This window comes from Sceloporus occidentalis, unplaced genomic scaffold (genome assembly GCF_023333645.1).
Source record: "Sceloporus occidentalis isolate IW3139 unplaced genomic scaffold, rSceOcc1.0.p SCAF_1, whole genome shotgun sequence".
Classification (NCBI taxonomy): Eukaryota; Metazoa; Chordata; class Lepidosauria; order Squamata; family Phrynosomatidae; genus Sceloporus; species Sceloporus occidentalis.
Genome location: NW_028316981.1, coordinates 188695185 through 188758700, shown reverse-complemented (window position 1 = coordinate 188758700; position 63516 = coordinate 188695185). Strand labels below are relative to the sequence as shown.

General features: G+C 42.6%; 1 protein-coding gene across 1 annotated transcript; it reads left to right on the top strand.

The window, feature by feature from the left end:
- Nucleotides 1–17163: 17163 nt before the first annotated feature.
- Nucleotides 17164–47499, top strand: LYL1 (LYL1 basic helix-loop-helix family member). The gene is made up of 4 exons (XM_089487437.1): nt 17164–17756; nt 35241–35674; nt 44587–44678; nt 46157–47499. Exons 2-4 carry the CDS (start codon nt 35241–35243, stop codon nt 46501–46503), a joined length of 873 nt encoding a protein of 290 aa, XP_089343563.1. The 5' UTR covers nt 17164–17756; the 3' UTR covers nt 46504–47499.
- Nucleotides 47500–63516: the final 16017 nt, after the last annotated feature.

Genomic DNA, 63516 nt, shown 5'->3' with positions numbered 1-63516 from the left:
AAAAGATCTTCATTCTAATTCAGGTGTGCACATTTTTGTTCTGGGGGGACAGCTAGAGGAGCCACACATGTACATACACACATGCACCACAGGTGCAGGTTCCAGGCTGTATCCACACTGCACAATTATAGCAGTTTGATATCACTTTAACTACCATGGTTTTATCCTATGCATTCCTGGGTTTTTTGATTTAGGGAGGTGTTGAATTCTCCAGTGAAATGTTAGGTTCTGACAATGAATTCTGAGTCCCACACCAAACTACAGATCCCAGGATTCCGTAGGATGGAACCATGGTTGTAAAAATTGTTTAAAAGTTGTATAATTGTATAGTGTGGGTATTTGTTGTTGGAGATTATCACATGGGATAAGGAGGGATCACTCTCTTCCTTATCCTATCTTTATCGTGTTCATTTTTATTCAGTCCTTGTCCTGCCAGTGACCCCATCATTGTATTAACATGAGTTTTCATTAATATAAACTGACCGGGCCATGCCATGGGATAAGCGCAATGTTGTCTGAAAATCTTATTGCAGTTGCCCAATAAGAATTTGTCACGGATGTGATAATGATGACATTGTATGGAAATGTTCACGCGATTGTACGGGAAGGACAGGACAGGGATGAGACAAGGATGTCCCATCTCCAATGTGATAATCTGCATTGTTTTGTGCCTTCAAGTCATTTCCAGTTTATGGTGACCCTAAAATGAACTTATCATGAAGTTTTCTGGGGCTGAGAGAGTGGGACTCACTCAGTATACCATCAGTTATACAAAGCACCTCTGTTTGGAAGATGGCCCAGTGCAACATTTCCAGGCAAAGGAAACCTCAAGTCTATTCATTTGAATTTTAAACATCTTTGATATGTAAGGAAACGTTTAAATCCCTTTACATTGCTCTTAGTTTGGATCACCGATTTGAGATAAGGACAGGTTTCTCTGCTTAGTACTAAAGAATCTCCCACCACGTGTGTGTGCTCGCTTGCTCGCAGACGCGCATGCACACACACACACACACACACACACACTTAGCAAAACCTGGATCACAGGTCTTTTTCCCTGTCTGGGAATCTGTGGGATTATTCAAATGGTAAAAATAATCCAAGAAGAACCTGGGTTGAATCTTTGTTGTTCACATGCATTTTGAATGCATCTGATTAAGTTTTTTTTTTTTTGGGGGGGGCTGCAAAAACAAACAAGCACTTAACTTGGGATAATCGATGTTGCCCCCCTCTCCCCCATTTCCCTAAAAGATTTACATCATCGGCTCTGTGAACTGATGTTCAGGATAACCTGGGATAAAACTCTGCATGGCTTGGATGCGCGTCAAATACAGCCGTATCATCAACTCCATCTTTATTCGAATGCTGGCATGTGTGAGCAACAGAACTCACAGAGATATGGATAGATGCAGTTACATAGTGTGAATAACAAACCTGGAATGTGTGAGTGAGATTATATGCCTAGTCGCGTGGGGGAATGACCCCTGTGCCTTCAAGTTGCCTGTTGACTTATGGTGACCCATGAACTTCACAAGGTTTTCCGAGGCAAGGAATATTCAGAGTTTAGTTTGCCAGTCCCTTCCTCTGAAATCTAGCCTACAGCAAATACTAGTCATTGGTGGTTTTCCATCCAAGGACTAACCAGGGCTGACTCTGCTTAGCGTCCAAGATCAGACAGGCTGCGTGTGCTGCCTCTCTCCCTCTTCCTCCAATAAGGGGCCGATTACTCAAGGCTGGCCCTTTGTATGGTTGCCAAAGGCTCTGCTCTGCGAGAGTCAATTCCAGGACAGCGCAGGAAGCAATGAGCGCGAAACAACTCTATTGCTCTGTGTGAAGTGGCCCAATGGCTCTGAGTAATATTTTCCTGAGCAGTGGCTCCAGGAGAAGCAGGAAGTGAAGACATTTCCTGCCATTCAAGGCTGCCTCTCCCTCTCAGTGCCCAAACCATCCAACAGGATTCTTGGTTGAAACAAATCTTCTTGATATGTCCCCAACACATACACACTCACACACACAGAAAGAGAGCGAGGGATTCCTTCAATGCAATCCAGGTGTTTTCAGGAACAGCATTGTGTAAACGCCAGGCTTTCGCTTTGATAAATACCAGACACTCAGAATTCTGCACTCAAAGTTGAGTTCAGTTAGCAAATTTGTACATAACCTGCCTGTTTTAATAACTGAAATGCCCAGGGAGTTGAGAGAACCTCTTCCACCCAACAGGAGGACTGACGTTAAGGTTGTCATATTCCAGTCCCTCATATCCAGGGATCTAATTTGCATATTAGGCAATTATTATAATTATGTATGTTATTGATTTTCATTCTATTGTGCAAATTCAACACATTAATCATTGCACTTTTTGTACCATTATGTTTCAACCTCAGTATGTAGGGTCTGCATTTTGGTTCACCAAATAAAGGTATCACAGTTTTGTGGATTTTGGATGTTACAGTCAGCCTTCCTTATCCACAGATTTTTTTATCCACGAATTCAAGCATCCATGGCTTGAAAATATTTTTAAAAATTATAATAGTCAAGCTTGATTTTGCCATTTTATATATGGCATTTTGCTATGTTATTGTATTTAATGGGACTTGAGCATCCACGGATTTTGGAAGAGGGCCCTTGGTTTTATTATTGTAATTTTCCCAAGGTCTGGAGGAACAAAACACAGAAGGAAAGAAATCCCAGATGCATGGAACAATAGAAAGTATGTGATCTGTTCAGGCCTTTGGCAAGCGTCATCTGTCTCTTCTCTGGATGACTCCTAGGGAAGGAAGAGAGATTGAGAGAGGAAAGGGGGGAGCAGAAAGGAAGAAAAAACAGGACTAACCCTGCTCATTTTAGATCCAATCCAGCTGCTTTCAGAGCCAAGAAAATTTACTTTTTTAGACTATTACTCTGAGAATTCTCCCTCAAACCTACATTCCCATAGATGATTCTGGGAACTGTAGTCCAGAAAGTAATTACTACAATTTGTACCCATTTTAGAGCTGATTGTGCTCACTGGAGTTTATCACACGGGGGGAAATCCCATGCAAAAATGGGATTTAAAATGTAGAAAAAAACTGAAAAAGCGTGTTGATTTTCACACACGTCATTGTTAAACCTGTGTTAACCTGAATGAGAAGTAAACAAAAGCCACTCCTTTTTACTTTCGGGATTCTCCGAAAGTAAAAAGGAGCAGCTTTTGTCTGCTTTCCCTCCACTTTTCCGTTCAGGTTAACATTAGTTTAACAATGATGTTGTGTGAAAATCAACCTGCATTTGCAGTTTTTGTCCAATTTAAACCCCCACTTTTGCATGGGATTTCCCCTGTGTGACCGACTCCACGGTCAGAATATGACTCCAAAATATTTAAGAAAGATGGCCCCTTCACAGAAAAAAGAAATGGTTCACTAGATCAATGATTCTCAATTGCAGGCCTTTCTGGGAATTAAACTTCAAAACAGCCCTGTTTTGAAGTTTAATTCCCAGGATCCTTTATTGCTGACCATGCTTCATGGGACTTCTGGGAACTGAAATCCAAATTATCTTCAAGAGCAAAGTGTGAGAATAACTACACCACCTAGGATTGGTGCAGGATATGAGGGCATGCGTACATGCATGCATGCACACACACTCAGACACACACACCCCATGCATATCTTATATGCAAATCACCACCTCCCACACTAATCTCTTTCCTTTCTCTCTTTCACACATCCAGACACTGCCTACAATTCAGTCTTCCTCTCTGCCGTCTTTTGTGGGCATCTCTTTGAATCCTCTCTTTCCTGAAACCCCTGAGCTTGCTATGGAGAGGAAACATGGGGATTCGCCTCAGTTGCACAGATCAGGAATGGCACATTGGGAAGGGAGATGAACACAAAGCTCAGCAAGTTGAATAAGACTGGCCTTTTGTCCGTACATTTGCCCAATGAAGTCATCATTCACTGAAACCTCAGAGGCACATCACTGGATCTTCTGTGGAAACACACTAGGTATGGAAATAATATCCATTTTATTTATTTTAAGGTAAACAACAACAACAAGCCTCCAACATTTGGGACACCCCATCAAGAATAATAGCAGACCAGTGAGAATCACTGCACATTTTTCTCCCTGTCTTCAAACATCCCAAAGTGTTGCAGAGGAATAATTTTGCTTAGCAAAGTTATTTTTTTCTTGGTTGCAAACTCTTGTTTCTGTGCAAAAACAACAACAACAACAACAAAACAAACAACAACCTACAACCATGCTATTTAGTAGTTATGAGATCATAAGATGGACTTACAGTCTCATAACTCTTGGTGGAGTTACGTTTACAGTCATGACCAACAAATGTTGCCCCCCAAAATGTACCTTTTCAGTCTGCTAGCACTGCAACCAAAGGATTTCTGAGACACTACACATTGGAACAGTGACATCTGCAGAACTCTCCTGGTCATGTGATGCATTGGGACAAACAGTTGCAATAGGACACAATAGATCTCTCCAGCTCCCTGTTCTTGATGCACTGCAACTGTCATTTGCTGTTTTACTGAGAATAAATTCCTCTGTACACTTTGAGACCTCTGAATACAAAAAGAATTTTGCAGATGAATGTTCATTTTCACCTGCAGTTGAGGGTGCAACTGCTGCAATTATTGACACCCCCTGTATAAATACAAAATAGTTAAGAAAGTCAGGGTTCCAGCATAGGTACTGTATATGTGTATATCAAAGCCTTTGAACCAGTCCTTTATGAGGATTGTGCTTTCAAGCCTTTTGCCTGAAAAGCTCCATGGAATCTCCAGACATGCAACACACTGTTAATTTTCAAAGAGGAATGAAATGTCACCGCGGAGGACTGGATATGAACATAAGACATAAAAAAGGAAAGGAATTCTATACCTAATGTGGTATGTTCACTAGGGAGAAAAGTAAATGTGGGAAGTTGTACGCTGACCCAGCAAAAATGCAAACATTAAATGATATGTTTATAAAACTGAATGGAATTAAAATAACCCACCTTTACATAGAGAAACCAAACCAGCTGCCACACCTGTCTCATGTCAAACAGTATACATTGCAGAGACAGGAAATTGCCATCCTATATCCACTTCCCAGGGAATTCATCAATGAATTCTTTAGAACTTAGGGAGATATTTAACTGTTAAGGTTGTCTTCTTATACTCATTTCCCAGGAATGAAAGGAAGGGCTCTTGGAGATGGTAGAATATATATCTGCTTAGATGTACAGTACATATGATTGTGTTATTTAATAAATAATCAAGTTTGCTTGAATGTCTTCCACTGATCTGTGCAGGGCTTGGAAAGGTTCCCTTTCTGGGCTCTAGAACCTTAAATCCCTTAGCTATCTTGGCCACAATTCTGGTTAGGGCTAGGGGATATAGTCCCCACAATTAACTTCTCTGAGTTCTGTGCCTATCTGCTATGAATTTTTCATGTTTTATGTGGTTTTTTTTTAATTTTATAGGTTTTCCCGTGATTGTAGTAGTGTGTTGTTCTGGTAAGGTTTTAGTTGATTTTTGGTGGCATTTCTGTAGCAGTAAGGGCACTTCGCAGGAAATTTTCCTGCCTGCCCTGGCCAGCTGAAAAACAAACCAAGAAATTATACAATATAAAGCAGAGCAGAGGTAGTTGTTCTTATGACAAAATTGACACATGGGGGGGCACCCATGATGTAAAATCTCAAACGTCTCCAAGGAGAAACCCTGATTTCTCCCCTCAAAGTAGAAATGAAAATGAAAAGCAGCCTCTTCTAATACCCAAAGATGCTGTTAGAGAGTTTCACTATGTAGTCACTGCCTTCTACCCACTCCACGCTCCCACACTCGACATCCAGGGTTTCCAGGAAACTTTCTTCACAATAGCCTTTTTGTACAGGAATCTGACTCTGGAAAGCTGGCAGCACTGCTTGGGACTACAGGTTGTATTTGTTTGCATGCAAGCTGTGCAACGTGAGTTGTCTGTATAGCTTGGCTGTTCCCAAAAGCTAATCCTGGAGATTGTTATGGAAGCAGGTGACTGTGTATATGAGGCGAGGGGAGGAAGAGAGGGCAGGAGTGAGGCTGCTGACAGATTTGATCCTGTTTGGTGCTCACTGCTGTTGCAGTTTTGTGACACCTCTTTCTCACCCATCCTCCATGAAGGCCCATAGCAGAATGTGAGAGCACAAGAACTCTCATTCTTCTGGGGAGCACATGTCACCAAGGCTCTTCTCTGGATCACAAGCAGTGAAGGCAGAGGGGAGCAGCCATGGTTGGAATTGTACCCTGAGCCTGCCTAGTTCTTCATAGTGGTGGCATCACTAGGGGTACAGGGGCTGTGGCCCACACCGGGTGACACCTCAGCGGGCAGTGTACAGCTGTTGGGATGGTACACCCAGATGGACTGGCACAGCTGCTGGGCAAGTGAGAAAAGGTTGCATCCCTTTCTCCCTTGCCCAGCAGCCACACTGTATCAGAAAAGGACTTCTGGAAGCTGTAGCATTTCACCCTCCTGCAGTGGGTGACACCAACCTAGGGACACCACTGCTCTAGGTTGTGATGACGGTTCTCCCATGAAGGAGAGTCCAGCCTTGTTGAACAACTCACTGCCAGGAAGTTCTTGCTGATGTTTGTGTGTATTGTTTGCCTTCAAGTCATTTCTGACTTATGGTGACCCTAATTTTTTCATAGGGTCACCATAAATCACAGTGTTTTCTTGGCAGGTTTCTTCAGAGGGGGTTTGCCATCCTCTGAGGCTGAGAGAGTTTGACTTGGCCAAGGTCACCCAGAGAGTTTACATAGTTGAGCAGGGATTTGAACCCAGTTTTCCACCATGCTGGCTTCGTCCTAATGTTTAGTCAGAATCTTCTTTCTTGTAACCTAAATCCAATGGAATCAATATCATGTCACCTCATAGTTTTTCCTTCTCTAGGCTAAACATATCCAGCTTCTTAAACCATTTCCCATAAGGTCTACCTTCCAGGATGTTTACCATCTTGGTTGCCCTTCTCTGGAAACACCCCAGTTTACTAATATGCTTCTGAAACTATGAAGCTCAGATGCAGAAAAGTAATGGAAAGAATATTCACAAATATTTGCATAATGGATGGAAAGGGGGATTCCTGTGTTTCCCTTAAGAATATTCACTGTCAAGACTCCCTCTGTACAAAATTTGTCATATTGGGAGTGTGAAGAAAAGACAGAATTTTCTGTATGTTGTTTTCTGTGGAGAAAATCTCATTTTCTGCAGCAGGAATGAACAAACCTGTACAGAAAATTTCATTTTTGTGCCAAAATCCCAGATGGGTTTTGTGTGTGTTTGTGTGCGTGTGCAGAATAACTTCAAAACTGCAACCGATCTTCAAACTGCCCAGTTTTCAAGGACTTTTGCACAGCAGGATTAAATTATTCCTTTTTGTCTATGAGAATGGAATTAGCCAAGATTTACATCCTTAAACTGGACACCATTATTTCAAGTGAAATCTAACTGAAGCAGAAGAAAGATTCGCGCACAGTGTCATACTGTAGATAAAATGTTCCTGTTTGTTAATTTGATCTGTTTCATCTGAATTGCCAAGCTATTATGTGCAGTTTTGAAGAGGGCCATTTTTATTTATTTTTTTAATTTTTAATGATCTTATTTTCCTTTCATATTACAGTTTTAAATTTTTATATAGACAGTCTTGGAAGAGCCAGACCTTGAAAAGTGGCATAGAAATACTAGAATGAGTGAATGTACAAATATTTATTTTTTTAAAAGTGTTTGACTCATATCCACATTTCTTAACTCACAGAATTCAATGTGGTTTTTGATTAAATTATTCTTCAGTTAAAACATCAGAGGAATAAAAGCCCTTCATTGCTTAGTTAGAACATCTTAAGAGTTGGGAAAGATTATGGCCAAAGCAATGCTTTCAGTCAAGGTAGACTGTTCACTACCAGGGACAATGGTCTGAGTCAGAAGAAGACTATTCCTTTATTTCTGGTGCATATCAGTCACAAAGAGGGGTCTGCCTTCTATCACCCAATAACCTTTGTAATATCTTCCAGCCTCTGGACCTTATCACACATGGGGGGGGGGGGGGATTGCAGCTCAGATCCACAGTCACTCCTGTTCTAGCAATGCAAAGCGTGATTTTTTTTACACCAGATCCAGAACAATTCAAATTGGCACCCTTGGGCATGCTCAGTGGGGCTCTGGACGCTGCCTTCCTTCCCTGCCCCCTCCTTAGCTGTCATCCTTCATCAAGGTGAAGGAGGAGGCAGGGGATGATGGGATCGGTGGCAGGTTGAAGGAGAGGAGCAGATCGGGGTCTAGGAGAAGGCAGGGGATGAAGGGATAGGTCGCTGGGAGTCCCTGGGGCCAGGATCGGGATGCAGGAGAAGGCAGGGGATGATGGGATAGGTCGCTGGGGGTCCCTGGGGCCAGGATTGGGATGCAGAAGCAGTCAGGGGATGATGGGATAGCTTGCTGGAGGTCCCTGGGGCCAGGATTGGGATGCAGAAGGCAGGGGATTATGGGATAGGTCGCTAGGGGTCCCTGGGGCCAGGATCGGGATGCAGGAGCAGTCAGGGAATTATGGGTTAGCTCGCTGGGGGTCCCTGCGGCCAGGATCGGGATGCAGGAGAAGGCAGGGGATGATGGGATAGGTCACTGGGGGTCCCTGGGGCCAGGATTGGGATGCAGGAGAAGGCAGGGGATGATGGGATAGGTCACTGGGGGTCCCTGGGGCCAGGATCGGGATGCAGGAGAAGGCAGGGGATGATGGGATAGGTCACTGGGGTCCCTGGGGCCAGGATCAGGATGCAGGAGAAGGCAGGGGATGATGGGATAGCTCGTTGGGGGTTCCTGGGGCCAGGATCGGGATGCGGGAGCAGTCAGGGGATGATGGGATTGGTGACAGGGTGAAGGAGTGGAGCAGATCGGGGTCTAGGAGAAGGCAAGGATGATGGGATTGGTGGGAGGCTGAAGGAGGGGAGCAGATCGGGGTCTAGGAGAAGGCAGGAGATGATGGGATTGGTGGCAGGCTGAAGGAGGGGAGCAGATCGGGGTCTAGGAGGACGCAGGGGATGCAGGGGATGACGAGATCGGCTGGTTGGCAGAGAGGAGGAGATGGCATAAAGGAGGAGGAGGGGGAGGGGAATGACGGAGCAGGACCAAGGGGGTGGCATCGGAGTGGTTTTCCACACCAGACCAAATTGCAGTGGAATCGAAGGGAGCCTGGAAGCGAATTCTCTGGAGTCACTTTTTTCCCGTTTTTACCAAAATGAGGGGTGACTTCAGAAACACTGCTGAAGCACTTCGCAAGGGGCTCCCATAGAAATCTATGGCGTCTGATAAAACAGTCAGTTTATGACATGAAACCACATCACTGGAAGTGCAATCACTTCAGAAGGGAGCTGGAACTGAGCCACAAAACCACCAAAAAGCTTCGTGTGATATACTCCTCTCAGTTCATATCCAGTCAGAGATTGCTGTTATGCTGCCATGTAGGGGAGCCAGAAAAGTGGTCCAATGTGCATTGGGACAACAGTTAGGGAGTGCTGATGCACATCAGTAGAGCCCATTGATTAGCAGGACATGCTTGCCAGTGTCCCATTACAGATGTTTTGCAATTCACTAGTAGAGTTTCTTAGAGCCTCTGCTATATAAATTACATACATAAAGTTACATAACATAGGCCATGGCTGCATCTGCACTGTAGAAATAATCCAGTTTGACACTGCTTTAACTGCCATGGCTCAATGCTATGGAATTCTGGGAACTGTAGTTTGTAGCCTTTTCTGTCAGAAAGCTCTGGTGCCACAACAAACCATAATTCCCATAATTCCATAACATTCAGGCATGGCAGTTAAGGTGGTGTCAAAATGATAGAGGATTAGAATGACAGAGGAGTCCCACATATTTAAGGTAGAGTTAAGAGTAGAATCATAGAATCATGAGTTGGAAAGGGCCCCATATATCATCAAATCCAGCCCCCACTGAGTGCAGGAATATAGTAAAGATGGAGAAATTTAACTGTAATTAATTAATTAATTGATTGATTGCTTCATGTGCTAGTGGAATGAACGAACACACAAACTAACTCCATCTATCTAAAAGGACTGTCTCCAGGTGAAGGACTTATATCTCAGGATGAGAGAAGAACACCAATGGATCCATCAAGAAGGAGAGCCAAGTAAGAAGCTGGGTTTGGTTTTTCTTTTTGCTCACCTGCTTGAGAAACATCCCACCACCATCACCACCACCACCATCCTCCTTCCGAAACTGGAACTCAAGGTGACTTACAGTTTTAAGGAGCAATACAGTTAAAAACAAACAATAACAATAGCAGCTTCATTTATACACTGCTTCATGCCACACTAAGCAGTCTCTAAGTGGTTTACAACTATAAGCTAATTTGCCCCCAACAATCTGGGTACTCATTTTAGCAACCTCCTCAGAAAGATGCAAGCCTAAGTCAAGCTTGAGCCCCTGGCTGGTACTGAACTCACAACCTTATGGTTTGTGAGTGAGTGGCTGCAGTACAGGCATTTAACCACTGCACCACCAGGGCTCTGAAATGTTCCCAAAAAGTGAACATTAAAATAGAATAAACCAAATCACAATATTAAAATTGATAATGCCTCCCATCAGATAGCATGAGATTCACTGGTGTAGGACAAGAATGAACAGATCTTCTGAAGAGGGAAAGGGACAGCAGTGCTCTGGGACAGGATCCTTTTCAACAAAATTTTCCTGACAGTGTCTTCCTCCTCCCTTAAGCTTACAAGTTATTTTTAAAACAACTTCCCAAATCCCTCAGAATTCTACATACAATTCAACAGTCATTCTGGCTGGATGGGTTTTAGAATTGTTGCTCAAAAAGGTTTTCAAAGAGAAAACCATGTTAGTCTGTCAGACCATTAAAAGTGAAGGAGGAAGGATTAATTTAATAGTAGCTTTAAGACTAACCTATCTAGAGTAGCATAGGTTTTCGTGGATTCCCTTCTTCAGATGTGGTGATAGATTTGAAAGTCTACAGTATTAACCTTAATGGTATCTAAGAATAGTTACATACTGGTACTAACTAGGCTGGCCCTGCTTAGCCTCCAAGATCAGACAGATTAAGTGATGTAGGCTATATTTCAGTGGAAATTTATTTCTTTTGTTGAAATTCCATTTGTCTCCTTAAAGTATTAACACAGTCTAAACTCTTTCACTATGCCGTTTATGTTTCATTAATACCTTTAAATCTTTAACTCAATATCAGCACTTCATATTTTGTTTTTACAATATAATAAAATTGGGGATCACTCTTCTTCTATTAAGTCTGCATCTTTATGATTTATGCAGCTGGATAGCTTGCCCATTTCCGCCATCTCAATTAACTTTAACCTCCACTCTTCTAATTTCGGAGTTTCTTGACTTTTCCATACTTGTCCCACCACTATTCTAGCCACTGTTATCAGATATAATAATACAGGTACTTTTCTTTCCCCTCTGCCAAGGCTAAGAGCAGTTGTGGGGTTAGAATATAGCACTTTCATTCCACTTTACCAGTCATTGTTGGGTCCCCCTGGAATGCTGGGGTTAGCATTTTAGGAAAGAGCATTCAGAATTTCTAGCCAGAAAGTTCCAGTGCATCACCAGACTACAAGTCACCAAACTACAACTACAAGGAGTGCTGGTGGCGCAGTGGTTAAATGCTGGGACTGCAGCAATTCACAGCCACAAGGTTGTGAGTTCGATCCCAGGCACAGCTCCAGGGTCCACTCAACCCTCCATCCTTTCATAAGTCGGTGAAATGAGTATTCATCTTGTTGGAGGCAATTAGCTTACACATTGTAAATTGTTTAGGGAGTGTTAGTTCACTGATAAGTGGTATAGAAATGTACTTGCTATTGCTGTTGCTAAGTCCCTTGATCCCATATGATGCATCCATGGCAAAAGAGATTTCACCCAAACATTAGGAAGAACTTCCTGATGATAAGAGTTGTTCAATAGTGAAACACACTTCCTTGGAGTGTGATGGAATCTCCTTCTTTGGTAATTTTTAAACAGTGGCTAGGTGGCCATCTGTTGGGAGTGCTCTGAGGGTTGGACTGGATGGCCCCTGTGGTCTCTTCCAACTCTATGATTCTATGATTCAGGTTCAATCAACACAAAGGTTATATTCCAGTTTATTGTGTAGTATCCCTGCCCTGGTTTGATCCCATTACTATCACACACATCTGTTCTAATCCAAAACGAAATTACTTTGAAAAACCAACTTCATTATGTAGCTACACTGGTGCAAGGGAATGTTGCTACTGTGTGCACACATTTGCTGTATCGGTTAATGCCTGGTCACACGACTGTAATAGCTGCAGGTTTGTTTGTTGGATTCCCATAGAGCCTCATGGGGGCAATCTCTCTAGTTGACTTGACCCCTGAGTAAAACTTGCATTGTTTGGCAGACTTTAAGTGGAGATGCTTGTCAATAAAGGCTCCATCCATTATATGCCTGTCACACTCATGCAGCTGTCCAATATTGAAGTGCTAAGGGGAGCTGGGGAAGAATCAGTGGTTTTGGCCCAGTGACAAAACCAGAGCTTGGCAGCTACTTGTCTGGACATTAAAAATAAGAGATATAATATGAATCTAAATCCTAATTGCTAATCCTGCATAGACTAAAGCCATGGAACCAGTGGGATTTACATGTGTGTTGACTCACCATTCAACAACTGATTCACAATGTTGGGTCTAGCTGGGTCTGACTAACAGGAGTCTAGCCATAGACTTTTCAGAGCTAGCGACTTTGCACCTGTAATAATTCAGAGGTGCTGCCCATAAAGTAAAATCCAAATTGTCCATTGAGGTAATAGTTTTATTAAGCCAACCAGAAAGGTCAAAACTCATCATACTGTTTTTCAAGATACATTGGCTTCTTCATCAGGCCAAGATGGTAAAAAAAGATAATGCAGGGTAAGAAAAGTAACATTGCTGAAGTCACAGGTCTGCATCTTGATTTTTTTCTGAGATGTTATAGAGGGAGAGTCTGTGGAGACAGAAAGTGCAGTCCCATCTCTTCCCACCCCCCCACCAACACACACACACACAAATCCCTGAGTCTGTGAAGGCGCTGGGAATGACAACAATAAAAGAAGACAACAAAGTTTCCTGTCTCCATTTTGCAGCTACAGAGACTCTCCTTTTAGGATCTGAATCAGACCCTGCCCTTTGTGAAGCCCTTTGTAAAGTCACCACAACCCTATGTTGGCAGTAGGATTGCCAGTGTAAAAACTGGAGAGGGCACCCATGCCTTTAACGGCTGTACAGAAGAAAGCATTTAAGCAGGTCTTGTCTGTCACACAACAAATGAAGGAGGAGTGGAAATTCCCCCTTCTGCACAACCATTAAATGGACAGGAGCTCTCTCCACTTTTCACTCTGGCAACCCCAGCTGGCAGCAAAATAGTCTTCCCCTAATGTATGTCCTGGTTTTCAGCCCCATATGACACAACCTTTAGAAAAAGCCTCTGAATAACAACTTCCTATTTGTTGTGCGTGCTTTAAAATGATCTTTTAGAAGAGCCTGTGGAGACCTCCCCAGGAGATGGCAGCCCAGACCAACAGTGAAGTGATCTGGCCCATACCTAGCAGGATGGTGTTGTTACCCACATCTGACTTCCTGAACTGCAGCAAAGGCAGGTGTTTGCTCAGGGCCTTCAGGCCAGAAAATAGCAGCAAGAGTCCATCTTTGTAGTGTCAGAAAAGTCATACTTAACTTAAGCAAAACTTCTTGTCTTTTAATTGGATTACCCTAGTATTTGTGTGTGGGGGAGGGAGGCTTCTTAAAGTTGTTTTCACAATGTGTGTGTATATTTGTAGCATTTCTGTCTAATTCAAATAAGATGATGATGATGATGATGATGATGATGATGATGATGATGATGATGATGATGATGATGATGATGATGATGCAAAACATGGACCCATTTCACATGTGAGGCAGTCACCATAGGCAGCTTGCTGGGTATTGCTAGCCAGACTCCCTGCTGGGCCAGGTCCTTTTATTTGGTGGGTTTTTATCTCACTCCTGATGAAAAGGGCAGCTACAACTGTAAATATAAGTGTATTGTTTATAGTAGTTGCAATTTACTACAGAGAAATGGAAGACAGAATACATATAAAAATACAAAATAAGCTCACTATCATCTAATGTGCACTACATAAATAATGCAATTTGATACTGCTTTAACTGCCATGGCTCCATGCTATGGAATTTGGGGATTTGGTAGCTTAGTGAGATAGTTGGTCTTCTCTGCCAGAGAACTCTACAAATCTACACCAAACTACAGATTCCAGGATTCCCTAGGATGGAGCTGTGGCAGTTTAAGTGGTGTCAAGCTGCGTTATTTCTGCAGTGCAGATTAGATCTATCTCATTTATATTTATCAAACAGTCATATCTGAAAGAACTAAAATTACAGAAAGTGCCTAAAGCATGCTTATGCCCTTGGTACAAAATGCTTGAAAAGGGAAGACAATGGAATGGACTTGGGGTTGTGATATTTAAAATGGTTGGAAAAAACAGTCCTTCTATGTGGATAATGTATAGAAAGCTTTCCTGGCTTCATGGGAATGGGGATGTTGGGCACATTTGCTACCCACATGGTGGTTTAGATCACACAAATAGTGCTTCCATATGATCTTCTCTCAGCAAAAAGTGAGTGTCTTCAGCTCTAAACCATTCACATGGTGGCTGCCTTCTCAGTGAACAGTATCTACATTGTCTGGATGCATAAACCTTAGCCAGACATTCGAAATAGGGTTGAAATAAACCCTTGAGGAGGGAGAGTGAGGAACCCTCTTCACTGCAGAACTAATCTAGTTTGACATCACTTTAATTGTCATTGCTCAATGCTATAGAATTCTGGGAATTGTAGTTGCCCATGCCAGCACCCAGCACCCACTGTCCTGCATTTTGGCCACTGTATACACATGGTGATAAAAACGGCAACTAAGGCAGAAAGGAACCAGTCCCTGCTTCTTGTTGTCAATACATTTCCATTAATTCGATTTAGAACACCTAAACCGGGCATTTTTTTCTACTACATTCTTCCCAGCATTATGATTCACAAAGGCTTTCTAAACAAAAATACTTTCTTTGAATAATCTTATATTCGCCAAATGTGCATTTCAGCTGCTCTTCTGGGCCCTTCTTTGTGTTGTGTGCTGTGTGCCTTTGTGTCTGATTTATGGCAAACTATTCATGGGGTTTTCTTGGCAAGATTTGTTCAGAGGATGTTTGCCCTTGCCTTCCCCTGAGGCTGAGAGAGTGTGACTTGCCCAAGGTCACCCAGTGGATTCCACATCCAAGCTGAGAATTAAATCCTGGTCTCCAGAGTCCTAGTCCAACACTCAAACCACTACACCATGCTACTTCTAGGCCCTTCTTTACATTATGTAGTGGAAAACGTTTTATGTTTTAAATTATGTGGTGGAAAATGTGTTAAGAAAACCTCCAGCTCATAATGGTTTGGATAGGTACTGGGCCAATACATTTGTATTTTCCCATGCAAATTTACTTTCATTGCAGAAATTGCTGAGGTCTTTAGTTGACTGTTGGGATATGACCCCTAGAATGATACCTCCTTGTGCTACCAATGCAATCCATCCTGTCTTTCCCTTTCATAATGGATTTTTTCCAGTTAAAAAAAAAAGAGAGAGAGGGCTACAGATGGAAGATGACAACATCTGGATTCTGCATAAAAATGTGTGATTGAGGCTGGCAGAGTGTAGAATGTAATTTTTTTGTAAATTATATTGCTTAAAATTAATGTGTTAGCACTGAGTGGTTTATAATACAATTGTTATTCTTCATCATTATTTTAAAAGGGCTGTTTTACCAACAGTTAGTTCTAACCAACAAACTAGGTAACATAAATGACAGGGAAGAGGCACTGGGGATGTGTATGCTAGCTCGACATCCCCTTTACTTATGTGTTACTCTTCTGTCATTTCCCCCCCCCCCATGTGTTTCTTACAAAAATATATATTAACAATACAAAAAAGGGGACTTTCTTCTCCAAATTATCCCCATTCAAGCGTAGACCTTAAATGATACAAACTAAAGTGGAAAAGAAAAAATTAACAAGGCTGGCTGTTCTGTTCTTTAAAAAAATATATAGCAAATTTCCTCTTTGTTACCTCCCCCCAAGAAAAGATAATGAGCTACAAATAATGTTTTAACTTGTAACACTTTCTGTTCAAACCCTGAAGGCAAGTTGCAGGATAAGAAACCTTGTCTGGAAGCACCCTTCCCCTTAAGACCCATGGCTTGTAGGATGGTCCACTTGCCCAGATGCTGGCGCTGTTGGCTCAATGTAGTGCCCAAGAGGAGGCAGACCTGCAAGGAATCACTAAGGGTTTATTCAGACGATGAAAATAATCTGGGTTGAATTTTTGTTGTTCATATTTCAAATGCATCTGATTAATTGGGGGGGGGGGTAACTGCCAACCCCCCCCCACTTAACTTGGGGTAATTGATCACAGAGTTCCCCCCTACCAGTTTTCCCGAAAGGTTCACATTGTCAGCTGTGTGAATAACCAACGCGAATAGACCCAGGACAAACTGGGATGAAACTCTGCATGCCTTGAACATGTTGCAAACACATCCGCATCATCATCTCCATCTTTATTCGCAGTGCTGACATGTGTGAGCAACCGAACTCGCAGAGATGTGGTTCCGATGGAAACAACAAAACTGGAATGCGTGAGTGAAATTATTTGCACAGTTGCACTAAAAGACAACAACGTTGGAATGACCACCGAATCTGTTGGCTGGAGAAAAAGTCACCTACTGTCTTCTCCCTGCTTTCCTGTGGCCCTCTTTTCTGCTGCATCCAAACGGTGTTCCTACCCAGAGCTAATGAAAGTGCTGGGCACTTTGCTAAGCTACCCTCTATTATGCGTATGCCATTGAGTCTTTGGTGTTTGCCGGTCTCTGTTATTCCAGTGTGTAGACACTGGGCTTCCTCTTGTTTGCTTTCCAAGTCCCATTGCTTAGGCTGGGTCTGACTCGGGAGTTTCCTTATCAGACCTGTGCAGGCAGCTCCCGGGCTGCTTATCTTCCAACTGCAGAACATCCCCCGTCCAAAGAGGGCAGGAAATCTCTCTCCTCCAGGGGAGGGGAGGGGAGGGGAGGGTGCTTGGCCCAGGCTTCTTCTTCAAAGCAGCTCCTTCCAGTGGCCACGCAGTGCCTGTCAAAAAGGGAAAGAGAGAGAGAAAGAGAGAGAAGTGGCCTCAGGGGGATTTGGAGGTGGCAGGAAAAGCTTGGAGCCTAATTGATTTGATGTCCCCAACCCCACAGCTCATAACAATAATAATTATTATGCCCAAGCTCTGACTCAGGGAAGCAGTGGAGAAGAGAGGAAGCAGCCACGAATCATGGCCTCCGAACATGGTAGCTGGCAGGAGCCATGTGGCCGGCGTTCAGGGTGAAGTGCCCAGCGGTGCCAGTTAGCCCCGACTTCTCCAGGTGCTAGGATTGGATCACAGGCCCTCCTGGTTTGTTGTTGTCTTCAGGTAGACTGCAGTGGTCCCGGTTCTACATGCCCCCCCACCTTGCCATTCGGGCCTCCTCCTTGCAACCGGCCATCAGGTGACGACGCTCCATCTCCCTTCGAAATTCCCAGCAGCAGGACAGGATTGTACTGCTTGCCTGCCTGCCTGTCCGTCAGCCACAAGGGATCAAGAAAATGACCCTCTTTGACCTTTGGAGAAGGAAAGGTGCCTTTGGATGGGTGAAGTCTGACAGGTGAGGAAGGGGGCATTTGGAGGAGGCAGGGAAAGGCTGCTTGGCATCTCCCCTGGAAAGAAGGGGGCTGGATTTCAGCAATCATTTCCCCTCAGCTAAATATGCTTGTTTGTATCATTAGAAATCTTTCAAGGCATGTGTTACTTAGAGAGGTCATCAGTTGATGTTGCTTCTTTTCCTTGCAATTTCTTGTTGACCTGAGCCTTTCTTACCTCCACAGCACTTACTGTCTTGTATTTTATTTTTCCTTGTACTTAAAGCACTGTATTTTTTTTTGTCCAGTGCTAAACTGGTTTGTACATTTCAATTTTAATTTCCATACTGCAGCAAGCAGTCCAGAATAAAAGTATCAGAGAGCTCAAGCAATGTAAGCAATATACATCTTGCTTTTGCATCTGGTTTTATTTTTGTTGTTGTTGTTCCTTATGATTTTTTCTCTCTCTCTCCCTTGCTGCTTTACTCTTTCCTCTGCTAGAAAGCAAGTTTAAGAAAGACATAATTATGAGGCTCAGAAAATTGTAAAGACGACAATGAAATTTTCACAGTGCAATTGCAAACCCAGTGGATTTTGTATTTAAACCCCAATTCTCTGTGTTGTAGCGATTAGTGACATTCCTCAGACAAAGATAATTTGTCTCAAGTGTTTCCTGTCACTTTGGTGGAGAGGAAGCACATGAAAATTAAAATTAAATAATTATCATTTATCAATAGGTTTAAAGCTCCCACCTGCACTTCAGTTTCAAATCAAACTGTGCTTAGTTTATCTCAGAATTATCACAGTTATCACTGAAGCTACTGTGGTATCTCACCCTTGCTTGGCAATTGCGTCCTTTATCAAACCATATTGTCCACATGTTTTCCTGTCAGATTTCAATTTACGAGTAAAACCAAACCATTTTTACTTCTTTCATTGTGTTTTGTCAAACTAATATCAAATCCCTACAGCTCTTTAATGTTTCCTATCAAAGTGACGCTCAGCATAGTTTCATCTACAATTCCATGTTTTTGTAATCACATTATTTAAGATGCAGACAAATCTTATCTAGTCACTTATGAGTGCTTACAATATATATGAAATGAGGAGCAGTGATTATCAATTGTCTTTTTATAACAGATATGATGGAGTATCATGATAATTAATAAACACATCATGACAACTGGAATGCTAATCTCAAAATTTTGGAAGGAGGGGATGCAAAATAGAGAAACTGGCCTTTGCCAGGACCAACAGTTGTTTCAGCCTGGGCCTGTTGACTCATGACACACTTCCTTCAGGTCAAGCGCTTCCGTGAATGAAAAAAAAGTGAAAAACACGTGTCGATTGTCATGCGTGATAACTGCATGTGTTTGTCTCACTAGGAGCTGAGCACGCATACTACAGAGAGCATAGCTATAGCTCTCTGGGCATGTACCTCCCATAAGCAAGTCATAAAAGAGATCTACGGGAAATCACAACGAATGAGATTCTGCACATGTGTTTCCCCTGCTGCAAATAACATTTAAAAGCACTCCCAAGAATCAAAAGCTGTAGCATTACCTACAATGTTTTTGCAGCAAATCAAAGTAATGTATTATAATTATACACTGTAATTATATGTTTTATAATGTCTGATAGTAAAGCACTGTATATGTATAACTACAAAACACCATTGATTCTGCATATTTATATTGTGTGTGTGTGTTTACATATGGGCCCACAATCCACCACAAAATTATGAGTCCCTTAAGATACCCAACTTCAACTGAGGATGCTGCCATATTGCAGAATTAATGCAGTTTGATACTGCTTTAAACTTTCATGGCTGCATCCTATGGAATCCTGGGATGTGTAGCTTATTGTGGTACCAGAGCACTCTGACAGAGAAGGTTAGATATCCCACATAACTACAAATCCTAGCATTCAAATTCAAATTGCATTAATTCTACAGTGTAGATGCAGCGTGACTTTCAACACTTCAAGCTCTGTTGGATTGTGGCTATAGTGTATTTATTTTTAATACATGCTCATGAGAAAATTGAAAGCAGAAAGTTAAACTGCTGCTGTAGCATCATCAATTTGTATCCCTAATCCAGGAAATTTGAAATATTTGGGTTTATGTCTGTTTTGCTGAAAGTTACTGCAAACCCATTTGAACAATCTATCACTGATTAGCATTATTTAGGGACAAGTTTTATTGTGTTTCATAAATAGATATTATTTATATAGAATAGGCTTTGCCTTTGTTTAGGGTTGTTTGAATGGAAAACGGTATATCCTGAACTTCTGGGTTCTTAAAGGGCTGCTGCTCAACTTTACAAGTCTACATAGACTTTGAGCCAAATTTATTTTCTCTGTTTCATCTTCAGTCCTCCAAGTTAGGCAAAGGGACTCTTGGAATCAACACAAAAACACACTGCCGACATCCAATTTATGTGCAGTCACAAAATTGGCTCTTAAAAAAAATCAACTTGTGGTTTAAAATTATATACAGAGTCACCCACCCACATTTAAAAGTAGCTCATTGTCACTCTCTCTTTTAAACAGTAAGAATGGCTTTGAAATGGCCTCAGATGTTGCTGATTGGGAAGCCAAGCCCTCTTGATGACATTTGCAAAACCATTTCCTCTATTTCTTAAACGTTTTTGTTGCCTGACACTCAAACAAAAGGCTGAGACAGCCAGTCGGGACTTGGGAGTGAGCGCTGTTGCTATTTTATCTCCTTCAGTACCCTTACCTGCTTTGCAAAATATCATTACATCCTATTTCAGCCATGAATTTAGTTACCAATTTTTTTTGGGGGGGGGGGGACTTGGAGCAGGACTTCACAAAAGGATCTGGGAAAAGAGCAGGCTGTTGAAAATTGTAATTTTTGCCTTGAATAGGATGGGACTTTTTCCTGAGGAATATGTCACCTTGAAATAACCAGAGGTGTTTGATACTCTGCAAGGAGTACAGACAATTATATTCCATCCCAAGTCAATTGCAGATTTTGTTACATATGTCTCTTCACCGTCTCACTCAGCTTTATGCGTTTTAATTTCCAAATGGGTGGAAAGGCTGAATGTTGGGAAAACATGGTAGAGAGACAAGCAGGCATTGGGGCAAAGAGAAATGCTTTCACCCAAACAAAGATGCATCATGAACAATCCAATTTCTATTTTCAATTGTTCAGGGAGTCCAACCATTTCAAAATCAGCCTCAGTTCTGCATCAGATGCATGTATTATTTTTAAACAAAGCTTACCAGTTTGCTTCCAGTTCAGATTCCTAACTTTAACTTAAAACAAAAACAGCAGTCTTCAGTAACAGTTCAGCCATTTTGAACCAGGTCAGTCAACTGCATTAATGTAAACAACAGCAATAGCAAAACAAAGGTAGCTCCTTTAAATTAAAATCTCAGAAAGGAGTGAAAAAAGATGTAAGCATGTACGTAACTGCATGCGCTAATACTATATCTGCTAAGAATTCTGTTTGACCCCATGCCGTCCCAAACCTGGCATCCCCCATATGGCTTGAACACAAACCTCACCATCGCCAGCCAGCCTCAGGGAGATGGAAAATGTAGTCTGATACATATGAAAGCATTGATGGCTCTCAGAAACATGGTGAATCCATGTGGGTTTTAGTTGAATGTTTAAAGGAACTATTCAAGCAGATGGATCCAGTTTCCAAACTGGATTCAGCATTTTGGATAATTTCATACTAAAACCCAGAGTGGATTTACTACCGCAATGATACAGAAGCCACCATTACTTTCAGATATGTTAGACTATATTTTCCATCTTTCACAAGTCAGCAGGCAATGGTGGGATGTATCTGGAGGTCTTCCCGAAAGTAAAAAGCAGCCATTTTTTTCCCTTTTTCCTTTGTTTTAACTTCACATTATTTCACATTTGCAGGAATGTCATGTGATAAACTTCCCGCATTTGTGTTTTTTTCTAATTTAAACCTACTTTAAATCCCGTTTCTCAGGATTTTGCTAGTGTGATAAGGTCCTAAGTTAGGGAAAGCAGGGCTAGAAAAATTATGGGAATAGATGCTATTCCCACAGCAGGAGAAAACTTCATGCCGTCAGAAAGTCCTCCCTATGTGCCTGGTGTATAGGCGTTTCTCCTCTTCTGGCACATTTGCATTTTTGCCATATAATGCTCTAAATAATGAAGGCAGGAAGAATTTGTTGCAGGAGAACTCTTTTCAGCAGTATCCTCACAGCAAGCATCTTTGCATAATGCCTCCTTCCCAGTAGTCTGCAAAGGAGGAACACAAATAACAACAGTTTTTTATCTGTTGCAACACATGCACACATATATCTGAAAGTTACTGGTCACAGTCTCAGAAACGATCTCTTAAAGGAGACAAGTGGAAATTGTAAAGAATCTGAAATACCTTTCGTATACAAAAACCCTGGATATTTTATGTGTTTTTTCAGTGGGGGGTGGGGGAGAGATTGACAAGGGCACATGACATAGGCATCTATAACATACTTAATGGGAATAGATGGCCATTTCCCACCTTTTCTCATAAGAGCAGAAGTCAGAGGGCAGAATTAGATAATTTTTTGCTTGCTTCTGGCAGCAGGGCAGAGGTGATTTTTAGGATTTTTCTTCCCAGCTGTCTCCTATCTCTTCTCCCCCTCCTTCTGCTCCAGTAGATTGGATGATTCTCTGGATCACACTTTGGAACACATAGCGCCTGAACTGACAGGCCAAAATTAAGCTGCTTTGGGTCACTTTGGATGTATGCAGTTTAAATGACACACACATCTTAAGAGGCCAGAAGCTGCGCCAAAGCTACACTCAGTCCTTAGGACTGTGGCATCCGACCTCTTAGGACACATGCATCATTTAAACAGCATACCTCCAAAGTGACCTGAAACAGTCTTATTTTGACCTGTCAGTTTGGGCCCATGGAGGGGAAATGGGGGAAGGAAGGAACGAGTGGGAGAAGTGGCTCCCCCTCCTTGTTTCACCAGTAAGAAGCCTTCCTTTGGCTTCCCACTGGTGAAACAATGGGAAACGATATCTTCCAGGATAGCTAGGTTGTGCCAGGTCAGGTGGTGAAGTTGACTAACCATGAAACCAGCAAGAGCGATTCTTCATATGAGTGTGTATGTGCCTTCAAGTCATCCGTCAACTTATGGCAACCTCATAAATTTCCTAGGGTTTTCTTAGGCAAGGGTTACCCAGAGGTGGTTTTGCCAGTTTCTTCCTCTGAAATTTAGCCTACAGCACCTGGTATTCATTGGCCGTCTCCCATCCAAGAATTAACCCACACAGTTTCCAAGATCAGATGGGATTTGTGCCTAGCATGATGTAATGGTTTGAGTGTTGCACTATGACTCTGGAGACCAGAGTTCGATTCCCGGTTTGGCCATGAAACCCAGCCTTGGGGGAAGGCAATGGCAAACCTCCTCTGGACAAATCTTGCCAAGAAAACCCCACAATAGGCTCACCTGAGGGTTACCATAAGTCAAAATGACTTGAAGGCACACAACAACAACAACAACAAGTTTCTTCTTGCCATTGCCTTCATCAGAAATTGAGAGAGTGTGACTTTCCCAAAGTCGCCCAGTGGGTTTTCATAGCTGAACGGGAATTCAAATACTGTTCTCCAGAGTTTTAATCCAATGCCCAAACCACTTTGCCACACTGGTTCACCTGAACAAGATGCTCTCTTCCAAATCCCATATTTTTTGTGTGGAACTTTAATACAGACAGAAATGATGCCTCACATAATTTATGGATGTAGGCAATATGTTAATTGTACCAAGAGACACATGGCTAGGTTAACAGAATACAAATTTGTAAACAATTGCCTCTTGATAGTCAACCCTGCATGCCATAAATTTGGACTGTCTTCTCCTTATTGCTCTTCTGAAAATAAGTAACTAGATATGGCAAGAGAAGCACTTTTACTTAGGGACCATCCATTCTCTTTTGTATCTTTCCCTTGGGCTGGATGAGAGAGACTCTTTCTTGTCACCTTCAAAGGGACCTTGTAAATTCTCAAGGACTGAACTATCTTTTTGAACCCTTCTACTGTGTTTTTATGTTAAGGGGTTCAGTTCCAGCTACAGCATTCAAAATAATGGAGGAATTTTAGTGGGGTAGGGTTGTTAATTCAATTCAGCCAAGAAGAAGAAGATCCCTCCCCCCAAACAGTTCTTTTTAAATTACATTTTTAATACACTTTACACATTCAGAACTACATAAATACATACAGAACAAACAGTCAACATGTAAAGACATACATATAGAACCCAGATTCTTCCATCCAAGCCATAAAAGAGGAGTATAGCTTGGCCTCTACATTTGTAGCTTTGGCTTTTGCAAATTTGATTTTTCACAGATTTGATTAATATGTTCTCTCTAGGAATCTCTACGTCCTCCAGTGCAACTATACCAGAAGTTGACCATACAGTCACTCTGAAGTACTTAGAGATTACTAGAAGAAACACTTCTCTGGGTATTTGTAAGTCCTCCAGCATGATGCTATGGTCAATGTCTGCTGATACTGACCATAGAGCTGTTTCAGAGGACCTAAAGATTCCAAGAGAGGTGTTCTCACAGCATTAAAAAAGTATCCTATTATTTGTGTTTTTTCCACTTTCATGGGAGTCCTGCACCCCTAACCCAGCAAATGTGGAAGGACCATTGTAGTTCCATGGTAGTATTAACACTTGACAGGGCCTTCAACATGTGCATCTCCCATAAAAGGATGGGAATGACCTGATTATTCTCCAACATCCATTTTAAAAAAGCTCCAGAAAAATGGTCTTGCACAGTTTACATCTCTCCTTCTTTCTAAAGTATGACCATAAGCAAATAAATATATGTGGAGATTAGCATGGTGTTACCATTGGCTTTCTCTGAATTTTTGAACAGGACTCTAGATTTCCTGCAACATTCCAGTCCTGGATCTAGTTGTGGAAATACTGAGGAGGTAACATAAAACATTTCCCAAGTTGTGCAGTTCAGAGATCATTTAAGAAAGAGAGCAAGTGAAGACCCAGTTATGACTTCTGTAAGAAAAAGTATTTCTTGCTCCGTGGAGAAGACAAGGAAGATGCACTTCTGGCTCCAGTTGTCAAGGCTGAGAGCCTCAAGGGTTCCATCTCGGCTCAGAGATTTGAATGGCAGCAGCGACAGCAATAAAGTAGCCACTTATGCTTGGCTGGGGTAAAAGAAGAAGAAGAGAAAAATACATTTTGAAAAACAAAATGAAAGTAGACACAACATTTGCATACAATTTGTACATGTTAATTTTATGTAGAGGTGCAATTTTTACAATAATTACTACAACAGAATTAAAAAGACAGCATATCTCACCATAGTAGGGATGGCTGTGATCGGGGCCCTTTCATACTGCAGAATTATAGTGCTGTGGTTCCACTTTAGTTGCCACAATTTCATCCTATGGAATCCTGGGATTGCCAGGCGAGGGAAGTGCAATTAGAATCCTTGGCTGGAGACTTCTTCTAGTGCAGTGGTTTCCAGCCTTTTCCATGCCCCATATATCTAGGAAATGTTTGATTGATGCTCATACCCCTTCATTTGAAGATGAAGAAGTCCAATTTCTCATTTTGGAACCATAAATTGAACCACATACAATACTGCACGTGAACAAACTGAACATTTTTTTAAAAATAGGCTTTTAACTCAATGCATAAAATGCAAATCTAAATTGAGCAACTAGATTCTAATTTATTCAGGGGGAAAAAGAGTGATGACACCTGACAAAAGGACACAAGCCGCACTTTGTTGCACCCCCTGAAATTGCATTTTGCACCCCCTGGATGTGCTGCCACCCCAGGTTGGGAACCCCTGCTCTAGTGCCTCCCTAAACTTGAAATCTCAGTATTCCAGAGGAGCTAGCCATGGCAGTTTAAATGGATTGATAGCACTATAATTGTGTAGTGTGACTGGGTCCTTGGTAATCTGTGTTGCTGCTCAGCCTGCTGTCCAGGTGCAATGTCCAATGCAACTGTGTTACATTGTCCAATGTAACTGCAGTATTGTCCAGTGCAACTGTTGCATTGTCTCTGTCCAGTGCAACTGTGGATGATGGGCAACTTCAATGCTTCTGCTGGCCCTTCTTATACTGTATATACTCATGTATAGGTCTAGAAATTTTGGTCAAAAAATTGACCCCAAAAACCTAGGTCAACTTTTTCACAGATCAATGTAAATACTATATTTTAACTCTTATTAAAAAGGGAACCATCCCCTGGTGAAAGGCAAAAGTGCAATCTGTCCTAGAAGCACTGACCTCCCTCTACTCTCTCTTCCATCCAGCCTATAGTGTGAGCCAAAGCAGTTATGCCTGCCATCATTTTGTAGGTTCTTTGGTATTATTTTCCTTTGCTTCATCATTTAGATCCTTTGTTACATGCCCCTAAGTTTTAGCCTCAACTTATTCAAGGGTCATATCAAAATCCATAATTTAGCCCCTAAAACCTGCCCTTGACTTATACATGAGGTCGACTTATAATCAAGTATATATGGTAATTCTTTGTTGATTGGACCTGGACTCAACTGGAGAGATTTTCAAATATAAGCTGCTTCCAGATAGAGGACTGTCCCTGTTGAGATGCAGGCCCTGTGACAAGAGGACTGTAGTATGTACAGAACAGCCATCCAAATCAGGAACTGGATTTGAGGTTTTCCCTTTCTTCAAGGCCACTACAGAATACAAAGTCCTTGCAATCTGTGCATCCACCCACAAACTTTGTGCACTGCTGGCAAACTTTGTGTGCAACTCAGCTATGAAGCAGAAATAGAAGAAAGTGGTTTCTTGACCAGTTGTAGAGAAGCATTAGCAAAAGGTCCCTGGTTCAGGGTCAGTATGGCAAGAAAGCCACCTCCTCAGTTAGAGATATAACACTGCTAGAAATTTTGAAGCCACCTGTCTCACCACCTCCCACTGATTTTTTCAGAAAATAATGGAAACTTGGGGAAATGGGGTGATGTATGGACTGTGATTAATATCCTTTACAGATTGAGGCACAAGGCGGTCATTCACATTTACTTTTTTGACTGAAGAGATTCACATCTCAGCACCGATTCAGAATCGACTCAGAATTGGTTCGGTCTTCCCACTACAGTTTTAGGCTACTGAATCTCTCCATGGCATTTTAACTCTGTTGCTGTTCACATTTGCCACTGTATTGATTGAAAATGGAGGGTGCCTACATTTCTGGGAATGATGAAGCGCGATTTGAATTGATTCGGTAGAGTGGCTACACTACTAAAGATGCAAATCAATGCAGCTCTATTTTAAAAAATGGTAAGGGACCTGGTGCCAAATGCACCAATTTAAGTGAGCTTTTTGCTTGCCCCTTCCTTGCAAACTGCAACGATTGCAGTCGGGGCAAGTGTGAACGTTTCAGAAATAAACCTGTTCCAAACCGTTCATTTCCATAATGTGAAGGGGGCCCTTATTACTTTAGGAACACACAATGCATTATATTCCTAATATAATTGTGCAATTTTGCTTGCAATAAAATTATCAAGTTTGGTATGTTAAAAGTAAAGTTTATTCAAACGGTAGTTACAAATTGTGATGGAAAATTTTTAAATTTTGTAAATTTGGCCACGAATGGAGCTAGAAGGATTTGAACTGCAAGGAGACTCTTTGATTTTGCCAGTTTATGAGCAGTAGATTAAATAAATAAATAAAATAACAGAAATTAAATTGAAAAGAGAAAGACCAAGCAACATCATTAAATGGAGAAAATTATTTTGCCTCTTCTAGTCCCGCATAGTACCAAACTGATATAGAGCACTCATTCCCATCAAAAGGAACTGAGGAACAGAAAGCAAGACCAGGAATTGCGATTATCTGATCCTCAACATACTTTTATAGTTTTTTAAGAAATAATTTTGAGACATCAAATACATTAATTCCTGGTCTTTGAAATTTCATTCATCATTCTATAAGAAAATTTTCTATAATTCATTTCCCCATTTTCGCCCCTTCAGTTTAAATCCTGTTTTCCCACAGGATCTCACTGGTGTGATAAACTCCTTACAGGACTCTGAGTAAAACAAATGCTTGAAATTGTACTTTACCAACAACAAATTCTTGACTGAATCTACGTTGCAGTTATTCCTTTCATTTGTCCATTGTGCTGAAATAAAGGGGAAAACCCTTTCGACATTTGCATTGTGTCCTCAAGCAGTCCATTGCTTAAGTTTGCTGTCCTTTTCCCCTCTGAGAAATAAACACACTCTGGGGGCAAGTCTTGTCTGCTGCTGCTGCTTCTGAGAAAAAGGAACTTTAGAAGAATCCAGCCTATTTCCCTATTTCCAGTAAGGACAGATTGCCAACTAGACAAATTTCTCGAAGGGAAACAGCAAATGTGGTGCCACTTAATGGGCCTCTGTTTTGTAGTCATGCTCAAAATGGAGGACATTTTGGAATTCCTCCTGGACCAAAGGTTGAACTGTAGGGCATGTCCTGGAAAAGGAGCTGTTCCTGAGATGCCTGCTTAGGATATAGCACATCAGGAGTCCTCCCTAGCCCTTTGTCTTTGCATAACAGATATCTGGAGCTATTGTCACAAATTATACAGAATTACATACACCGTAAAGAATTATAACACTATGATTCCAGTTTAACTGCCATGATTCCATCTTGTGGAATCATGGGATCTGCAGTCTTGGCAGGGATATTTAAAATTCTCAACCAGGGAGTGCCTCTGAAGAAACTGCAAGTCCCATGATCTATACATGTAACCATGGAAGTTAGAGTGAAATATAGTAATAGGACAATAATTGAGTTGTATGAAGGGACCATGGTTGTTCTCTGCAAGATTTGTTCAGAGGCAGTTTGCCATTGCCTTCACCTGAGACTGAGAGAGTGTGACTTGCCCAAGGTCAACCAGTGGGTTTCATGGCTGAGCGGGAATCAAACCCTGGTCTCCAGAGTTGTAGTCCAACACTCAAACTCCTAAGCCACACTGGCTCCTGCAATAATGCTACATGTATAAAAACTGTTCTGTGTATTTTCAGTAGTGTAGAGATGTGTAAAATGATGATGAACACATGGGTGTGGGTAACACATTGGCATCAATCCTATGGTTAGTCCCAAGTAGACCAGACCCAATGAATCAAAGGGATTGTTCTATGCATTGGCTCCCCATTCAGCAATTGGATCACTGAGTCTGTTTAGCTGGGTTAACCAGTTGAATTCAGGGCACTAAATTCTTACAGTGAAGAGTCTTTTATGCAGGCAATTGTGACTAGCGAGGTGCTTCATGTTCAAAAGTGATCCAGTCATTAAAATCTTTTATGTTTTTGGACTGTAGACCTACAAAGAGCTCTGTGTGTTTAAGTCCACTGCTTGTAGGGCTATTTCTGAAACATAGGCGCGTTACAGATGCGCCAAATGGGCGTGCTAGTGTTAGGAAGGGCATATTAGGGTTGAGAAGGGGCGTCACTTCCTGACGCCCCTCAACCCTAGTATGGACCGAGTCCGTACAAAATGGCGGTGCCTGTCCACACAGGGGCCGCCATCATGATGTAGCGGACGCATTGCAGCTGCATGTCGCACGGCACAAATGACGCCGCGAGTGCACCATTGGCACCTTGCAGCATCATAACCATGCCGCAAAGAGAAGCGCCATTTTGGGGCTTCTTTTTGCAGCACGGAGGAGCCGCGCGGTTTGTACGCTGCGGCTCCTCTGTGCTGCAAATGACGGCGGTGGCAGACTGCCTGTTTTGGGTGGTCTGTAATGCGCCATAGATTCCGCCTCACAATTCCCAAGGCAAGCAGAAACCAGGCTAACCAGTATTTCCACACTCATGTCCAGGTATCATTGCAAATTGTGTTTGGGTTTCATCCTTATTACCATACATGGATGTGAGAGCTGGACAGTTAAGAAAGTGGATAGGAAGAGAATTAATTCATTTGAGATATGGTGCTGGAGAAGAGTGATGAAGTTACCATAGACAGCCAAGAAGTCAGACAAATGGGTCCTATAGGAGATCAAACCAGAAATCTCTCTGGAAGCCAAGATGACAAGACTGAGGCTGTCATTATTTGTGAGCACTAGGATAAGGATTTGGCAATAATAAGTGTGGTCTGAGGATGTATCTAGTAAACTTTCTGAGGTCAAGAGGATGGAATAGCTTTCAGAAATCAAAGATTACTCATCTCTGGTGTGCACGCACATGAAGCATTTCCTCCCACCTGCTCATAAAGAATAAAGCCTTGGTGGTGGTGGGAGAGACTACACGTGACTGCGGCTTATTCCCTCCGCATGTGGGTGAGAGCATGACCACATCTGATGATTATCAGGTGAGAAGAGATGTTTCAGTCTTACCTCACCATCTCTTCTTGATGGCAGAGGATTCCCCATACATTACATTCTGAAATGCCTGCAGTGAAGGTGCTCTTATGGCAACCCTGTCCAGGATGATCAGATGTCCTAACTGCAAAGGAGGACAAAGCACTGCAAAATGTAGGCCATTCAAGAAAAAGGAAAGGCATGACCAAATAAAAGCTAAAACTACTCTTATAAATATCAGTTGATTTCATAGGGTTTATTTACAGCTATATTACATATACACTCGTCCCTCCCTGTTCACACACTTGGTTCGTGGTGGTTTTGATCCTTCACAGACAGCAAGTGAGGATGTACAAAATGGAATGTGCGCCTGTGGCACATGTGCAACAGCATGCACAGGAGCACGCTGCCATTATAACCAATGGGGCTTGAATATCCGTGATATTTCCAATTCACAGGGGGATCCGGAACAGATCACCTGTGAATTGGGAGGGTACTGTATTTTATTATGTACTCAAGTGTATTTTCCTCATGAACTTATCTTTGTTCAAATGTCTTGTTGGCTTCCAATATACTTGTAGAACTCTGAGCAAGACAAAGGCTTAAAATTGTACTTTACTAACAACATTGATTGAATCTACATTTAAGTTATTTCTTTCATTTGTCCATTGTGCTGAAATCAAACCACTATACCATGCTGCCTTGCTCCATCCTATGGAGTCTTGGAATCTGCACTTTCATGAGTCATTTGAAATTCTCAGGCAGAGAGCTCTTATCAGACTACAAGCTCCAGCATTCTGTAGGATGCATCCATGCTGGTTAAAGTAGTACCAAAGTGCCTCAACTGTAGTATGAAAGAGACCCAAACTAACTGACCAAATTGTACTTTTAGTGGTAACTGAACTCCACAGTTAAGTTATTAATTAATTAAATGGGAAACCAACAAAGGTTCCATTTCCCAGCTGGTTCTTTGCAAATGCAAATGGCTGTATGAATCGTTGCTTACACTTGTACAGGATGAAAGTAAGATATTTTAGTTCATTCCAAAGTTAAAAGATTTAAAACCTACATGCAGATGCTTGGAAGCAGGGTGGTTTTCTTTGCATCCAAGCAGCTTGGAAGCAGAGTGGTTTTCTTTGCATCCAAGGGACCCCTCTGTGTTCTGTACTAGACACAGCACCCAGACGTTGCTCATCGTCTGAAGCTCTTAACTGTGGTATTTTGCTGGGATCCAACCAGAAATCAAGAAACTAAAAATGTGGGGAGATGAGATTGGAAGGTACAGTGGGGAGAAGGAAAGCAAAGGAAGGGTCTTGGTTAGTGAGGGGGTGGGAGATGGTGCTGCAAAAATTTATGCACAGCACAGTCGACCTTCCAAATGCATGGATTCTGCATCCACAGATTCAATCATACCCAGCTTGATTTTTTTTTAAATCTAAAAAATCAAACCTTGATTTTGCCATTTTATATAAGGGGCACCATTCTACTCTATCATTGTATATAATGAGCCTTGAGCATTCAAGGATTTTGGTTATCAACAGTCTTTTGGAAACAAACCTCAGTTGATCCCAAGGGCTCAGTAGTTACTTTCTCCACAATGCTCTAAACAGGGAATAGGAGGGTGGGATGGTATTTTTCAGCCTTGGTCTTATAAAGCCTTTACCGTAGTCATCTAACTCAAGCAGAAATAAAGAATCAACTGAATAGTTAAATTTTCTCCCTCCTAGCAAATTGTTTGAATTTGCATTAGCTTCTTGAAAGCTTTTAAATTATTAAACTACATGCATTCACTCTTTTCTACTAACCTTCCTGTCTCTGATATCCAGTGCAAGTAGCACTTTCTGGGCACAGAGGCAGAGCTTGGAAATGTTACTTTTTCAACTGCAGCTCCCAGAATCCCCATCCAGCATAGCCTCTGGACATGTTGGGAGGAAGACTATAGGAAGCTGTAGTTCCGGACAGTTACTTTCCCAAACTCTGCACAGATCACAGGACTCTGAGCACTGACTACTTCAAGCTTTTAACAGAAAAACCATTACTCTATTTTGGTAGGCAGGAAGGAAGAATGGTGCCTGAGTAGACAGAGGGACAGAGTTGGCATCTGGGCTTGTTGCTTGGCCCACACTCTACCTTCGTGTCTCTGTTATGCAGCCTTTTGCAAACGATGTTCTTCTTGTTGTGTGCCTTCAGGTTGTTCCCAATGTATGGCAACCCTAAGACAACCCTATCATGGGGTTTTCTTGGCAAGTTTCCATTTGACCCTGGGTGGTTGTTATTTGCACTTGCTGGGTCTTGATTTTGGTGTTTTTCAGGACTGGTATCCAAACTTTGTTTATTTCCAGTGTTTCTTCTTCCCTGTTGAAGTTGTCTAGGTGTTTGTGGATTTCAATGGCTTCCCTATGCATTCTGGCCTGATAGTTGTTGGCATGGTCCAGAATTTCAATGTTTTCAAATAGCAGTTTATGCCTCGTATGGTTTACAATGTGTTCTGCTACTGCTGATTTTACTGGCTGACCCAGTCTGAAGTGTCTCTTGTGTTCCTTGATTCGTGTTTGGTAGCTGCGATTGGTGGTCCCTATGTAGACTTGTCCACAGCTGCATTTAGTGTAAAGGATGCTTGATGTGAGCTCCTCCAAAAGCCCCTTTCCATCAGAAAGTTGAAAGAAATACATTGTCTATTGGGCTGTGTCTCTTTTTTAAAAAATTAAAATATTTATATTCCACTTTTAAGAATTTCAACAGTGTGAAGATCTCAAGGAATAACTTTAAACAATTATACACAATTCAAAACTATTCCATAGAATAAAATTTTTTTAAAAAAGGAAAACACTCCTAACAGACCAGTGGCTGCTGAACCTCAACAGCTCAGATGGAGAGACAAGATTAACTTGAGGGTGAAATGTGGCCAAGGCCAGCACTAAGAAACCCACCAGGGAAAGCAGTCTGTCACCCAGGTGCCTCGGCAGAAAGGACCATTGGGTTTGGTCCTGATTTTTATTACAGGACTTTGCTACATTTGTATTATAAGACTTGGATACAGAAAATGGATGTTGAAGTTTAGTGTTGATCTCTGTGTATCAGTCAAAGGACTTCTGCTTTAAAGTCGTCGTAGGTCTCAATCACAAAAGTGTTTTATAAATTTATAAAACAGTCAGTGAGTATGCTACAACAAAATCCACAAAAGAGCAATACCTTTATTGGCCAAGCAAAATGCACAAAATAACATCATGCAAACTTTCAAAGCTCCACTGCTCAGTGGGTTTGCTATATGCATGTTTATAATTTTCTTTACTGTAGACATTATGAGACCACAGAGCCAGCATGGTGTAGTGTTCTGAGTGCTGGACTGCAACTCTGGAGACTAGGGTTCAATTCCCCACTTGGCCATGGAAACCCACTAGTTGACCTTGGGCAAGTCAAACACTCTCTGATTCAGAGAAAGAAAAGTCTTCTCCAAACAAATCACCCCTCTGAACAAATCTTTGACAAGAAAAACCCTTTGTTAGCTTCACCTTAGGGTCACCATACGTCAGAAATGACTTAAAGGCACACAACAACAATAGACTATCAGACTGCCAGACATAGGGCAGGATATAAATATTTTAATTATTCAACTAAACATAACATGCACTGTATTATACTAACTTATACACTTTTTCACTCATTGTGAAAGTATGCAGTGTCTTACTGTACAATAACTCCCCATATGTATAATCACAGATGTTTCGCAGAACAGCTCTGATGGGAATTGATACACTGCCTCTTCTAGACCGGGATCTTGGCTATGGGGTATTACCAATATTGCTGGGCTCTGGGTAGGACACTCACTACTTAATCTAGGTTTAGGAAAATTATGGTATTAGCTCAAAAGAGAAATATAGTTTGACTGGGGTAACCATGGTTTTAGGATCACACAGATACGCTGAGTCTGAATCACATAGAGTTCCAGGGGCAGGTTTCCAAACAGGAATTGTATTTTATTAGTGGATTTAAGCAACACACACACACACACACACACACACAGTTCACGCATGCACACAAGAGCTAGCAAAGTCAACAATGGGAAAGGTGAATAGACATGAGGCTTTGCTGATGGTAATACTTGCTTGACATAGATCTTGAGTCCAATCACAGAGAAGTCCGGAACAGAAGAGACTCAATAGCTGTTGCAGAACAGGGGTTAGCTGGCATATTAAAGGCCTTAGTTTAGTAAACTGACAGAGTGTCTGTATGCTACTAGTCTTAGTGCAAAGACTGGCAGTTTTGCTAGCTGTATATATAACCCAGATAGTGTCTTGGGGGCCAAAAACCAAGGTTTGAAAAGGTTAAATTGCTTTTCGAATGGTTCTCAGGTAGGGAAAGAATGGTCTGAAACTGGATTGAATGCAATGGGTGATTGGTGCGGATACCTCAGACAAAAGGGCTCACCAGCTCTCAGGTCTTTTATCTCACTATGTGCTTCTGGTCCCATTCCTTAGCCATAATCCCTTCACCCTCTACAGACTTAAGTGAATCATGATGGAAATTCCACTGAAGGCAGGTCCCCTACAACCTCTTCTTTGCTAGCTCCTATGTGTAGGGACCCAAATCTGCCATGGATTCCAGGCGTCTGCAGTGGGGTCATGCTTGGGTCACCCTTACCAATTTTATTAACTTTATATTAAACAGGAAGGGTGAACGGGGGCTAAATCTTGGGGTAACAGTGGTCAAGTCATGAAAGTGAATCTGGCCTGTGGACTGATTCAGATTCAGGTTAATAGTTGGTGACAGATGCTGTTCTTGGTAGAATTTCTCAAGGGGTTTCTCCCATTTTGCTTCTGACAATGGACAAATAACCTTTTATCTGTCGTGATGCTACATTTTTGCTCTTCCTGACTCTTAGTACATATTTATACTATGCAGTTATAACAGTTTGAGACAGCCATGGCTCCATCTTATGGAATCCCAAAGTTTGTAATTTGGGAAGGTACTTGGAATTCTCTGTTAGAGAACTCTTGTAGTTCAGGGGACTACAATGGAGTTCTCTAGCACAATGTCCAAGTACCTCACCAAACTACGAATCCCATGGTTTTGTAGGCTGGGACCACAACAATTAAAGAGACGCCAAATGGTTGTAACTGTGCCTCACAGATTCATGTTTCCCATCTTGCATTCCCTGGTATATGAAATAGAATTTGTATTTTCAGGTCCTCACCATCCTTCTGTTCTCCCCACAGATGAGAAGCAGTGCCAAAATGATGGAGAAGCTGAAGAGCCCCCAGCCCCCTGTTGATCCTGAGCCCCAGGAGCCTCTCCCGCCTTCTTCCCCCGCACCCCTCTGCTCCCCAGTGAGTGGGGAAGAGGAGGTAGAGGCCACCCCACCCTCTAACTCTAGCCCCATCTCATCTTCCCCTCAAGCCAAAGGGAGTCCTCCCTCTGAGACTTCTCCAGCACCTCTACCACCCAACATTCCTGTCATCAGTCTGGGCTACAGCAAGCCCCCCAACCATGCCGAGGTGCCCACCACCCAACTCACTGCACTGCACCCCATTCCCAGCTTCTTGCAACTCTCAGCAATGCCACCAGGTCCTCCTCCACCTCCTCTGACTCTCGCTGGAGTAAGGAGTCCTCTTTTGACCCCACCGTATCAGCCTCTTCCATTCCTCAACAGGTAAGTCCTGAGAGAGGATGGCTTGATTTGGGCAGTGGGTGGGAATGAGAAGAAATGCTGAAGGATCTGTTTTCGTAACCTGCCAGCACTAACACTAGAAGGAAGTGTTCTCATTGGTTGGCCCTTCATAAATTGGTGGGCATTGCTGCCCAAAAGCAGTAATAGATTCTGGGAGCCAAAGTCCAACTGCCATGGATTCTGAGAGTCAAAATCCAACCACTTTTAGAAGGCCAAAGGTTGAGAAACCCTAATTTTTTTTTTGTTTTCTAAGATAGTTACACCTTTGGAAAAGGCAACTTTTCCAAACAGGATTCTAGTTTCCAAACAAGAGTTATGGATCTCTGTTGTTGATAGCAAGCTCAACCAACAACACAGCCCTTCTGAGGATTCCTGCTTTCTTTGGCGTTTAGGTTGCCACAGGTCTTCAGAGTCTCACAATGTCAGCTTCTGGGTGTGTGTGTTGGGAGGTCAGCTTAGGAGCAGGGTGGAAAAAAAGGAGGACACAGATTCAGATTTTTAAGAATGCTTAAGCTATGTTTTATTTGTGCATAGATGGAACTTTAGAAATCATTACAGGTTGAGTCTCCTTTATCCGAAATGCTTGGGACCAGAGGTGTTTTGGATTTCAGACTTTTATTTATTTATTTATTTATTTTGGATTTTGGTATACTGGTATTTTCATAAGGAGATACCATGGAGATGGGACCCAAATCAAAATTCATTTATGTTTCATACACACCTTATGTAGATAGCCTGAACTTAATTTTATACAATATTTTTAATAACTGTTTCCATGGACCAAAGTTTGCGTACACCAAACCACCAGAAAGCAAAGGTGTCATTTTCTCAGCCACCCATGAAAAAGATTATGTTTTGGGGAATATTTCAGATTTTGGCATTCTGGATAAGGAAGACTCAAACTGAACATAAATCAAAAAGAACTACATCTCACCAGAGTATTTGATCAGACTGTTTAGCTAGAGACACGTGGGCTTCCTCAGCTGGCTATCAAGATGGACAACTTCAAATTCTCCAACTCTGCCTTGTTGTTGTTGTTGTGTACCTTCAAGTTGTTTCCAACTTATGGCAACCCTTATCACAGCCAATATTTGTTCAAAGGTTTGTCATTGCCTTCCCCTGAGGCTGAGAGTATATGACTTGGCCAAGGTGGGTTTCATGGGTGAGCTGGGAACTGAACCCTTGGCTCTGCCTTCTTATGGTTCTTTATTTAAGGACTCCAGATAGGGCAAAGTTTGCTGTATTTGTTGTTGTGGTTCTTGGAGTTTTTAAAAATATAGAAATTATGTTTCTGTTGTCCTGGACTATGTTCTGGCAATTCCTGGCACCAGCTGCAACACTGTATTGCCACTGCATAGTGGGTTTCATTTTAATTCCAAGATATGTCAAAACAATATGTTCCCTTTTTTTCTTTTCTTTTCTTTTCTTTTTTTTAAATAAAGCATTATAGTGCTATAGTGCATCAGTTCACTAGTGAAATGGCATTTACCCACTATAGCTGCATAGTGCTTTTTAAAAAAAAAAAGAGAGAGAAAATTTGCTCTTCGAACAGTGGACCTACTTCAGCAAACCATGTCATGCTCTAGTACAAGTTTAATAAATGCCACCAACAGCCCCCCTCCCAAGAATGGAATGAGTAAATTTGGAGGTGATAACAACTGGCAATCCTTAGCAAAACCCACAGAGCTATATTATGAGAATTCACACTTCTTTAGCCCCATCTGAAAGACACCTGTGGACAGCCCTTCAGACCATGGATTCTCTTCTGTAACGCAGATCCCAGATCATGGATAGGTTACATAATTGGATGATGAACTCCAGAATCCCCCATCCAGCAAGGTCAGCAGTCATTCACGTTGGTGGACTTGGTGGGCTGGTGGACTTGGTGGGCTTCCATCCCAAGCTCTATAATTTTCCCATTTGCTGTAGGGCACATGGGAGACAAGCCATCCTACCTGGGAGTAATGGACTAGGACTTATGGACCCTGGTGGACTCTGGTAGAGACATGCAATAGCATTTGGAAATGAAGGGGCAGAATTTGGGGGCTTAGGAGTGGAGTCTACTGGGCAAGAGTTGAAGCAATAGATTTAGGAGTAGACACAATTCTAGATCAGTGTTGCTCAAAGTTGGGGATCAGGTCCAAATTATACATAATTATGGGTGGTCACGGTAGGAGACAAAGAGGGATAATAGGAAAGTCAGATCAAATATGTCATATTGGATATGTAAGGTGTAAAATGTTAAGTTAATGCATAAACCCAATTGGCCCTCCATATTTGCAGCTTTGACTTTTGAGAATTTGATTTGCAGTTTGGATTAATATGTTATTTCTAGCAATATCAAGGTCCTCCAGTGCAACTCTGCCAGAAGTTGACCATAGAGTTGTGTTGGAGAACCTAGAGGTTCTTAAACAAAGCACTTCTCTTGGCATTTGTAGGTCCTCCAGCATGATTCCATGATCAACTTCTGGCAGATGTTGACCATAGAGTTCTACTGGAGGACCTGGTGATTCCTAGAGAGGTGGTCTTTCAAGTAAAAAGTTTTTTTATTTGCTTTTTTCCTCCACATTCATGGGGGTCCTCCACCCCTAACCCCAGAAAATTAGAGGGACCAGTGTAAGCATAACATAAGAAATTGTAAGGTCAATAATTCACAATATTGAAATACCTTTAGAGTTGTGATTTTCTTTTCTCTCATTTTAGTACTGGATAAAATGGATGGAAAGAAAAGTAGATTAACAGATAGAGGACAAAGGAATGAAAGAAATGAAAGCCATTACAAGAAAAATAATAAAAACCTATACTCTGAAGGTGGGAAGTATTATCATAGCAATTGTGACTAAATAACTATGTACTGAATTTGTATTTGGCATGTTAAACGTTTTAAATATTTGAAACCAATAAGGAAAGAAAGAAACTAAAGTTGGCCCTCTACATCTGTGGCTTTGACTTTTGAGGATTTGATTATTCATGGATTTGAGTAATATGTTCTCTCTAGGAATATCTAGGTTCTCCAGTGTGACTCTTCTGGAAGCTGATTGTAGAGTCATGCTGGAGGGCCTAAACAAAACACTTCTCTAGGAATCTCTAGGTCCTCCAGAGCAATTCTATGGTCAACCTCTGGCAGATCACTTTCACAGGAGTCCTGCATGCATAACCCCAGTGAATGTGCAGGCCCTACTGTTTTGAACCCAGTGGTCAAAAATTAGAGCCATTCCCTGGCATATTGGAAAACAATTGTCGCTTGTATCAGTTAGCTTGAAAACCACTGCCTTGGATAAAGCCAATAAAAAAACAATTTGGCATCCCATTGAACTCAGGAAGAGGCAGCCTGTGACCCCATGTCAGTGGAGTGGTGAATCCACAGTGAATGTCACTTTGGACTCTGGAGGAGCTATCCAAGGGGCTGAACTCTATCACCAGTGTTTCTTCAGCACTTTAGACAGCTTTTTCAATGTTCAGCCTACAACCTGGCACAGGTTCATAGCTCCATCTTTGGCACTTTGCAACAGAGATTCTACTCTTCATTCATAGAAAAGATCACAGGAGGAACTAGGGTAAAACTCCCCAATATCAGGTCAAAGCCTGAGTCTTAATAACTTCAGCTGCATTCACACTCCAGAAGGAATCTGGTTTGACACCGCTTTGACTGCCACGGCACAATGCTGTGGAATTCTGGGAACTGCAGTTTGTTGTGGCATCCAGCTCTAGGAACGTAGCCAGATGTACTTTCTCTGTTGCTCTCACCATCCACCAGCCAGTAAATGGTGATGTTGTGGGGGCTGTAACAACTAAAACAGTGGGGAAACTGCATTGTATCAGGGCCCAGTTTGCCCTCAGATCCTGCCATGGGCTGCATTCTCCAGGACAAGCCTGAATACCTCTGTTTTCCTTTCAAAATGGCCACAGGGAGTGATATTGTGCCACTTCCCCCTTTCCAATTTGAAAATACAGAACAAAATGAAGGTCTTTGAGGAGAGTAAGGGTTCAGTGGTGCCTGTGGGAATGTTGGAGGTGGTAGTGTATGTGCATGTTTTTACACATTTGGTGGGCTTTGTAAGTGATTTGGGGCAAAAATAGCTTGAAAATGGCCAAATAAATTTAATATATAATGCATTTTATGTTGCTAAAGTGACAAACTGATATGCAATTTATAAAGGGTATTGATATCACATATTTTCGGTTTTTCCAATTTTGGGTCTCTTGTGGCTTCAACATTTCCGCAACTTTTACGTTTCTACTCCTGCTTCCTGATTTTATTCAAGCCAACAACAGTGACAGCAGCAACAACATTGGGAGAAGGGGTGATTAAAAGTAATGTAATTATAGCTATCATTATTTGGGTGGAGGGCAGGAAGACTATTTTTAGATTTTAACAAACGTGTTCTGGAAATAAAACAAGTTCAAGGGGGAAACACAGACACACAAACTGTGCTACCAAAGGACTGGTGTTTTCATTTTCAAACCCCACCAATCTAGCTTAAATGAAGGTGGACCAATAAGCTGTGTAAGAAATGAATTTTTAAAAACTGGCATGAAGGCTACTACTAGTCGAGACGTGGCAAACAAACTCCTGAAAATCTGATCCTAGGCTGCACCCATACTGCAGAAATAATCTGCCCTGATACCATTTTAACTGCCATGGCTCAAGGCTATGGAATTCTGGGAATGGTTGTTGGTTGTTAAACACATAAACACCATATAAAAATACAGTTGACCCTTCTTATACACAGATGTTTTATACATGGTTTCAAGCTCCACGGTTTGAAAATGTTCCAAAAAAGTATAAATTTCAAATATCAAACCTTGATTTTCCATTTTTTATAAGGGAGACCATTTTGCTCTGTCATTATATTTAATGGGACTTGAGCATCCACGGATTTTGTTATCCACGGGGGATCTTGGAACCAAACCCCAGGGTACAACAAGGGTCCACTGTGTACAATAAGTTAAAAGAGTATAGCATCAGTTTAAAAACATGCATATTAAGAAACAACCAGTAATAATGTAAAAACATGTTAATCTAAAAACCATATGGCTAGACCTGCTGGAAGAGACTGTTTGAAATGCAGATGGAATATCCATCCATCAAATCGCTTCTGGCATGTCAATCCACAATTTTGGGCAGCTAAAGAAAAAGTCTTCCAGTTAACAGTTGCCAGCCTGGTCCTGGCTGACTGAAGCCAATGTCCCTCAGAGGACCCGAGTGCCTTCTTCAGGACAAGTGGCTCAATAACGCAGCCGTCATGTTTGGAAGTGGTGCATGGTGTGGGGAGGAGAGGGAGAATATGGCCAGGTAGAGCCCAGGAGTGTAGCTATGAGGGGACAAAATAAGGGCTTCATTCGTCCCCGAAATAATTCTACCTTTCCTGTGGATTTTCCCCTCACTCCTCAAACATCTAGCATTGCAGAAACATAAAACACCAGTTGAGCATCTAGGAATACAGGCACAGTTTAGACATGCAAAGAAAAGGGGGCAGGTGCATTTCTCGTGGGAATGCCAACACAACAAATAGAAGAGTTTCAAGTGAGAAGGATTTTCAGTGCCTCAGCCTCTGCTATGCTAGACATTTGACCTTATTCTTCCCCGGCCCCTCTGTCCCTCCAATTGACTGAGTCCCTCATCCACTAGAAATATACACTCTTGTTGGGGTTGTTGCATGCCGTCAGGACATTTCTAACTTATGGTGACCCTGAGGTGACCTGATCATGGAGATTTCTGGGGAAGCTTTTTTTCAGGGAAGGCTTGCCATTGCCTTCCCCAAAGCCTGGGACAGCATGACTTGCTGAAGGTCACACTGTGGGTTTCATTACTGAGCTGGGAATCAAATCCTGTGGCGTAATGGTTAAATGCCTGTACTGCAGCTTCCTCACAAACCACATGGTTGTCCAATACTAACCAGGGGCTCAGGGTCAACTCAGCCTGGCTTCCTTCTGAGCTTGCAAAAATGAGTGCCCAGCTTGTTGGGGGTGATAAGCTTACACATTGTAAACTGCTTAAGGAGTGCTTAAATGCACTGATAAGTGGTATAAAAATGCACTTGCTATTGCTATTGCTATTGCTATCATGGTCTCAAGAGTCATAGCCCAATTCTCAAGCCATTCCGCCACACTGGCTCTCATCTCTACTAGAGTCTTCCACATTGGCTGAGTCCCTTATCCACCAGAAATATCTACTGTGCCTAATGGAAACAGAGCAGGAAGATTTAAAAAACAATCTAACACCACGCATATCTTGGCGCAGTTAGGGGAGTTGGACTGCAAATTCCAGAATCCTCCCAATTCTGGGATTTAGTCTGGTTTAAAATCTGGTCTGAGACTGGTCTAAAACAATTAACTCTGCCAGATCCTGCAGATTTGGGCCTTATTCCCACTACAAAATAAATCGGTTTTTTTAGTCAAATTGATGAAGCGATTTAGCTCTGAATAGACACACTATTCGAGCCGTGATCAAACCTACCCATTTCAATTTAATCCGCTTCATATTCACATTCAGCAATGAATTGATTCAACATGGAGTCACCTCAGAGGGGTGACCGTGCCACAGGAACCGAATCAAATAAACAGCAGGTTTACACTTGCACTGAATCGATTCATTTCAAAAAGAAACAGGGATTGGGAAGAACTGGTTTAAATGGGTGTAGTACGGCACCCCCCTTGGCAAACTGCGCCAGAAATTTGGTGCAAGTGTGAACAAGGGCCATTTAAACCAGTTCAGATTGATTTGAAAACCGGTTTATTATGTAGTGGGAATGAGGCCTTGGGGAAGCTTCCCTTGGGTTTCCCTTGCTCCAGTTTGTATTTTGCTTTGCTGGGCAATCCCAAAGCTTTGCCCTGACCTCTAGTGGCAGAAGCTGGGACTGTCAGGCAAACTAGAGTGCTGGATTGTGATGAAGTACAAAACCCACAAAATAGTGATACCTTTCTTAGACCAAGCAGGTTACACAACTGAAGCATGCTATTTTGAACTCAAAAGGGAGACGCACTTCATTCTACACACCTCTCCAAACAACACATCTAGGAGTATCTGTGTTGGCCATATAAAAATGTACGTATCATCTAAAACCCACAAGACAGTGACACTTTTATTGGATCAGCCATAATGCACATTATACCTGTTGCACGCTTTATAAGCTCCACCAGCTTCTTTATAAGGGAAAAGTGTTAAAAATCATACAGGAGAAAGAAGGAAAATAAAATTGATGATGTTAGTCATAGCCCTGCATCTGGCCAAGATGTTGTAGTTGTTGCCCCGCCACCTGCATGAATACACTTCCATAACATCTGAGCTGAGAACAATATCTACAATATCTTGACCAAATGCAGGGCTATGACTAACATCATCAATATTCCCCCTCCTGTATCATTTTTAACATCTTTGCCTCAGGAAGAAGCCGGTGGAGCTTCAAAAGCTTGCAATGTGTATCATGTGCATTTTGGTTGGTCCAATAAAAGTATCAATGCCTTGTGGATTTTGGATGATACTGTATGCCTCCAAATGTTCACTTTGCTTAGGTCTTTCCTGCCTTTCCTAGTGTTCTCTCTAGGAATCTCTAGGTCCTTGAGTGCGACTTTTGGTTAAAGTTGACCATAGAGTTGTGCTGGAGGACTTAGGTATTCCTAAAGAGAACATATGAATAAAATCCATGAATAATCAAAGCCACTAAAGTCAGCCGTAAACATGGAGGGACGAGTATATATGGGTTTAATGGTCCCCCCTCCATTTTCTGTTGTTTTTTTTTAATTTGTTAAAATGTATGTCTAAATGTTTTGAGCTTGAAAGCTAAAACAGAACATACCAAAACCAAATTCCATGTGTTTTGCCACGCTCTAGTTTTGAGCCAACTGAGGTTAGGGTGATGGGTGTGCATCACTGTGTTGGATGGGGTGAAGGGGACAGTGGCACACATGACGTATCCAATGAAGCTCAAGGGATGTGACTGAAGGAGGAAGAAAGAATCAAATGAAATCCTGTCCATGAACTGGGTAGCTGAATCCCATGTATGACTCCTGTGGCTGTGGAGTGGGTGGGAAGCAAATATCACTATCATACAACCATACTTGTTTTGGGGCTGCTAGAAGAAAGTTATAGCGTGGAAAAATGATTTGATGGGATTACCATTTCCAAACATCCTTTACTGGTCATCCTTGTTGGGGGACCCTTGCAACGCAATAAAATACAATGGACTCTTGGTATCCAGTGTGGTTTGGTTCCAGGACCACCCATGGATGCCAAAATCCATGGATGCTCAATTATTATTATTATTATTATTATTATTATTATTATTATTAACCTTTATTTATAAATAAAGCCCCATTAAATGCAATAGCATCATAAAATGGTGTCCCTTATATTAAATAACAAGATCAAGGTTTGCTTTTTGGAATTTGTATATTTTTGGTATATTTTCAAGCTGTGGATGGTTGAATCTGTGGATAAAGAATCTGTGGATACAGAGGGATTACTGTAATTTTTTTCAAGCTCAGAAAAAGGTTGTGGGGGAAGCACCCCTTTACTCACGTATACAGACCTCAATATATGCCATGAAATTTGTTGTTGTGTGCAGGATTTGTTCAGGGGAGGTTTGCCATTGCCTTTCTGAGGCAGAGAGATGTGATACTTGTCCAAGGCCATCCAGTGGGTTTACACAGCCGAGCTGGGATTTGAAGGCAGCTCCTCAGAGTTCTAGTCTAACACTCCAACCACTATACCATGCTGGTTCTTTGCCATGAAATAAGACCCCCTATTCCCCAGTTCTCTGAAAAGCATAGCAAGAATGTATTTGGTCTGATTCTCTGACCTGGTCTGTTTGGCCAGTCAAACACAACCGATCAACAGACAGATTTAATGGACATACTTTTCAGTGGGTGTCTCTGCTCTTCTCTCCTTCTAGCATCTACATTAGCAGCTCTGGACCATTCGGTCTCTTTCCTAACAATCGTCTCAAGCGCAGGCCAAGCCATTATGAACAGGACATTACTGAGGGTGAGTGACTGTAAGGAAAAGAGTCTAGTACTTCAAGCCCAGGCTGGAGAAAAAGCTGCCCATTTGATGGAAGTGGGACTGAGTCTGAGCAGAGTGACTTCCCCAAGACTGCACACACCAGCTCAGCTGAGTTGGTACAGACCTAGGATTGCTGCTGGATGACTATGCCATTCTTAGGTCCTAAGATTTCAAGGTCCAAACCTGAGATCTAAGGATGACCCCCTTATGATGTCACTGGGAGAAGGCTCTAGAGATGTCACAAAGCAAGATACCTTAAGCATTAACCACAGTTGCACACAATATACCATTCAAATTAAAAATACCAAGTCTTAACAAGTGAGAAATGAACACATAGACATACACACTGATGCACATTTTTCAAGACAGCATCCTCACTCTGAGATTTCCCCGCTTACTCTAAGGACTAGATAAAAGTCATGGTGACCAGATGTCATAACCACAAAGGAGAACAAAGCACTGCAAAATGTAGGGCATTGAAGAAAAATGTAGGGCATTGAAAAATGAAAGCTTAAACTATAAATTCATTGTATAGGATTTCTGTATTACATTTGCTGTATTTGTACACAGCTGTATTTTTCTTCTGGACCTATCTTTGTTAAAATGCTTTGTTAGGTTGCAATATACTTGTAGAACTCTGAGCAAGGCAAATGCTTAAAACTGTACTTTATTAGCAACAAACCCTTGACCGACTTCATATTTAAATTATTCCCTTCATTTGTCCATTGAACTGAAATTAAAGGGGGGAAATCCTTTCAACATTTTCATTGTGTCCTCAAGCAGCCTATAGCTTAACATGTTTGCTGTCTTTTTCCCCTCCAAGAAATAAACATGCTCTGGGTGTGAGTCTTGCCGTCTGCTGCTCTGAGGGAAAAAGTACTGTACAGTCTGCCCTTCTCTTACACGGGGGATCCGTTCCAGACCCCCCCGCGTAAGAGAAAATACGCGGATGCTCAAGCCTCATTCAAACAAATGGGGCTTGTGCCCGTGGCGGCGTTGCGGTGGCGGGTGGGGCACACACCACAGGAAGTGCACCCCATTCATGTGAATGGGACGCGCCGCCGCTTGCACTCCGCACGTTCCTGCGCGGCTTTGAACATATGCTCAAAGCTGCGTATAACACGGGCACACTGTAGAAGGATCCATCCTATCCCCCTATTTGCAGCAAGGACAGGCTGCCAAGTAGATCAGTTTCTTGAAGGGAAACAGCAAACTTGGTGCTACTCAATGGTTTTCTTAGACATGCTCAAAATGGAGGACATTTTGGAATTCCTCCTGAACAGAAGATTACCATGTAGGACATGTCCAGGAAAAGGAGGATCTGTGGTCACCCTGAGAGAAGGGTTCAGATCTAGCCAACCTAGGCATAGCTTTTTCATCTGCTCTATGATCAGCATTATTGACATGATCTCCTTGCTCATGCATGTTACCCACCAACTCTTCTCCACTTATCTGCCCAGGTCTTCAGCCTCAGAAGGTGGCACGCCGGGTCTTCACCAACAGCCGGGAGCGTTGGCGGCAGCAGAACGTGAACGGGGCCTTTGCTGAGCTTCGGAAACTCATCCCCACCCACCCCCCTGACAAGAAGCTGAGCAAGAATGAGATCCTCCGCTTGGCCATGAAATACATCAACTTCTTGGTCAAATTGCTGAGTGACCAAGCCAGGCTGGCTGGGGGAGGAGAGCCTCCTGATGCAGAGGCCCCTTGCAATGGGACCCCAAGGACTCCCTCGCCACCTGCACCCATAAAACTGGAGCAGGTGACGGCAGAGCCTGTGACTGTGTTGGAGGCAGGAGAGCCACGGTGATGAAGAAAATCCTGTATCACCATGTGACTGTGGCCTCCAGCTTGCCTTCTTCTCCAGCTTCCCCTCCACACAGAAGCACCACCCATGGGGACTGAGCCCACACAAGGGGCCGGGAAAATGCTTTGTCCAGCAAATCCCAACAAAACTGGGAACAGAAGCCATTGGGGATGGGTTGTATGATGCTAGGGGTTGCCCTTGACTTTCAGAGGTGAGGGATAGATGGTCCATGAAGGGATGGAGAGGAAGACAGCATAGTCTCTACAGCTGCAGGTCTGCCTTCATTTCTGGTCAATGTCCCAACAGATGGAGACTTTGGGTAGAGCAGTTGAAGTGGAACTCTTAAGTCTGTGTCCCCAGCATTGCTTCTTTTTGGAATAACCTCAAGAAAAAGAGGGTGTGTGGATGGGGTAGCAGGGAAAGTCTGATCAGGGGCAGTCCTACAGAGAGGCTGGTTCACAAGAGCCCTCCCTCCTATGAGAAGGAGACTTTGATATAACGGGACACCAATTTGGTTGGGAAGTGGCTCCTCTAAGCTAGTGGTTCTCAAACTTTGGTCCTCCAGATGTTTTGGACTTCAGAGAATTCCTGACTGCTGACCAAGCTAGTTGGGGCTTCTGGGAATTGAGGTCCAAAACATCTGGAGGTTTAAAGTTTGAAAACCACTGCTCTAATCTTTCTACTCCATGTGCTTGACGTCTGGTTTGAAACATTTCCCCCATCATCGCTTTCCTCCCAGGTTCAGTCACCAGCTCTGCGTGTGAATATTTTGGCCTAGATGGTAGAACAAAACACAAAAAACAGTGGCAGAGTTAAACTGTCACTCTCTCTGCACTGGATCTGGTAGGGACATATCTTTTGCTCCCAGGCTCAGTCTTGTGATATTGGGTATTGTGGTCCAGAAAACTATTAACATGTCCAAGCTGTGCTCTGCCTCCCCAAAGGGAGGACTTGTTTCTTTTGTCTGTGTTCTCAATAAAACTCCTGTGGTTTGCTAGATGCCCATTGCTTTTCTCCAACTGGTGGACAAACATGAGGGAGGGGGGTGTTTATGAAGGAAAAGTCATTTAGACATTAGGGTTTTTCAGCACAACTATGAGAATAATCTCTCTCATGCATTCCTGGTTTGTTCTGCACACTATTTTTTTATTGGAACTGCATCTCTGTGAGTTCTGTTGTTCAGATGTGTCAGCACTGCGAATAAGGATGGATTTGACTAAGTGGATGAATTTGAAACATGTTCAAGGCATGCAGAGTTTTATCCTGGTTCATCCTGTGTCTATTCACATTAGTTATTCACACAGCCAACAATGTGAATTTTTAAGGAAAACTCCTGGCTTAAGTAGGGTTTTTTTGGGAGTCCCTCCCAACTGAATCAGATGCATTTGAAATTCATGTGAACAACAAAAATTCAACCCATCTACCAGGATTATTTTCACCATCTGAATAACCCCTGAGTGCTAAACCACTTTAAAGTGCTAAACCACTTTAGTCTTAATGAGACTTTCTTCTTGCTCAAGATTGTGGTGACGGTTCAAACATCTGCAAAGGGGCTTTTGGAGGACACTCCAGGATTGATGGGTGCTGCTGGAGCAACTGCTGTGTCACAGCCTAGCCATGGTGGTTGGGCTGTAGCTGGGAGCTGGTGCTCATAGGAAGCCTTCCCTTTCCTGGAAACTGGAGGGCGGTTTGTGTTGAGTCACTATCCAAACCTGCTCCACACACCCTGGGCCTCCAGCCAAAGCCAGATGTGCCACTAGGAGATCCAGGAGGGTGGTGGTGGTGGGTTCCCCGCCTGCCTGTTATCATTGCAAAGAACGTTGCCTTTGGGTAGGGACAGGGGAGAGAAAGAGAGTTGTGGGAACAAAAAGTACCATGCACAGAGAAACAAAAACATGTGGTGACACTCCAGCTCTGTGTGCTACAGGGATTGTTGTACTTCATCTCTAGGAACTTTGCAGAATGATCCTCTGTCCCATGAGGCTTTTGCAAAGGATCACTGTGGTGGGGAGGAGATTAGGGTGGGTGAGTGAGGAGGAATCCCCAATCCATTGGTGTTGAAGCCAGGAGTTCCTGCTGTTGATAACCTGAAAGGTTTGTGTTCCGTGCCAGATATTTTAAAAGTACAATCAAGCAACCCAAGTGCAAGTGAAAACGTCTCATGACAAACTGACCAATTTAGTATGATGACCCTTACATTCTCTGTTCCAAACCCACTCTTTACAGAACTGGAGTTTGCTTCTGGGAATATCAAATGGTTCTTATTTTTAGTGCAAGAGACTGGGGACAGGAGAAGAAAGATGTGTCAGTGAAGGGCATGTAGGGAGTGTGACTGACTGGCAGCTGTAAGTAGTGTTCATGTGTGTATATATACATGTGTATGCATGCGCGTGTGCGCTTGTGCCACAAGAAATTACAATTCCCAGAATTCCATAGCATGGAGCCGTGGCAGTTAAAGTAGTGTCAAACTGGATTATTTCTCCAGTGTGGATGCAGCTAAGAGGCAACAGAGGAGAGTAGCAGAGAGCCATTTAGTGTGCTGTCCTCTGAGCATTGTGACATGGAGTTTATGGTGCTGTCAAATGTGTGTGTATGTGTGTGTGTGTGTGCACCTTCAAGTTGTTTGTCAACTTATGGTTACACCATGAATATCATAGAAGTTTCTTAGGCAAGGGGTACTCAGAGATGCAGAGCATATCTCATTAGCAAATAAGCCGTCATACCTCTTCCAGCTTGAATTCAGCATCCGGTGATGCCCCTGGATATTATCATACCTAAATTGTGGCCTATCTAGGTGGGATGCTGCCACTTAGATGCATCCTGGGTCAAAGTCTCACTCAGCTGGCCAATTTTTGAAGTCAGAAGTTTCCCGGCTTTGAAAAAGTGCTGGCTGAGTGAGGCTTTGACCCACGATGCATCTGCGTAGTGGCATCCCACCTAGATAGGCAGCGATTTATGTATGATAACATCTGAGGGCATCTCGGATTCTGAATTCAAGCCCGAAGAGGTAAACTGGCTTATTTGTTACTGGGATAAGATCCCATATGTTTTGCCAATTCCGTCCTGTGGAATACAATCTACAACACCTGGTACAGTATTTGTTGTCAGTTCCCCGTCCAAATACTGGCAAATACTGAAGCATATATATGAAATCTGTCCTGGGCCCAGTGCTATTCAACATCTTTATCAATGACCTGGATGACAGAATTGGGAGCATACTTATCAAATTTGCAGATGACACCAAATTATGGGGAGTAGCTAATACCCCAGAGGACAGGATCAAGATTCAAAATGACCTGAATAGACTAGAAAGCTGGGCCAAAGCTAACAAAATGAAATTCAACACAGAGAAATGTAAGGTATTGCACTTAGGGCGGAAAAATAAAATGCACAGATATAGGATGGGTGACACCTGGCTGAATGAAACTACGTGTGAAAGGGATCTAGGAGTCCAAGTAGACCACAAGTTGAACATGAGTGAACAGTGTGATGCGGCAGCTAAAAAGGCCAATGCTATTTTAGGCTGCATCAATAGAAGTATAGTGTCTAGATCAAGAGAAATAATAGTGCCACTGTATTCTGCTTTGGTCAGGCCCCACCTAGAATATTGTGTCCAGTTCTGGGCGCCACAATTCAGAAAGGACATTGAAAAACTGGAGCGTGTCCAAAGGAGGGCGACAAAAATGGTGAAGGGTCTGGAAACCATGCCCTATGAGGAATGACTTAGGGAGCTGGGGATGTTTAGCCTGGAGAAAAGAAGGTTAAGAGGTGATATGATAGCCCTGTTTAAATATTTGAAAGGATGTCATATTGAGGAGGGAGCAAGCTTGTTTTCTGCTGCTCCAGAGAACAGGACCCGGAACAATGGATGCAAGCTTCAGGAAAAGAGATTCCACCTGAACATTAGGAGGAACTTCCTGACAGTAAGGGCTGTTCGACAGTGGAATGCACTTCCTCGGAAGGTGATAGAGTCTCCTTCCTTGGAGGTCTTTAAACAGAGGCTGGATGGCCATCTGTCAGGGATGCTTTGATTTGGATTTCCTGCATGGCAGGGGGTTGGACTGGATGGACCTAGTGGTCTCTTCCAACTCTACGATTCTATGATTCTATGAAATCATACAGACTTCAGACCTACTGAGTAGTTTCAAAGAAGTCACTTATTTGCCTATAGAAGCAAGAAGACAACCACAGACATTTTAGACATTAGCTTTAAAATGCATAAAAGATGCTCAACTATCGTAGTTTTGTAGCCAATGGTCTGTTTAGGGGAATTTTATTATTATTATTATTAGCTCAAATATTGCAAGAGGGGCTGGCCTACAAGAGCCCACCGAAATCACCCTCCCGATATGTATACGGAGTAGACCAGGGGATCCCAATAAACAAAGCTGAGACGGATATTAATAACTAGATGTCTAATTTATTGAAATAGGGGAAAAACACATGCGTTGCGCATACACTCACACACACACTCAGGACTCAGGAAAATTAGGGTTGGAAAATAGGAACAGATTTCAGGCGTTACTAATGGAGATGCTTACCAGAATGTAGATTCCCTCCGGGAAGCGAATGGAGTGATGGACAGTGAGACAAGTCTGCTCCGCAACCTGGGTTTGAGCAGAAATGCCGGCTACCAAAACAGAGGTCTGACTGACGTGGAGCAAGTAGACCTTGAAAGATGGCGCACTGAGCAGCCAAAGTGGGGACTTTTTATAGGCCAAATCTGGCCTGAGGCAAAGAGGCTGGCTTGGCCGAAACAAAGGTGTTCTAAAGATTTTCTTTTCACCTGGATGTCTGCCTTAGATAGTATAAAGGGCTTATGCCACTTGGACAATAGTTTTGAGGAGGAGGTTGATAGCTTCAGGGAAGGCAATCCTTTTACTCTTCCCAGCCTTGAGATAATCCCTTCATGCGACTTCCCTGGACCCTCTGAGATGTTAATATGGGAACTCCCTTAGGGGAGGTGTACATGTCCTCTCGCTTTGCCAGTAATGGAGGACAGACTTGGAGTCTGGCCAGGGGTCATCCAAGGGTTATCATTGATTCCAAAATTTATATTGCAGCATGGGTAACAGTTTTCTACTAGGAGCGATTCCATTTGTGCAGAGAGAAGAATCTCCACTGTAGTTTTGATGCCTGCTTAGGTATTTTCAATCCCTCTCACACTCGTGTGTTTAAAAGATTTTATTTTCTGGTTCCATTATTTGGGTTTTAGAGAGTGTATAGATGGTTATTTATTGGCAGAAAAGCCTGAAGCATTTTGGCCTATGTGTACTCTTAAGAATAAAATGATGAAAGACCAGCACATAAACAAAAAATATCACATCACTTAAAACCATAATTAAGAGAGCGAGCATGTTGTAGTGGTTTGAGTGTTGGACTAGGACACTGGGAAATCAGGGTTCTAATCCTGGCTTGGCCATGTAAGCCCACTGTATGACCTTGGGTAAGTCACACCTTCTCAGCCTCAGAGGATGGCCATGGCAATCCCCCTTTTAAGAAACTTGCTAAGAAACATCTGTGATATAGGGCTGACTTTGTTGTTGTTAACTGCCCTCGAGTTGATCTTTACCCATAGCGACTCTGCTGATGAGATATCTCCAAGACCCTCTGTCCTCCACTTTTCTACTCAACTTCTGCAAACTCACAGTTGTGATCTCTTTAATAGAGTCCCTCCATCTTGCATGTGGCCTTCCTCTCTTTCTATTTCTCTCTACCTTTCCTAGCATTACTGTTTTTTTCCAATGATTCATGCCTTCTCATGATGTGTTCAAAGCACGACAACTGGGTTGCCTTAAGTCTGAAATTACTTGAAGGTACACAACAACAACAACAACCACAAAACCATAATTACATGTATACAACACTCATTGCCTGTACCTGCCTACTTAGAATCTACCCTAACTTCAAGAAATTTCTAAACCAGGAACGCTGGTACCATTTACTGGACAAATCAAAACATCTGAGCAAATGCTGAAGGCCAAAATGTGCAACCATCTTTAGAACATCTGGAGACAGAATTCCACTGGATGAACCCAAGTTTTTGCTCCTTTTTTTGAAAAATAAAGAGAGAATATATTCTGCTTCTTTTGTCCAGCTGTTGCAATGGTTCTTCAGCTGTGTGAGGCCAAGTTCCCTCTTCCACCCATCTCATCAGTTTTTATTGTGTCTGTATTCTGCTAATTTAAAGAATCCAGTTGTGACTGTATCTGAATATTTTGGAAAAGCTGAGCAGATTTCAGCACCTTGAGATGAACTGTTTTTCTTAGGCTGATCCAGCACTATCCTTCTATGCTAAGAAAGCTTCCCTTGCTGAATTAGTTCACTGTTCAAAAGACATTGCCCAAGCCAGTTGGGAGGCTTAGAAGTTGGCGACTCTAGAAAGCAAACAAATTAAAAAGCTATTGTGTTTGGATTTCAGTTTAAGGAAAAAGAAGGAAATGAGTTCATAGGCATGGTACATACCACCATAAAGCGGTGTACCAGCACTGATTCTAGGGTTAGGGACCGTGTGGCAACTGCACGGTCCCTAACCCTAGAACATATGGGCAGCGTAACAATGGTGGTACAAGGGCACAGCCATTGTTACGTAAGTGCCATGTGACGTCTGCATGTTGCTGCACAGCGCTTATGTAACAAGTGCGCCAGTAGCGGACTTGTTACGCCGCCCCTGTGGCTTAAAAAGAACCCGCTTTTCTTGGGTTCTTGTTCCTCTGGAGGGAAGCTGCACGGTTTGGTGGCTGCAGTTTTTTTCTGGAGGCCGCCGGCAGGCTGCCCTTTTTGGGCGGTCTTTCCCAGGCCACAGTTAAAGTGGATGGCACATGTTCCTGCTCAGGTCACATGGAATTGTATGTGTGTGTGTGTGTAATGGCAGTGTGGCCAGCCCAGAATAGCTTGCTGCCAATGGATATGGACTTCGCTATAAAAACCCACTGGGTGATCTTAGGCAAGTCACATACTCTCAGCCTCAGGGAAAAGCAATGGCAAACCTACTCTGAACAAACCTTGCCAAGAAAAACTCATTATAGGTTTAGAGTCACCATAAGTCAGAAACAATGTGAAGGCATACAACACATACGGTGAAGATTCCAAGTTAGCGCCCAAACAGACAGGCCAAAATAAAGCTGCTTTGGGTCACTTTGAAGGTATGTTCTTTAAATGATGTATGTGCCCTGAGAGGCCGGAAGCCATGCCAAAGGACTGGAGCACAGCTTGGGTGTAGCTTCTGGCCTCTTAAGATGCGTGTGTCATTTAAGCAACATACCTCCAAAGTGACCTGAAGCAGCTTTATTTTGGCCTGTCTGTTTGGGCCCTTAGTGTTGGGAGGTGGAAGTGGTTACTTTTAAATGTTAAAACATCTCCTATGACTAACAACAAGATATATTTACAACAGTAAAAAGAAAATATAAGCCTAAATTTCCTAGTTAGTCCTGACTAATGTAGACCCCTAGAGCGCCAGTGTGATGTAATGATTTGGGCTTTGGACTAGGACACTGGGAGACAAGGGTTCGAATCCCTGCTGGGCCATGGGAACCCACTGGGTGACCCTGGGCAAGTCACATTCTCTTAGCTTCAGAGGCAAACCCCATCTGAAGAAACTTGTTGAGAAAACCCTATGATAGATTTGGCTTAGGATCACCATAAGTCGGAAATGACTTGAAGGCACACAGCAATAACAGCAGAAAGTAAACACATAGAAGTCATTGGACACTAGTCATAATATGTTATTAGCCTAATTCAGTCCATGATAGGCTGGTATATAGGTGGGGCTAAAAAGCCTGGAAATGTTACTTTTTTGGACTTTAGCAGATCATGAAAGGGCAGTACTGCAGTTTTGCTGTGGAACAGAGAGATGCTTGTTGACTTTTTATTTTGTGTCAAAATAACTTGACTATCCTTGGAGGCTATTAACATGACTGGGGGTGTGGACAGCATCATTTTCCATTCCAGTTCAGCAGGAAAATACCTTGGATCAGCCCCTGATTGTGAATGCTGAGCTAAGCCTCTGCTTCATCTGAATGTTGACTATCTCTTGTGTCAAAATGAGTGCCTCTAATCAGCCACTCTCCTGGATGCATTCTTATATGTGTCAGCTACCTTTCTTCTCACTTTGTATCTGGAATAGACACACACCATGGGACTGACTTTGTACTGTGTCCCCTTGTGTCATCTGCTGTTTGTGATTTCCAGTGGCCCACCAGAAATAGTTATGGACAGAAGCAACCAAGAAACATCCCAGCAACCTACTGACCATTTCCACATGTGGGTCCTAATCCTATCACTGACTCTCTTCTTAATCTATTGACTCGGGGAAGGTTTTATTTATCACATAGCTTGCCTTTTTTTCAAGACATTGAAAATTTGTCCAGAATTTTGAAAGGTAGGTTAAACTAAGAGAAAGGGATTACTTCAAGAGTACCCAAATATTCCCAGCTGTGCCATTTCTTCTTGTGACAGCTTTTGTTTTGGAATACTTTTTCCATTGTTAAACAGCCACCACTTGCCTGATGAACACTATAGACCATCCTAGACCTTGATCTAGAACTAGTCTTAGGCCTAGCTCCAGCTCTATCTGTCTGACTTTTTTTCTATCTGTCTGTCTATACATGCAAATTGTTTAGGTATGAAGAGATAGCACCCTTGCCCTTTATCATGTTGTCTGTTTTATTGAATCATTTCCTGTATTGCTATGTATTTTATATGTATTATCTTACTAGACAGGCCCCTTCCCCACCACCACTCCCTTCTCTTTTCGTGTTGTGTCTTTTTAGATTGTAAGCCTGAGGGCAGGGAACCGTCTAATTAAAAAGATTGTATGTACAGCGCTGTGTAAATTTACAGAGCTTTATAAATAAAGGTTAATAATAATAATAATAATAATAATAATAATAATAATAAGAAAAACACAGTGATAGCACATAAGAATAGTGCTAAAATTCTATAAATGTTGGCCAAGTTCACGTATCATCAGATGTAAACCCCAAATACTACCTGGCAGTGCCCCAACCAAGGGGTCTGCAGTGCAGCAGATCTGAGTGCTGGGAAAGGACATCTTCCAGTCATGGGATACATTGAGAACAGGTGGCTGGATAAACTCCTCTTGGATTCCACCATAACTGCTCAATGTGCCCCATGACTGAGAGAGCACTGCAGACTTCATTTCTGAGCATCTCAGTTTGCAATGCATTGGAAATTCTTTGGTTGGGGTGATACCAGGTTGAAAAGGTAGGTTTTTAACGTCGTGTCTGACTGCTAACAACGATAAATGAGAGTCCCCAACAGTTGCAAGACTGTGAGTCCAGTTTATACTGTTGTATTTCCTGAACAAGACACTAGCTTTTTAAATTAAAAAAGGTTGAAAGGAGGTATTGGAAGGGGAAAAGGAGACCATTCTCTTGGGAAAAAGGGAAGGCTAGTTCTCTGTGTTCATTTTGCTGGGGTGAGTTTTCAAACTTTTCAGATTGTGACCCATTTCTGTGGGTCACTGATAGGAGGAGCTAGAAGCCTAATTCTAAAGAGCTCTGAGCAGAGGCGTGTGCCATTATTTTCCTTCTATTTTTTATAGTCAAGGAGGTTTTAAAGTACAGAGGACAAGGGGGGCTGCGAAGAGTGTTGGAGAGGGGCTCCTTTAAATTTTCAATTTTGAACCAAACTTTTTTCCTTAAGGGGCTTGTGGGGACTTGTATTTAGAGGAAGTGAGTCAGAGACTTGCCTCTGGAAGGAGCTAGTAGCCAGGAGCTCTCTACATAACTAGAGTCCCAGTTAATTGAGCTCTTTAACAGAGCTTGGGGACAAAGGCCAAGCCAGCAGGGGTTCTTTACAGTGGTGTTTAACAGGAGAAGCCCACTGTCTTGTTTCAGTGCCTCCTTAAAACTTCTCAGTATGAACACTGAAGGACCTGCTGCAGTCACCTGCAACACTTGTGGGATATTTGTCTTCTTGCCTAGGGATATGGGGATCTTCACCTGCACTAAGTGCAAGTTGGTAGCCTTCTTAGAAGAGAAAGTACAGCAGCTGGAGGCCCAGGTCGCTACACTTCAGCATCATAGGGAGCAAGAGGTTTTCCTGAACAGAACGGACCAGACGGTCTTGAACGGGAAACACACAGAGGAAGTTGTTGGGGAGGAGGGGGCCACTTCACATACAACAGAAGTAGACAGTTGGAGGAAGGTCACACACAGAAGTAGGGAAACCACGGAACATTCTGTAAGTTTGCAGCTACAGAATAGATTTGAATCTCTCTCTATTATCAAGGATGATGGGGACCAACTTCAGGGACAGAGCAGGGGATCCAGAGAGTTCCACCTAAGGGAACAGCCACCGCTAAGCCTTGGAGGAGGTGTGTGGTGGTCAAGGGGGACTCCTTGCTGAGGGGTACAGAAGCAGTGGTTTGTGGGCCTGAGAAGATGTCTTGGGAGGTATGTTGTCTCCTTGGGGCAAAGATCTGTGATGTGACAGAGAGGCTGATAAGACTTGTCAAGCCCACTGACCATTACCACTTTCTTTTGGTTCATGTGGAAACCAATGATACTGCAAGGCACAGCCTTCAGAATATCATAAGGGATTATGAGGCTCTGGGTAGGAAGTTGAAAGAGATGGATGCACAGGTTGTCATCTCATATCTTCTCCCAGTTGAAGGGCATGGTCCAGGAAGGGAGAGGAAAATAGCAGAGGTGCCAATGTGGGGGAGGGAGACAGTATTCTGGAAGGCAAAAGGGATGGAGAAAATAGTCAAACTGTCATAGAGGGAACAAGACAAACAGTGCAAGGATCCAAAAGTGGAAGGCAAAAAAACTTGCTCAGGCAGCAAGTAAAGGGGACACATGGTCTAAGATATCTCTACACTAATGCACAGAGCATGAGGAATAAGAAAGATGAACTTGAACTCCTAGCACAACAAAGCAAATATGATATAATTGGCCTCACTGAAACCTGGTGGGATGAGTCTCATAATTGGAATGTGGTAACAGAGGGGTATAACCTTTTCAAGACAAACAGGCCAAACAGGAAAGGAGGAGGAATAGCCTTATATGTCAGGGACATTTATACCAGTGAAGAGATCCAGGACATCAATACTGGCAGCCAGGTGGAGAGCATTTGGATAAAAATTAAAGGGGAGGGGAAAAACAAGGATGTTATGGTGGGAGTCTACTACAGACCCCCAAGTCAGACGGAGGAATTGGATGATGCCTTTCTAGAACAGATGACCACACACTCAGAAAGGAGAGATAGAGTAGCGATGGGGGACTTCAACTATCCTGATATTTGCTGGAAGTCAAACTCAGCCAAATCCTCAAGGTCTAGCAAATTCCTCACTTGCCTCGAAGACAATTTCATTTTCCAAAAGGTGGAAGAGGCAACAAGGGGGAGTCAGCTATTTTAGATCTGATCCTAACCAACAAGGATGACTTGGTTAATGGGGTGAATTTGATTTACTTGATTTCAGTAAAGCTTTTGACAGGGTCCCCCATGATATTCTTGCAAACAAGTTAGTGAAATGTGGGCTAGACAACGTAACTGTTATATGGATTTGTAATTGGTTGACCAGCCAAACCCGAAGGGTGCTCAGCAATGGCTCCTCTTAATCCTGGAGAGAAGTGACCAGTGGGGCCTCACAGGGGTCTGTCCTGGGCCCAGTGCTGTTCAAAATCTTTATCAATGACTTGGAGAACAGAATTGGGGGTATACTTATCAAATTTGCAGATGACACCAAATTAGGAGGAGTAGCTAATACTCCAGAGGACAGGATCAAAATTCAAAATGACCTTGATAGACTGGAAAGCTGGGCCAAGGCTAACAAAATGAATTTCAACACAGAGAAATGTAAGGTACTGCACTTAGGGAGGAAAAATGAAATGCACAGATATAGGATGGGTGACACCTGGCTGAATGAAACTATGTGTGAAAGGGATCTAGGAGTCCAAGTAGACCACAAGTTGAACATGAGTCAGCAGTGCAATGTGGCAGCTAACAAGGCCAATGCGATTTTAGGCTGCATCAATAGAAGTATAGTGTCTAGATCAAGGGAAGTAATACTTCCACTCTATTCTGCTCTGGTCAGGCCCCACCTGGAATACTTTGTCCAGTTCTGGGAACCACAATTCAAAAAGGACATTGAGAAACTGGAGTGTGTCCAAAGGAGGGCGACTAAAATGGTGAAAGGTCTGGAAACCATGCCCTATGAGGAACGACTTACGGAGCTGGGGATGTTTAGCCTGGAGAAAAGAAGGTTAAGAGGTGATATGATAGCCCTGTTTAAATACTTGAAGGGATATCATATTGAGGAGGGAGCAAGCTTGTTTTCTGCTGCTCCAGAGACTAGGACCCAATGGAGCAATGGATGCAAGCTACAGGAAAAGAGATTCCACCTCAACATTAGGAGGAACTTCCTGACAGTAAGGACTGTTTGATGGTGGAACACACTCCCCCAGAGTAGAGTGGCGTCTCCTTCCTTGGAGGTCTTTAAACAGAGGCTGGATGGACATCTGTTGGGGATGCTTTGATTTGGATTTCCTGCATGGCAGGGGGTTGGACTGGATGGCCCTTGTGGTCTCTTCCAGCTCTATGATTCTATGATTCTATAAGACCATATGAAGATTGCAGCACATCTGGAAACACATATGGAGGCAAAATGAGGAGGCTTGGGCACACTCACTTCTAACATCAGCACCTCTGTCACAAGCAAGATGCCGACAAATGAACCAAAGCATGCCAACTGTTTGTGTTATTTCAAAAAATAAAATAAAATAATCAAGAGAGCATTTGGAGAGGAAAGCAACAATAAATGTTAAGAAGTGACATTAAAATGTGTGGCACAAAAATTGCTAGTCGTTAGACCCAAGACTGGAGGGCTCTACAAATGGTGTGCTGTTCTATTTTGGGTTTTTGTTCCTTAATTAAAAACATGCAAATATGACCACTCATTGAGTGTGCCTTCTACTGTGGCCTTAAAGGGAGGGGGAAAGACAATATCAGCAACACAACTGCAAGCAGAAGGAACTGTGCAAATGAAATGAATGATTACACTGGAACCTAGATGAGGCAAAACCACTCAGTCCCTTCTCAGTTTTTGGCTGTGAGTTTGGACATGAAGGAGAGTTTAGCTGTTCAATATGTAAAACTATATTTGAACCCCTCTCTGCCATTATTCTGTCATTAAGACAAAGAAGCTAGAAGGAGAATCACATTTGCAGCAGCCAAAGGAGAATTCACAGTCACTGGGAGTTGTTTTTTTAAAGCAATATTTTAAAAAGCAAAAAGCAGCACAAAACTGGAGAAATGCTTGTAATTATACCTCAAAAATGCCTTTAAAATGTAAAAAGAAACCATAATTATGAAAATCACCTCACTCTTGACTCATTACAATACTTTGGAAGTGCACCTTCATTGCAAATAGATAAATAATAAAGGTTATAGGTTTTTTTTGTGGGTTTTTCAAGCTATGAGGCCATGTTCTAGAAGAGTTTATTCCTGACATTTCACCAGCAGCTGTGGCTGGCTATTCTCTGAAGATGCCAACTACAGATGCTAGTGCATTGCCCAAAAAACCCACAAAAAACTATGGATGCTGGCAGTGAAAACCTTCAACTTTTACATTAAACAAAGTGAAACTTGCTAGAGGTCAGTACACTGCTCATGTAGCTCATTACTTTGAAATCCTGCTTTTGCATTTGCACTTGTGATATTTTAGTGTTGTGGAACCTTAAATCTTTCATGGTGCGTCATTATGTACCAAAAATGCAGTATGAAAGCCCACACCAATGCTAGGAAGTGGCAAGGGAAATGTTTAATACTTTCCTCACCTGCCTATTTGCTACACTTTCATGTGCTCCTTCCCCAGGTACAAAGTTTGAAAAATATCTGGAATCTTACAAAGGGAGGTAGATCGCTGGAGAAGTGGAAGAAATGTGGTCTAGGAAAAGCATACACACCTCAACATTGTTCTTGTTTTTGACGTGTCACTTCAAGTCATTTCCAACTTATGGCATCCCTAAGGTGAATCTACCATGGGGTTCTCTTGGTGAGATTTGTTCAGAGGAGGTTTGCCATTGCCTTCCCCTGAGGCTGAGAGCATGTGATTTGCCCAAGGTCACCAGTGAATTGAACCTTGGTCTCCAGAGTCATAGTCCAACACTCAAACAACTATGCCACACCATACTTTCCAACAGTTCACAAATGAAAAGTGAGACCTGTGTGACCAAACAACATTAGAGTATGGTCAAGATGGTAAATACCATCAGTGAGAAAGAACAGACAAGTTAGGAGAGGCTGCAACAGTTTGGTTTTGCCTAAGTTTAGTCAGAAGGTGAAGATTCTAGCCCTCTCCTCCTCCTCCTCCTCCTCCCCTAGCTAACTGAGTGCAACTAGTTTTGCACTTTGAACGCAATTTGCAGCAACTCAAATAGGCCCAGGACAATGGGGGAATGTGGGAGGAGGAGAGAGAAACTGGGACATTTTAAAACCAGCTGAAAAAGTGCGATGACAGAGGATTCACTGGGACTGTTCCTGCCAAATTGGAACAGTTGCCGATATGTCTCGCCCACTGTGTCTCTGTTCCAAGAGTGATGCACACATCTGCATGCAACATATATCACACCTTTACTTGGTTCCTGATACAGAGCAGGCCTTTCAGATCAAGAAAGAAGCCATGTGCTACAGGCTGCAGTAAACTATGTCAAAAGAGCTGAAAGACTTTCAGCAATGGGCCAGTGTTGCATACATCATCCTTGCCAAAACATGGCAAGCCTATTCCAGGATCAGCTCTATGCATTTAGTTTGGGAGAGATGAATATGTCTGTTAGAAGCATTTGTTGCCTTTGGGGAGGATCTGGCACCAACAGATACCCAGACCCTAGCCGGCACAGCCACTCCACCACCTCCTCATCATATGGATAAACCTATGCTATATATGGGTTTTTTTTTTAAGGCTAATGGAAATTGGACTAGGGAGATTAGATCCAAGGAGACAACAGTACACATGCCTGCACATATCTACACAAGATGTGTGGTCTGCATATGGTAATGAACCAGACCCATAGCGTCATCCTTATACATAAAATACAGTTAGGGCAGCAGGAAACCTAAATGGCCAGTGCCATTTATAGAATCATAGAGTTGGAAGAGCCAGTTAGTCCAACTCCCTGCCATGCAAAAATGCACGCCTAAAGCACTCCTGAAAAATGCCTATCCTGCAGAGTACGCTGTTCTACTGTGACACAGTTCTAAATGTTAAGATGCTATTATTAATGTTTAGGTCAAATCTCTTTTCTTGTAGTTTAAATCCTCTAGTTTCTGTTCTAGTCTGTGGAGCAGCAGAAAACAAGTTTGCTCTATCTTCTACATGACATTCTCACAGGTATTTAAATATGGCTGTCATATTACCTCTCAGTCTTTTCTTCTCCAAGTTAAACATACCCAGCTCCCTAAGCCATTCCTCACAGAACTCAATTTCCAGACCTTCTCTGGACTTGTTCCAGCTTCTAAATATTCTTCTTGATCTGTGGTGCCCAGAATTGGACACAATATTTCTGCTGAGGCCTGACCAAAGCAGAAAAGAGTGGCACCACTACTTCCCTTGATCTGGACACTATATGTCTGTTGATGCAGCCTAGAATTGCATTGCATTTTTGATTGTGGCACCATATTGCTCATTCATGTTTTACTTGTGATCTATGACCTCTGTTGAGCCATGTGCCACCCCTCCTATATTTGTCCATTTCATTCTTCTTGCCTAAATGCAGAACCTTACATTTATCACTTTTGAAATTCATTTAGTTAATTTTGGCCCAGCTCTCCAATTCATCTAGCTACCTTCCCTCCCAAATTTGGAGCCATCAGTAAATTTGATAAGCATGCTGTCCATCCCATCATCCATCTATTCAACTAATCTCACAAGGAAGCCAAACAGAGACAGTTACAGTCAATAACATTCTTTAATTCAATCAGTTAAAGAAGGTGCTGCATCTATAAACTTTTATTATGGAAAAAATTGTAATTAACACATGCGTATTACACCCCGCTCGGAGAGTGGCACTTGGGGAGGGAGGGGTAGTGCCGAGGGCTGACTGGGACAGGGGAAGGGGCTTGGAGGAGCAGGCCCATCATCACATCACGGCAGCTGGTTCTGTTCTTTGGGGAAAGGGGTAAGCAAACAGGAAAGACAGGGACAAGCGACATGAAATGAAGGCTGGTTTGCAGAGGGAGCTGCTTTTGTAGGCATCAGCTACCCTACTGTGTGTGAAACTAACTACAAGCAGCACTGAGAGAGGGGCAGAAGGAAGAAGAGGTGGGGAGAGCTAGCAATGGAGGGCAGGGCTCCCATAAGCCCGACCCAGAGGCGGTTTGATTGCAATCTCTGTAAACATCTTTTGTTCACATTTCTGAAGCTGGGTGCATACAGTTTGAGTGATTTCTCTTCCTGTCTCAGTTTGTTTGCTGGTGGCAGCAAAGGCATCAGTTTAAGGCACTTCCCTTAATTCGGCTGCAGGGTTATGAGTTCTTTTTGCTTTCAAAAACCAAACCAGTAGCAATGGACAGCTTCATACAGAGCAGAAGGGCACAGAAAGAGCTGGGAAAAGACGCTGGGGGACTGGTGTTCTGGGAGCATCAGGCTGGCATTGGTGGAAAAGGACATGTACTGCTTGGGCCTGAGGCTGCAGGTGGCATGGTCAAAACCTCACTGTTGGCATTAAAAAAAGAAGTCTCTCTCCCTTTACTAGAATGAGCTAACTTAACATCAGAGCCTGGGTAAATTACTTGTTCAAATTACAGCTCCCAGAATTTCACAGTTAGTGACCAGTGGCCATAATGGCTAAGGGATTATGGAGGTTATATCCCAAACAACTAACCTTTCCAAGCTCTGAATAACTTCCACAATGGCCCAACCAAAATGAGGCACTTCAGTGGAGGGGCAAAGAGTCCTTCTTGAGAACATTCAGAGTGACCCAGGGAAGACGTTGCTGGCATACTTCCCATAAAAGGACTTTCCAGGATCAGAGCTGAAGACAATAGAATGGA

Bases quoted from the DNA above. Each gene is read 5' to 3' on its own strand.
- LYL1 (XM_089487437.1), top strand. From the start codon at position 35,241: ATGAGAAGCAGTGCCAAAATGATGGAGAAGCTGAAGAGCCCCCAGCCC. The intron at 35,675-44,586 runs GTAAGTCCTGAG...CTCTCCTTCTAG, and splicing joins CCTCTTCCATTCCTCAACAG to CATCTACATTAGCAGCTCTG. The intron at 44,679-46,156 runs GTGAGTGACTGT...TTATCTGCCCAG, and splicing joins TGAACAGGACATTACTGAGG to GTCTTCAGCCTCAGAAGGTG.